The 55,266-nt window shown below is 58.5% G+C and overlaps 2 protein-coding genes across 2 annotated transcripts; both read right to left on the reverse strand.

Annotated features, from left to right (window-relative positions):
* Positions 1–35,804: 35,804 nt before the first annotated feature.
* On the reverse strand, positions 35,805–38,664 carry OPTC (opticin). The gene is made up of 6 exons (XM_054803944.1): positions 38,231–38,664; positions 37,675–37,810; positions 36,683–36,841; positions 36,378–36,580; positions 36,140–36,235; positions 35,805–36,015 (listed from the first exon to the last, which is right to left on the reverse strand). Exons 1-6 carry the CDS (start codon positions 38,453–38,455, stop codon positions 35,845–35,847), a joined length of 990 nt encoding a protein of 329 aa, XP_054659919.1. The 5' UTR covers positions 38,456–38,664; the 3' UTR covers positions 35,805–35,844.
* Positions 38,665–41,658: 2,994 nt separating this feature from the next.
* On the reverse strand, positions 41,659–54,398 carry PRELP (proline and arginine rich end leucine rich repeat protein). Its single transcript, XM_054804127.1, has 3 exons — positions 54,252–54,398; positions 46,734–47,685; positions 41,659–44,861 (listed from the first exon to the last, which is right to left on the reverse strand). The coding sequence occupies exons 2-3, from the start codon at positions 47,668–47,670 to the stop codon at positions 44,683–44,685; spliced, it is 1,116 nt and encodes a 371-aa protein (XP_054660102.1). The 5' UTR covers positions 47,671–47,685; positions 54,252–54,398; the 3' UTR covers positions 41,659–44,682.
* Positions 54,399–55,266: the final 868 nt, after the last annotated feature.

Raw genomic sequence — 55,266 nt, forward strand, 5'->3', positions numbered from 1 at the left:
CTTGGGTGACAGCATCACTTGGGAGGGGTGCACACACGCTGGGAGCTGCACAGGGTTAAGCCCAAACAACCGCCCCTTCACCGGGGCAGATCTGACCCTCGCCCTTTTTTCTGAAGCAAGCTGGAGAAAAAATCTTCATTGAAACGTGCCTGAAGCGTGTGAAACGCTGCGGTTGTACAGAAAGCGCAGCGTGGCATCGGTGCAGCAACGCTGGGTGTAGGCAACCTTAAATCAGCGTTGATCCTGTCTGTATCCCCACGTTTGGGCACGCAACTTGGTTCAAGTTAAACCAGTGGAACATCTGTGCGCGCACAAGCCCTAATTAGAGCTTGTAACGTTTTTCTTCCCCCCTTGAGGGCCTGCACCTCAATAATTTTGCATTCCTGAGCAGTCCTAGGGCAGCGTGGTGCTGCAGGAGGTGGGTTACGCCGGGAGAGCCAAGCCCCGCCGCGGACCCCCCCAGCAAACGAAACGCTTTGGGCCCTTTGCCCGGGGGAATTCCTCCCCAGGCGTGCGGAAGCCGCTATCCAAAACGTGTGCTGGTAAAATCGCTTCCGTCTGGCTCCCAGAGGGTGGACCCACCCACTCAGGTGAGCTGGTTGCGGTACAGTTTTGGTGCACGGGCAGTTATTTGAAGTCAACTGAATGCCTTCAGAGCTGCCGGTGCTGGACGTGACCAAGTCTCTGCCCCCTTTCTGCAGTTTGCAGCGCAGAAGGCATCGACCTGCTCCTGTGCCTCGCAGCGGAGAGGAGGAAAGGGGCCTGGGCTCCTAACTCCTTGCTCCTCTTCAGTGGGGGGGTCCTCTGGCGTTTTCCTGGGGAGTTAGACAGGGTTACTCCTTCTTAGCATGAAAGTCTGCAGTGCTGGAGACTCTCATGACAAGAGCAAACCTTGTATCTCACAGCAAGCTCAGGCATCTCCCACTTCTTGGCTCCACGGCTTGTCCACCACAGAAAGTGGGAATAAACACGCAGCTCTTAGCTGGTGCCCTGCTCCCCCTCCAGCAAAATAAAAAGCAGACGACACCGACCACATCGGGTCTAGGTGACTGCCCAACAGCTTGAAAAATAGATGGCGGTGCAGACGGCAGACAGCACTTCCAGTGGGCTGGGATGCAAAGCTGCTATTGAGACATAATAGCCTTTTAAAACAGGTTTTCTGAGCTTGGAAGGAATCTCTGACCATCTGGATTTGGACTCCTGAAAGGAAATCAGCCTTCCTGCCTCGGGGAACCTGTTGTTAACAGGGCAATTCACGCTCTCAGAAATGCTGAGAATTTGCAGCCTCCTTGGGCTGCAGCTGAAATGGGGAAAGGCAGGTTTTACAGCCCGGGCACTTGCCGTTGAAGGAACTAGCCAAAATCCGTTTGAAAAACGTGCTTCCCATCCAGCGGCAGCCTGCAATTACAGAGCTGGTACTTAGCAGCTCCTGCCTGGTGTGTTTCCATTACAGCGGGAGCAACCATAAACACTGAGGCTGCGAGCCTCTTCCATTTTACATTTAAGGAAAAGCACATGGAGGAAAAGTCAAAAGCCTGGCCGGAGCGGGAGCAGGACCATCGCCTCTGAGCGAGCGGCCAGACCCTGCTTGCACCGACGTGTCCCCACACACCGCAGAAACGTGGGGCAGGGCAAGCAAAAAGTTCCTTCGTGGAGTATTTTGGGGTTGCACAGGCCCGTGGCTGATGCTGATCTAAACGTGCTCTGAAGACCCTTCGTGTGCCCCTGCTTCCCAGGATTGTCCCTCTGGTGCTTGCTGGTGCCACCCCTCCTGCTCCATCCCGTTCAGTCACAGTGTCACCCGCTCTCCTGCTGTTGGGACATACGAGGCTTTGCCATCCCCGGAGAGGTGACAGGGGTGTCCCCACACTGCTCTGCCAGGGGCACAGACGATGCTCCTGCACCCAGAAGAGGAGGGAGAAGGAATCGAGCCTTGAGCCAGCACAGCTCCCCACTTGTCTCCCACGTGGCCAGCCCCGAGCTGCAGGAAGGGACCTCCCAGGATTAGCCAGGGCTCCGGCTGCTGCCGCCACGGGGGTGGCAGCGGGGACAGGCTGCTTCTCGTTTGGCTCTTGGCAGGCGCTCACAGGCGAGCTCCGAGGGAGATGCTGGATCCTGCTGGCAAGCCTCCGCAGGGCTGCTCCGCTGCTTTGTGCTTGTGCCTTTGGCCTCCTCGTTCGCCTTGGATGATGGCTGGATATTCAGTTGTTCCCTGTTGTTCATCCAGAACCAGCTCCGGCCACATGTGCGGGACCAGCTCCGCGCCGGGCATGCGGCTGCGGGGAACACATCAGCCTTCGTGGCTGGGATGCGGCCAGGAGAGGTCACGCTCCGCGCTCTGGGAGGGATGCACGGACCGGTGCTCCTCGCTGCTCTCCCCTCTTTGCTGACGCTCTGCACTCCGCGCGTGTTGCACGCGGGCAGGGCTGTGCCCGGAGCGGAGCCGGAGCCCTGTCCTAGCCCAGGAGGCATCTTCCTCCCGCACCTCTCTGCGGGTAATTTCTGCTGCTTCAGACAAGGAGCAAAGACTCCCAGAGTGACCAGCAGCATCGGAGCCCACCGTCAGGGACCTAAACCTGTCGGGGAGCCCCGCTGTGATGGGAACCTCAGCTGTTATCCATATTTTAGTACCTCTTTTCTTTTCCAAATGCTTTTCTGCTGGGTGCTCTGCGAACGAAGCAGACAGCAGTCCCTGGCCTAAGAGAGACCAGCAGCAACATAAAATATATAACCCCAAAATAGAAAAGATCAGTCCATCAGGTTCTTCTGTAAAAATCACGCTTAACTGATGATTTCCCTTTAAAACCAGTATGAAACTTCGTAATAATTTGCCTTTAATGTCTCCCAGGCTGGGAACTTGTAGGTGGAGTTTTAGCCCAAAATGAATTGAATCAGCCAAGTTGTATCAGCCAAGTTACAAACCCATCAAAACCCGAGGCCAGATCCTGATCTCATCCCCGTGGGTACAAATCCAGCGTCGCTCCGCTGGAATCAACGGGGAAGATTTTTGTCACGGTGCCGGATAGCAGAGAGCAGGATTGGACCCCCAGGGTTTCTAATGGAAACACTGACTGACTCTTAAGCACAAGGCAGAGTCGGGCGTCTGTAAAATCTCTCTCCATTCAAGGGCTAAATATAGGGAGAGAGCGCGCCAGCGATTCGACTTTCAGTGCTCAGGGATAAATAAACCCCCGATCGCTGCTGCGGGAGAGGCTTTGTTGGAAATGCCAGGGGCTGACGAGGGGTCCCGCTGCTCCCAGGTCCCCTCCCGCGGGGCAGGGCAGGGGGGCCGCAGGGTCCCGACGGGGAGGCAGGGCGGCCAAGATGCTCCCAGGTGATGCCCGCAGCTGGTGCAAAGGGGCTTTGGGGGTTTTTTCCTGCCTCTTCTCCCCCTTTTCTCTCTCTGCTCAGCCCTGAGCGCTGCTGAGCTTCAGCGCCCACAGATGCCTGTCTGCAAGGCTCAGACTCGTGCTCAAAGCAAGGAGAGCAGCCGGGGTGCTGCCGGTGGGAAGGGGCCCATCATGGCCACACCAGTTCCCCTCTCTGCCTTTTGCCTGCTTTGCCTTCCCTGGGTCTGGGTTTCCCCTTGCTCCGGGGCAGCTCCCCATGGCTTTGCAGCCCCAGAAAAATCCCACAGCCATGGGATTGCTAATAAACCCACTGCCATGCTATTGCTAATAAATCTCTCCTAGACCGTTTCTGCTCTCAATTACTCTAGCAGCCCTGTTAATTTCTAATTAAGCAGCTACTTCATTGAGGGAGGGGGGCTGGAAATAAAAAGCAAAATAGAAGAGGAGGGATTTGGGCCCAGTTTTGCTTTATGAATGTAATTAGGAGACGAAATTGTTCACTCACCTAAGGAATTCGTCACTGAACTGCCTGTGAGCTGACAGACACGCTGTGTTTTCCCCGGGAGCCCTCTGACTGACGGCACTTTTCCTTTCCCCACCCCTACACGTTCCCATTTGGAGCTGGAGCCACGACAGGCTTTAAATCTATTAGTGCCTGTTATTAAACCCCTAATATTTGTAACAGCTGAGGAAGAGCCTCTGAGCTGCTTCTTCCCAAGCCCCCGTGGGCAGGGGGAGCACCGTGTCACAGGGATGTGACGAAGCCTCACCAGGGCTGCTGGCATGGTGGAGCTCCCTCCTTCTCCGTGGAGCACCCCGCCAAGGCACCCTGTGGTTAGGGCAATGCAAACGTCCCCACCTTGAGATGGGAAATAGCTGGATCTTCAGCTCCATCTCAAAATGAACATTTTTCCCTCCAGTTCTGACCTCGTTTCATTCCTCACATCAAGGAGGAACCTTGTACTCGGTGTTTGCATCACGGTAACACCTCCAGGACCTTAGTGGGACTGAGGAAAGTCCCTGCTGCCGGGAGTGACAACGCGGTGGGTAGTGCTGAAAGAGAGGAGAGAGAAGTGACAGCGCGGGAGAAGCCGCTCTCCCATCACTCGCAAGCTGTCAGTCCCAGAGCTGGGGAGGCGGAGGAGCGTCCAGGCTCCCGAGTCCTACTTCGGTGCCTTCCTTCCAGAGATGGGGGGGAAAAAGCCAGGCTGGTGCCGGAGCCGCTCCCCCGGGGCCAGAGGTGCCGTTGGTCCCAGCCTGAGCGCTGCGGTACCCGGCATGGCGATGCTGCAGAGCCCGCGCAGGGCCGTGGTACCAGGACGCAGCGGGGATGTGGACCCCGCTGTGAAGGCAGGGTTAACCCCAGCAGGTCCCTTTCTGGGGGGCATTCGTGGCCTCTCGCCGCCCCTCCATAACACTGTGGGGTCCCCTCTGAGAGGAAGGTGCTTCCATCCAGCCTGGCTCACCCCGCTGCTCCCCAAAACCTGCTTTTGGAGCCCAAAGCACCGGTGAAAGCCCGGGGAGAGCAGCCACAGGTCACCGTGCAGACCGAGCCGGCGTGCAGAGCCCGCGCAGGGCTGGTGGTGCCCCAGCAAAGCCACCCCGAGCCTGCGGACGTTCAGCTCCTCCGCTCCCGTGTGCTTCGCTGCACAAAGTCAGGCTTCCGCACACCAGTACCAGACGGGCTCAGCCTCCCCCAGCCCTACATTAAGGCTGCATGTTGGGCCCCTGGGCAATGTAATTAAGAGGCATCGCTGGGATTTTGCTAGTGTCGATGCCACAGGGCAAAGCTGGGGTGAGCTCAGCCCCTGCAAACACCCACCGTGAAGGGGAGAGAGGTGGCAAAGGCGGGCTGAAGAAGTAGAAGATGAAAAGGTGACCTCTTCCTGAAATGGAGAAAGAGGGAGAAGAGAAAACCATAAACACCAGCAACTGCGTCCACAGGAAAACAAAGAGAAACGACTATTTTATTTGAATAATAACCATCAATAATACATTGCTAAGAAGCTGCAGATGACTGCAATTAAAAAAAGCATTGCATTCCCTGAGCAAAATCTAAATTATTCCTCACAGCTTCTCCGCTCGCTGAGTTATATTAAAATGAAGCGGCTCCTGGTGCGGCATGGCTCAGCAGAGCTGGGGAGCCCGCGTGGAAGGCATAAAAGAAGAAAAAAGGCGAGGAGAAAGAAGAGCCCTAATGTAGGGGGTTATAAATATTTTACAGCCGAGGAGGAGTGGGGAGCCACGGATATAGATGCAATTGCGGGCGTCCGTGGTGGGAGGGAGGAATTAATCACATAAACGGACGAGAAACTTTTCTTGAGGAGCACATGCCCACACCCACGGCCAAAACAGCTCAGGAGGGTCCCCGGGTGCTGGGGACGGGCAGTTTCAGGTTTGCTCCAGAGGGTGCAAACGTGACTTGGTGACGGTGACGTACCTCTGCCAGGTCCCGTGGCAGCGTGCCGAGTCTGGGACAGGCACCATCCATTTCTCGGGAAACACAGAATGCAAATATTTACTGGGAAAACCCCAAGAAACCCCCCCAGGAGGGGCTGGAAATGCCCCCAGCTGAGAGCGTGCCGGCTCCTTGCTGGGGCAGAGCTTTACAGCCCGAGTGTCGCGCCGGGTCCTGCCTCCCGTGGCCCCGGGACAGCGTGAACGGCCCCGTGCACGGGCTCCCTGCTGCGGGTGCTGGTCGGGGGGCTGAGGCACAACCTGCCTCCACGCCGGGGCTGCGGGAGGAGGCCGATCGCCCGCAGCAGCCTGGGACCAGCTGAGTCACGCTGCACCCCACAAACTCTCCTCCCAGCTGCCGGCGGGCAGGATCCTGTTGCAGGGGGGGCCGCGGCTGCCACGGCTGCCCGGGGAGCAGGATAACACCGCCACGCCTCGCACCCTGACAATCACAGAGCCAACACGCAGAGCAAACACCAGCTGGCAACCTCTCCTATCGCTATCCAAACACCGACTCCGCTATCCAAAGAGGAGCAGACAGACCCAGGCGCTGGGCTTGCTGCACCTCACCCCCTCCCTCACCTCCTGCCCCCCTGCCCCTCTTCGCCCTGTTGGGGAGGGTGCGGGGAACCAGCCCTCCAGCAAACGTCACCCTCCGTGGCTCTGCCAAGGCTGGGACAGCAAACCCGCTATCTCCCTCGCAGAGAGCAAACATTTGCCCGGAGGCGGCTTCGTCACCTCCCCAGGAAAGAGAGCATCGGCGGAGCTGGAACCGAGGGAGGTCAAGGCGGTTTGTGCAGCTGGAGCCATTCCCCACCCTCCACAAACTGCTCCGGCCCTGGAGTCGACCGAATCCAGCGTGGGAGTCTCTGGCTTATCAGAAACTGCAGCGTGTGGCAGGGCCGGGGGAATCCTCCCGAGGCCAAAATGTTTTCTCTCAGCCAGCGGTTCCCAGCCATTCCAGGCACTTCACAGCGACAGGGACATCCCCGTCCCCTCTGCCTCCTTCTTCCCAGCTCCAAGCCTGGTGCCCATCTGCCACGTATCTGTCCCAGCATGGTCCTGGGTGTGACTGGAGTGCTGCTCAGGACCACTGGCCCCAGCCATCTCTCCTCCCGTATCCCCATCCAGACGGATTGGAAAAGCTCAGTGGCACCTGCTGGGAGCCTCTGCAGGTATTAAAACCTCTGTGCCTAAGAGTGCCTCTTTAAAAATTAAAGCCTCAGTGAGAAAGAAATGAGTCATGACAGGGAGAGATGAAGCTCACGGCATCTGCAAATCACTGAAGAAAGGAGAGCCAGCAGCAGGGCCGGGGCTGGCTGGAGCCGTGACCGTCTGATGCACGGGGCGAAAGGGTGGAGATTAAATGGAAAGCAGCCAAGGCATGGGACACCCAACGGGGCACGCTGGGGGAGCTGGATATTTGGGTGACAGCCACTGTATGGGTGAGGGCACCTTCCCTGGCCTTGTCTTGTGTGTCCCCAACAAGCTGAGAGCAGATCTGGTCTCTACAGCCCTGCAGACACCAAGCCCCGGCTCAATGTCCGGGCACGCCGGACTTGGAAAGAGAGATCCCCGCCTGGTTTAGAAAGGCGACGGGGGCCTCCCACGCGCCAGTCGTGCAAGGCACTGCCCTGACACAGGCACCGGCGATGGTCGGGCTCTAAATGCCTCGCCTGCATCTCAACCAGCCACCCTCGCCTGCCACTGAGCTCCGTCCCCAGACGCCCATGCGAGTGAGCAGCACGGTCGGGGTGGCACCGCAGCTGTAACACTGGGGTCCCCAAATTCACGAGGATGCCGAAGGCTCTGCTCCCCCCAAACCAGACTCAACCTCCTGGCCACCAACGCTTTCTGCCCCGCAACACAGCCGCCTGCGGGACAGAGGGCAAGGGTGCACTGGAATTACCTCAAATCCCGAATGCCAACAAACCTGACGCTGCAATGCCTAATTCTGAGACACGAGCTGGAATAGTTTGTGCTGCAAATATGGCACAGATGTATCTCTTCTGCAAGATGTGCATGTGTCTCGCATCAGCGGTGACGCCAGCAACTTATTTCCCCGCTGACTGCTGAGACGGCTGATCCGCTCCTCAGCCGTGACGTGTGAACCTGCCCTTAATTTCCAGTGGCACCAATATGTTTTCTTCCTTCCCTCTTTTCTCTGCCAGCCCCAGTTTGCTCCATGTGGGTCACGACAGGCACTGATCGAGCACCCTGAGTGACGCTGGGAGGCCCAAAGGCTGGCACATCCCAGCCTCCCGGGGAGCAATTAGCTAACGGAGGCCAAGGGCTGGGCTGGCCTCACCAGCCAGCAGTGTCCCTGGCAGCTCATCGTGAACCCGGGTCGTGCATGACACATCGCATACATAAAGGATGTGTATGTATGAGTCTAGAGCAGAGGCCCCAGGAAAAAAATAGAAAAAAAAAAAAAAGCACTTGCTTTGGGGAGGGAAGCCAACAGGGTGTGTAGGCAGGAGGGTGAGTGTGCATCCTTCCCTAAGCCCAAGCGTACAGCTGCACCCCAGCCGAGGGGATTCTGCAGCAGACAGGACGAGGGATGAAGCTGCGCACAGCTCTGGGATGCGGTGTGTATATGGTTAAGGGTACATATATCCAGGCCAGGTGTTGGGACAGGGACACAAGCCCACAGCCGGGACGCTTGTGTGCTCGGCTGACTGGTGCAGCAGTTGCCAGGGCTGTGTGCTGTGTGGTCTGGCAGCCGTGGAGCTTTGTACACATATTTGTAAATACATTAGGCCCATGGTTTGCAGGGGAAGATGCGAGCCAAGCGCCTGCAATTGTCTGCGCAGGAGCGTAACCTTTGGGGAGCGGAGCCTTCGCTCTCTTCACTGAGCTCAACAGAAATTGTTCTGCTCTGCCGAGCTGGAAATTGGCTGCAGATACCATCACCCAGGCATCGGGTCCGAAGAATAGACTCTCCTTTCAGTCATTAGCTATGGGCAACACCGCAAGCAGACGGGGAAGAGGAAAAGGACTGATGCGGTCCCCCGGGTCCACCACGGCAGCAGGTGTGGGCTCAAACCCAGCTGCAGGAGGAAACAAGGCAAGGAGATGTCTGCGCCGGGGAGAGGAGGCAACCACGGAGCGGGGCCTGGGAAAGCTTGAGCCCTCCAGCCCTGCCAGACTCACAGCCCCATCACTTATCCTTTGTCCTGGTCCTCCTCTGACTAATTTCCTTCTTCCCGTTCGTCCTGCCCTCCTGCTTCCATCCCTGCCCGCAGCCCCAGCAATCAGCCTTTTCCTCCCCCGGCTGACCCGCGTGGGGACTGGGAACGCGGCTTTCAACCCAAATCCTCGAGCAAACCAAAAAGAGACATAAGCAGCCGCAGGACTGAGATGACTCCCTCCAGCAGCCCAGGAGATCGGTGTCCAGCTTTTGGGCAGATCAGATACTTTTTGTCATTCATCATCAGCTGACAAACGGCACCGCAGCGTTGGGCAATGGAGCCAGACGAATTGCAGCCTCGCCGGTAGCGTAATCCAGGCAATGCCTTTAAAGGGAAAGGGCTCCGCGGCAGCAGGAGAGGCCGTGGTGCAGGCAGCGCTATCTGCCCGCGATGACTAACTCGCTCCCCAACACACCCTCTGCGCCGGGGCCATGGCAGGAACCACTATCAGAAAGCAGAAGCTGGTTCCTTCCCTCTTGCTCCCCACTAAGATTTTCCAGTGACCGATCGTTCTGCAGTGCTAACGGAAACTTGCCCAGTCCCCAGCCGTTCCTTCTCCAGGGTGTGTGTTTGGGGTGTGGGTTGGTTGTTTTTTGGGGTTTTTTTTTCAGCTGTCTCAGCATCATCTGCCCTGAACTGACCGCCCTCGCAGGACGAGCATCATCTCTGGCATTGCAATATTGCCTCCAAGCAGGAGACTCATTTCGTTTTGCTACAAGCATGCACCAGCACAGGGGACCCTCGAGGACAAGTGCCCCATTCCCCCGTGCCCAGCTCGGACACGGGTCATCGGGGGTCCCCAGCAAAGGGGAGCCGGCCCTGGGCACACACAAACCCCAGCCCACCGTGGCGGCAGGGGCTGGCTCCAGCATTGCGGGCACAGCTCTGCTGAGGACGAGCTCCAGAGACGCAGCCTAAGAGCGGCCGGGGAGCAGGGAGGAGGACGGCCGCAGTAAGCCCCCCTCACCTGGGATTTGTTGGGGTGAGCCAGGAACAGCAGCGCAAGCTGCAGAGGAGGAGAAGCTGTCACCCAAGGGGACAGGCAGGCCCCCAGCACCCCAGCCTGAAGCACTCAAACATCCAGCTTTGGGAGTCTGAAAAGCAGCTGGCAAAAGCCTCGCACCCAGGTGCTGGGGACCCTTGTTCCAGCGCCCTGACAGTGCCGGACCTGCCCAGCCGGGCACCCTGGGGCCCCCAGCCACCTTCACACCTTCTTTTCTGGCAGCAAAAAGACTCTCAGCCAGGCTGGATCCAGCCCAGCTTCTCGGCCGTACCGCCAACACAAACCACAGCAGCATCTCCAGCTCCACACCTCACCCTTACACCAAGGCCGCTTCCTCCAGTGTGCTCAGTCTTAATCAACTCCTCAATTATTAATTAAAAAGCCCCACAGACTGTAATCCCCAGTCCATGCTCAACTAGAGGCAACCAACAGCCAAAGAGCTCTCCTAGTGCTCATTCCCCAAATCTGTTCCTAATTAGGAGTGGACTTACCCCTGCAATTAATTGCTGGAGTCATTCATTAGACATCACAGATGATCTGTTTGGAAAAGGAGGCAGCAGAGTGGCTAATCAGTTCATAATGAACAGAGAGTGTCAAAGCAGTGGTAAAGCCACTGTACCTAGCCAGGGGACAGCGGAGGCTGGTGGCTTCCAGCAGAAAGCTCCTGGCTTCGGAACAAGTAGATTTGGTCTGGGTTTTTTGGTTGGTTTTGTTTTCTTTTTTTTTTTTGTTTGGGGTTTTGGGTTTTTGTTGGGTTTTTTTTTTTTGCATGGCTCTGGGAGAGCTGCAGTGACGATGCTCGTGGGTGCTGCCAGCCCCAGGCGCTGTCACTGCAGACCAAGGAGCTGCACCCAGTGTGATGCAGAGTCAGTGTCCCGGCTCACCCCAGCCCTGCGTCCCCGGCTGCCCGCTCCTGTCACCACATCCAAGCCCCGAGGGGAGCTGGGACTGAAACAACCCTTCCAAAGCAATTACTCTGAACTAGCTGTTTTGACTCATCTCCAGGTATCAGCAAGCCTTTGGGAAGAGTGCTCTGCCAGCGCTGGGGTGCAGGAACCCCATTTTCTCCCAAGCTTCCCACGGGACACAGGGTTTTCCCATGGGCGCTCCGCAGACCCGGGAAGTCAGCTGGGTCAGCTCGTGTAACCCGGCATCGGGCAAGGACAGGGAACGTCCCCTGTCGTGTGGCATCACCGGCCTCGCAGGAGGGAGACAGCAGAGCGGCACAGACAGGGTGTAAGGAGAGCACAAGCCCTTTCCTAACCCCTCCCTTAAAACAGGTCAAGGTCTTCCGTGCCTCAGTTTCCCCAGCTCCCCACCGCCCTCCTCTCCTGCACCACAGGGTGCATAAGGCACGGGAAGCCTCTTGGCTGCAGTCACTGCAGAAAGCATTGGGTACTATTATTAGCTTTAAGGGAAGTGAAAGTGATTCTGTGCCTCAGCATTTACTTTTCCCTCCTAATACAATCTGCATGGAAACAAATTACCCCCCTACACACAGATCCACCCAGGAAATCACCGGCCTGCAGGTGAAAAGGCGGCAGGGCCATTCCCCGGGGCCAGGGAGCAGCAGCTTAAGGCTCCCAGCAGGTCAAGGCTGCAGTTACGGCTGGTTTTCAGCACTTTTACCATAATCAGGCTGTTCTGGTGATGCACAAACTCCATGCTCCCTCCACCACCGCCAGGTCACGGCAAGGGTCCGGAGCCCTTGGTGCCTTTGCTACTGAAGCAGCTCCATGGTTTCTCAGATGATGATGCTTAGCAAAAAAAAAAAAAAAATAAAAATGTGTTAAGTGATAAAGGAGTCGAGCTGCATTCTGGGCTAATGGCTGGTGAAATTACATTAAAAAATGGAGCAAAGCAAACCCTTGAAGGTAGATGACTGTAAACAGGAGGAGAAACTGGGACGCAACTTCTAAGCAGGAGTAGCTGTTTATTGCTGGTTGACAGGGGAAGCTCGGGTGACTGGCGCTGGGGATGACCGAACGGTTGGTTCCTGCTCTCCTGGGGACTGGTTCAACTCAAGGCTGGGTGACTGGTGACCAGTGCCCCGGTGATGGGCTCTGTGACAAGGACCTGGTAGCTCTTGGCCCTGCTCTTAGCGGGGACAGATTTCCACATAAGGCAGCGGCTCCAAGCCTGACCAGCCTCACTAAACTGCATTTCCCCCAGCAGCTCATCAACATCCAAAAGCTTTCCAGCCACCACGAGCCAGGTCGGGGCTGAGCCGATCGCCTGGGGGCAGATGGGCTCTGCAGTCCATCACAGAGTCCTTAGGGGAGCTCCAAAGGAGGGTTATATGCTGCTTCTGTCTGGCAGCGGATGAGGCAGCTGGGGACAGTGAGGATACCCTGGAGAAAGCTTGGGAGAGCGCTGGGACAGGGAAGCGGTGTCCCCTAAACACCCCGCTCAGCCCCGTGCCAGCACCTGGGCAGGCAGATGGGGCTGAGATGGATAAATAGATGCTGCGAGGAAAGAAATGAATAATGAAGACAGCTGGGCTTAAGACAGACAAAAGCGGGCAGACTGATGGGTGCGGAGGGACCGAGACAGGTTCATGGCCAGACAGACGGCTGCACGGCCAGAAAGGCGGTGGGTGCAGGTTCGTGGATGCCCTGCGGATGGAGGGGAGAAGGATGGGCAGAGGCAGCCTGCAAGGTGAGGGCTTACCCGTGCTACCGCCGCAGGAGAGAGCCACCTGATGAATAATAATAATGAATTATGATAATGAATAAGTACTGGGGCTCAGCTCTGCTTTCATGCCAGGCTTGTAGGGGCTGAGGGAACAAGGTCCGCGGCAGCCCTGCCTGCCCGCTGCCCTCCCTGGCCCCATGCCCCAGCCAGCCCTGAGGCCACCAGGACATTAACCCGCTTTTCCACCGGCAGCTGCCGGCCACGTCAGCCAGCTTTTAATTAGACAGAGCACTTCCGAGCATCCCCCGCAGCCCGTTTGGGAAGATCCGGGGGCTGGCAGAGCCCAGCCTTACGGCCAGAGCCTGCACCCAAGCAAAGGCAGCGCTCGGGACTCATCGCACTCGGTGCCAGCTCTGCAGCTGAGCTCCGTGCTCTGCCTGCCACTCGTGCACCCCCAAACCTGCCCCGACCCCCTTCAGAGGGCATCCTCTCAACAACTGCTGCCTTCCCAGCGCTTCTGAGTGTTTGCTGCTCCCCCCCCACCCCGAGCTGGGACGGTGCCACAGCCCGCGGCTGGCTGTCGGAGGAGCCAAGCTGTGAGGAAATCTGGTGCATCTCCCAAAGCCTCCGCTCCCAGAGCCCTGTGATTATGGGGATTTCTCTTTCCTTTTCTTCACTTTAATTAGCAGCCTCTGTGGTTGCAGAGCTCTGCTCCTCCCAAGGGCAGCAGGTCCCTGGGAGGGAGGGGAAGGCACCCATCCTGCCAAGGCACAGACCCTGGTGCAGGGCTCAGCCGACACAGAGCATCCATTCCCCGACCCCCTCTGCAAACAGGACCCCACCCCACCCATCTACTTTTTGTGGCATGGGGCCACCCATGCCCAGCTCCACGCGCCTCTCAGGGGAACTTGGCAGCAGGTGCCCGCTCCTCACCGACTAATCCTGCTCGCTGCCACCGGCCAAGGGCTGACGGGAATAAACACATCCACGAGCGCACTCACAACATGCCTTTCCTTAAGGGGAGCGAACCTGCCGGCACCGCGCGCTGCTGGCGGAGGTGCCGCTCTCTCCCAGCTCTATTCCGACCCAGCGGGACACCAGGGGCCAGGCAGGGAAGGGGCAGTGAGGGCTCCCACAGAGCCTGAACCCCAGTGTCTGCTGGGCACCCCTTGGAGGGTGCTCGGGGTGAGAGCCCACCCACAGCCCCCGTCCTCCCAAACCACCCCCCCACCCCAGCAGCACATCACCTGCAGTCACCACCCCCAATCCAGCAGCAAAGACTGACCTGCAAAGAGGCCATTAAATAAGCTAATGAACGAGAGTGTTAATTAGAGATGAGAAGGCTCTGGGAGAGCAGGTGGGAGGGAAAGGAGTTGGCTGATCTGTGTGCCCCTGGCAGAAGGGCAGCCCTGTCTGGGGGACCCCCCTCCTGGGCAGCTCTTGCTGCGGTGGGGACGCAGCGGGGCCACGGTGGGGACACAGCGGGGGGTGGTTGGAACCCCCACACGATGTAATGGGTTCCAGGTGCCACCTCACCCATCAACAGGGATGCCCCTGCAAAGGCAGTGTTCAAAGCATCACTTCCAATATCCGTCTGTTTTCCCATCCTGCCACGGAGACGCCTCCTTATATAAACCCTGTTAAGTAGGACGGCCTTTTATATCTCTTTCTGCCATCGCTGCCGGTGGCTGTGGAGGCTCCAGGCCTCCGAGCCATCCCCACTGCCTGCTTGGCAGCCGAGGAGAAAAGCGATCGGAGTGTGTGCAGCTGGGCTGCCCTCGCACCCGGCCCCGTGCCATGGCCATGCCAGCGCTGGAAGGGGCTGCACCCACTCCAGGCACCGGCCACCAGTGCCATCTGGGTGCATTCAACACCGTGTCAGGTCCCAGAGAGCCCTGGGATAGTTTTGTGCCAGGAACAAGGGACGGGGAATTAATTGAAGCGGCTGAGTTCATGCAATGTCCTCCCTGGGGCAGGGGATGCTGTAGCAGAGCAGATGAAGGGGATGATGGCATCACCTTTTGATCCCCTCATGCTCAGCAAGGAGGGCTCCATCACCGGGGCAGCCCCCTGCCCAGCCCAGCTGCCCGAGGGACCATGGCATCCCCTAATTCACGATCCTTTATGGCTCCCTCCGGCCAGAGCATCCCCTCCTCGCTGCCCCCTCCGTGCCTCCCCACTGCCTTTTCTCCAGCCCTGTCAGACGTCTAAAATGACAGCTTTAACAAGGGTAAATTTTTGATGAACAAGATATTAAATATTTGTGGCCGTTCCATGAGCTTTCAATTATTCAGCAGGAAAGTGCAGGCAAGGTATAGGCAGCCCCGGCAGCAGTGTCCTCGGCTGCTGTGCTCTCCCTGCAGCAGCGAAAGAGGCGGTGGCTACGTGGGGCATGGATGCGCTGGACACGGCGGGGGAGCCAGCTAGAAACCTTCCACCCCACGCTGCGGGGAGAAACCTCTGCAGACAGAGCTGCTCCACCAGCGAAATCAGTTTAATTCCCAGGAAAACTTTCCCAGGGAGAGAGAGGCCACTCAAGCTGGGCAAAGCCTCGCTGGGATGGAGGCAACGCTGCGACATCTTGCTGCAAACTTAAATTTGCTGCCTGGTTTCCACACTCACGTGTTTTTTGCTGCTCCTTAGATTTGCTGCTTTGGCTGTGGAGTCGCTCCCGGCAGCACAGCTCTGGGCTCGCTGTGCACCCTCATCCCCAAGGCTTGCTTTGAGTGGGACCTGTGCGGACACCGGGAGCCGGGACACCGATCCCCTCGCTCCCGAGGCTGGACAAAGTGAAGATTTCCATTGCTCCTGACTCTGGGGCCGGTCCGGCAGAGCTGGTGGGCTGGGCAGGGGTCTGAGCTGTCTGCAAGGAGAGCACAGACATCCCTGCTCATCCACTGCCTGGGGGAGGGTTGGGAAAGGCGGCAATAGCCGGACACTCAGAGGATGCTCATCGTGTGCTCTGGATGCCCAAGGCCATGGTTACACGGGCTGCGGCTCATCAGGGCACTGGCCAAAGTCATCTCTGCCCCTCTGGCTCCTTCCTGCCAGGCAGGACGGGGTCTGGCACGACACGTATGCGGCAGGCAGTGTCACCCACCGGGACGGCACCGGGCAGGTCCCTAAGGGGAGTACGTCCGGCCATCCTCAGGATGCCAGCAGCACCGCTGGGTTCCCAGCTGATGATCAAACCCTGAGCATTGTTTGAATCAAAATCACATTTTCAAATGCCATCGTTTCCCACAAAAGAGCGATGCGGAGCTGTGACCAGCTCGAGCCCGGGAACAGCCCAGCGCCGCGTTGTTTGCAGAGGCAGGGGCATCCCGCCCTGCCTTAGGCACGCTCCAGATTGGGTGTTTCTTATTTCCCTGCTGAAGCCGCCGCTTGCATTTCATTCCTGTTGCGTGCAGAAACACCGCTGAAGGATATCTGACAGCTCCAGGGTCTCACCCCTCCTCTGCCTGCTTCCAGCCTTCAGCAGAAGGATGTCAGCACCCATGGGGAGCACCGGGGAGGTGCAGAGCACCCCCAATCCCCCCCATCCCTTGCTGCAGCCCGTGGTCCCAGGGAGAGCTGCCGCTCACTGCAAGTTTGGCCGCATTATTGAGGGAGTTCATTATCACATTGGGTCTCCACTGGGGCGCTGCTCGTGAGCCAATGTTGGGGGCACGGACACCACCCAAACCTGCACCCCACCGAACTGGGGCACCCGCTGTCGTGGGGCTGCTCCCGCTCGGTGCGTCACAGTCGGCCAGCCCTGGAACATACCTGGGGGAAGCAGCCAAGAGGCATAAAATCCCTGCTGAGCCTCTGCCAGCCAGAGGAGCAGCAATTAAAACAAAATGATTAATCACAAACAGTGAGTGGCTATAAAACTTTCCAGTAATAGAAGAGCGGGATAAGCAGCTGAAGAGGCTCCTGGCTGTAGCAGGGGAGCGGTGCTGAGTTTTCAGCAGGGTTCAGGAGACGAGTGCTGCTCCTGCCGAGGGGAGGGACGGTCCCCGGGTGCTCACAAAGCGCTGAGTTCCCTTTTGGCTTCAGAGGCACGAGCTACTTGGCTGGAGATATCCCCTTGGCCAAGAGACGGCGATGCTCGCTGGGCTGGATGCTCTTTGCCATGGTGCCCACGACATTGCCGTCTGCTCGCGCCGGGGCCGCTCTCGTTCAGCTGGGGTGAGGGGGGAGGCCAAGGGCAGGATTTGCCCAGGGTTTCGTTTCCACCGATAGCAGATGCTTGGGGAGGGCGTATTTCGGATTGCCTTTCTCCGAGCATCACGCTGGCTGCATCCACCCACAAGCTGCGTCCCTGCTTGTGGTCTGCTCAGAGCTCGGGGAGCATCCAGAGCTTAACCCCAGTGCTGCACTCGGTCGTCCCCACCCGTGACGGGGAAGGCAGGGATGTGGGCAGGGGGATGGTGCAAATAAATAACCAGCCATCGCAAAGGGGAGGACTGGCCTTGGAATCCCATGCAGCCAGATTGCCCAGTGTTAAGCGGCAATGAGACCAGAAGCGAGGTGCCCTCCCCCTCCTCGGGACGGATTCGGTTTGCATTTACTCCAGCGTGTGCACGCGTGGGAGGGCTGGCAGCACAGAGACTGAGCATCCCGCCGGGCTGCTCACGCCTGCGGTCAGGTGTGCAAACTTTATTCCCTTTGAAGAAAGGAAACCTAAGGATTAGCCCGGCTCTTTCATTGCCATGACAACCCTAAAACATTTATCAGAGATAATTGCTGAGAGGCCGGATCCTGATCTACTCTGGGCGCAATGCTGCGGCAGGTTGCCTTCTGCCCGACTGCTCCTCTTGTCTTCGAAACCTGCATCTTCTGAGCATCGCCATCCTGGTGCAGCTGGGCTGGAAGCTGCAGGCAGAGGCTGAGGACGCCGTCCCCGACACCCTCCTGTCCCCGGGAGGTGCTGGGAGGGCCGGGGCAGGGCTCCCGCGGGGGCTGAGGGAGAGGGATGCTCTTTCCATTTGATACACTGGCTTAATACGAGGAGCATCCATTCTCCCGGCGAGCCTGCCCACGGCAATCGAGCTGCATCGCCGTGGCGGGAAGCAGGATCCGTTTCCAACACTTTATTATTCTTATTAATAATAATTTTAAAAAATGCCTTAAAATGACGGTGCTGACCTTGGCACGAAGTGTGTGCTGGGACTCAGCACCACTTGGGGTAAATGGGATTTTTGGATTCATCTCAAGTCATTAACTCCTCCCAGCCAGTCATTAATCCCCAGGAAATGCCCTGTGACTTGGATCTTTGCTGCTTAATTAATACAAACTCCCATCCCCGGGAGCCCGGGGCCAAATCCTGAAGTCATTCTGTGCAAAGCTTCCCCTTGGCTGCGGGAGCTGCTCCCCAAGCCCACAGTGGCTGTGGTGCCAGCAAGAACCGAGCTGATGCTGAAGGATGTGGGTGCTGCGGGATGTGGGTGCTGCAGGATGTGGGTGCTGAGGGTACTGGTGGGGCCAGCATGAAATTACCCACAGATTGGAGCCAGGGACAGCGTTTTGTTGTGGGTTTGTACAGCACCGAGCACCGCGCCATGGCCAGGACAACCTCTCTGAAGGCACGAGCGTGACCCTGAGTGGTGCAATATATTATCCTAAAAATGCAGAGCCGTACGGGAAGCCTTCACACACGCTCGTGTTCCCTTCCCCGGCAAGGGATACGCAGCAAACACTTGTTTCTTCCCCTCTCTCTTCAAACAGCTCTCACACAATTAGCTTTATACCCCTTAACTTGTCAAAAATGGAAAATGCAACACCTCCTCTTCCCCGCTCTCGCCTGCCCTGGTCTTTTGTGATCCCTCTTCTTAAAAGAGAAATAAAACCTCATTCATCACAATAATGATTTTTATTTCCAAACGTTGCTGGTGATTTATGGACCTGTTTCCCGAAGCTGCTCTCTCCCACAGCAGAAATAGATGAACGTGTTTAGGGGTGGGCTGGGGGTGCCAGTGGGGGAACGGGGATGGGAAGGAGGGAGATGCGGGGACACTGAAGGCAGGAACGTGCCAGCAAGTCCCACGGCAGCACGAGCTGGAAGAAAGGCTTAAAACAAAAAAGGTGATCTGGTACGAAAGGGAGGTGTCACCCATCCAACAGCCCGAAACGAGCCCCTGGTGCCACGCGGATGCAGGAGCATCGGGGGATGCAGGAGCATCGCAGGGCAGCTTGCGCCGTCCTGACCGTGCCCCGCAGCACACGGTGTGGGCTGGGCAGCGTCGCCCGACCCCGCTGGCATTTCAAGCCGTGGTGACAAATGAGCCTGTAAAACCCTGAGTGATGCAGGGCCATAAATCCCCCGCACGAATCCGCGCAGAGCGCGCCGAGAAAGGTCGCGCTGCCTGGCGTTTCCCACCACGGTGATTACCGGTGGGCAGAGGCGATGTGGGGCTTAAATATCAGCAGGATTTTGGTCGGGACCAGTCGTTGTGCTGGGCAGCCAGGCAATATCCCACCGGTACCATCCCACAGGTAGTGCCACCGCCAGCCCTGAGCCCCCCCGGGCCACTGGAAGCCTTTTGGGAAGATGCTTTACCAGCCCCACTGCAGACACTTCCAAACCCAGGCCCTTCCCAGAATCACTCGGCGCTTTGCAAATTTAGGCTGCCTGTATATTTATTTTTGCCTGCATTTATTTGCCTGCATCTCTCTTTTTTTTTTTTTTTCCTTGTTTGTCTGAAGTTATGGCTCAATTTCAGGAGTTAAAGAAAACTCAGTTTATAAATAGTTTGTTCAAAGCACCGCTTTCCAGAAACGACAGAAGTCAGCTCCCAGCAAGCGCTGCTTCCCCAGGGGAGGGTCGCTGCAAGGGGAAGGGGGGGGGGATTTTCATCTTTCCCACATCATCTCCGCAAACAACATCTAACCTTCCTGAGAAAGCTGGCGGGAGTATTTTGGGTGGCTGCTCCCTGGTGCCGGTATTGCAGCCAGCACATTTCCCTGCTCTGAGCGTGACGGCAGAGCCGTGGTGCTCGGGGCCAGCCCGACCGGAGCAGCACCGTCCCGGTCCGCGCAGGTCACATCACCCTGCTTTGAGCAGGGCAGATGCCCCCGAGCTGGCGTGTGATGCTGATGCTGGGAAAGAGGTGGTGAAAGGAGAAAATTCTTGGGGAATTGTCCCTGTCCGAGCGTCCCTGCCTCTCCTCCCAGCGTGGTGCTCCTCCTGAGCCCGAGCTGGTCGCACGAGAGCCGGGCTGCTGCTCTTGTCACCCCTTTTAAGGCTGCGGCTGTTGTCCCCGGAGCTGCCCGTGCTGCAGGGCTGGGACCTGCTCCAGGAGGCTGGAGGAGGGCGGCTGCGTGCCCACCGCTCCGGCTGAGCCGGGGAGCGAGCCGGCCTTAACGTGCAAGGCTGTCCCCAGCCAGACTCCCCCCCCGTACCCTTGGGCAAAGCCTCCCCTTGACCCAGCGAGACCAAACCTCCCCACAGACGCTGCAGGAGACCAGGCTGGGGCGGAGGAGCCCGGCTCGCTGCCGCTTGCACGCCAAGCCGGTGTCTTGTGAGGAGCGACGCAGCCAGATACGAATCTTCGAAGGAGACGGTTTCTTCCAGGACAAGGGTTTTGGGTAACCTTTGGAAATGAGCATCTCGAGCCAGACTATCTCATCACACCATGTGCTTCTTCCTGAAGCCATCCCGAAGGATTTGGCACCGGGAGGCTGGGATCCAGCCCCGCTGCCTCTGCTCAACATACAGGCAGGGTCACCCAGGTCCTGGAGCCCTTGGGGACAAGCCAGGAGAGGCACAGCTGCTCTTACCCTGGTTTATTTCTTTTCCCCCTCCATGGGCTAAAAAGCAAAAGCAGGTGCAGGATTTTTAAATTGCTGGGAGGGGGGTGGTGGTTGTGGAAAAGTCACATCATTTGGATCAGGCTTTCAGGACACAAGTCATCGGGGCCGTGCGGAGTTGATGAGAAACATATAGCGTTTTGTCAAAGAAGAATTTATGTCAGCGTGACTAATGGGAGCAATAATGAGCATGTTCGGGATGAATCATTTAGCAGAAGCAGGATGGAGGGCATTGCTGATGGGAGGAACCTGCAGCTGAGGTTTTGGGAAGAACAGGTTCATCGCGAAAGCCGATGGACACTGGAGAAAGCCAGGCAGATCCAGACAGCCCGGTGCTCTGCCAACCTCTGCACCGCTATCCCGGCATGCCAGGACACCAGCACTACTTGTACGGCCCAGTTTTCCTTCTGACCCCTTTTCTCTTGCTCAGACTTATTGAATTTCTATGGGCCAGACTGGGATTTCTCCGGGCTGAGGACGCCAGAAGTGCCTTGAGAGCAGCAGCAGCAATGGGCAGATGCTGGCATTGGGCTGCTGGAGCTGGGTTTATGTTAACCAGCAAGGTGGCCTCGATTTGATGACTTTGCTTTTTTGGATGCTGTTAACAGGCACATCAGCACCAGAAAACCACACAGCAAATTCAAGGATCAAGGATACATCCTAAAAAACTGAGGGTTGAGACACCGAGAGCTCTTTGTAGCTCTGCAGGGTGCCTGGGAGAAGCCCTTCCCTGGACGACTGTCTCATCACTGACGGTGGGTGGAGAGCCAGCGCTGTGGGACGGGGACCGTCATCCCCACGTGCATCCAGAGCCTTACTCCATGCAGACCTTGACCCGTCGAGACTTCTGGTTCCTACAGCGATGCAAGAAATTGTGCTGCCGATAACCAGGACCACTGTTTTCCAGGCAGCAGAGATCGCTGCTCAGGATCCTACGGAGACCCGAGCCCTCCTGAGCCCCTCCTGGGCACCCCTTGGTGCCTCCGGTCGAGCAAAGGATGCTGCAGGGCGAGCAGGACCCAAAAGACGCTTGACTCCAACATCTCTCCCTCCCAAGCTGCAGCCCCCGTTCAGCTCTGCTGGCAGCTCTCGGCCGATCTCCCAGCCCCAAAGGCAGCACCCGTACCCGGCCCCGGCCGGTGTTTCACCACAGCCCCGGCTCCCAGCATCCTGAGGCTTCACAGGGACCTCCAGCTTTTAAACCACCTTTCTGGCTCTCTGGCCTCTGAAGCAAGCCAGCCAGGAAAGGCTCACACACCAACGGGGCAATAAAACCCCTCAAACGCCATATTTCGAGGCACCGAACACACAAGAGCTGACTCTCTGCGCCCCTCGCGCCACCGTCCCGTGCAGCAATTAAATACACAAATATTTGCTGCAATCTGTTTTCTATCTCCGCGTCCCTCCTGGGCTTGGCTCGCCCCTCCCGGCCCGAGGAACGCCGGCATCTGCTCCTGCTTAAAACGCACTTCTGCAAACTCGCTGGCTTGTTCCAAAAAGGAGGGAGATGGGGGAAAGACAGCACCCGGGTTTGCTGGCTTTTGTGTTTTGTTGGGGTTTTTTGGTTGGGTTTTTGTGGTTTGGTTTTTTTTGGTTTTTGTTTTTTTTTTTTAAAGGAGGGTTTGTTACTTCTCCCTCTCTCTTTCTGTTCCTGCTCAGTATGGAAAGTTTTGCTTCAGCTCGCCCTTGTGACTGGAAAAAGAGCCAGTTCATCGCAGCAGAACAAGGGGGCTGTTTCTTCTTTCTTTTTTTATTCCAGAGTTCTTAGGAGAGCGTTTTTGCAGGGAGGCTGCGGGGGAAAGGCAGGAGCAAGGTCTCTGGGGAAACCCCTGGCAGCATCCTGGGCTCAAGAAACGATGAGGACCAAGATGTGATGGGGATTCATCTCAGTGGGTTTGGGAGATACGTGGGAGAGAGAAGAGCCCGAGAGAGGAGGAAAGAGCCCCCGAGGCGGGGAGCAGCATCCCACCGGCTGTGGCAGAACCATTGCCCTGCCCAGCAAAAACCTGCGCCGGCGTTTGGGGCTGGCAGCAGGGATGCTCTGCCAGGCGGGGCCTGGGTCCGTCCCCGGAGAGTCGGTCCCACGCTAAAATGCCAGGAAGCAGTTGTGGGTGTCCCCGGGTGCTTGCTCATGCATGGACACACTCGCGTGCAAGGGTGACGGGAGGACTTAGGGCAGGGGAGATGACGGGATTTGTCTCGAGTCGCAGCGTGGGCTGTCGGAGCTGGAGCAGATCCTCTGTCTGCTGAGGTCTGGTCCAGGGTTTTAACCCCGGCTCCACGTTTCTTCCCCTGGATTTCCCAGGATGATTTGGGAAAGGTGACACGCTCTGGTCTTTCCGCTCCCGCAGATTCCTCCCTTGCCTCCACCCCGGGGCTGCAGGCAGGGCAGGCTGCAGGCAGGGCAGGCAACCCCAGGGAGAGGCAAGCTTTGCGTCGGCACTGACCCGCTCTCAGCATCTCACTTCATGCTGGCAGAGGGGTGTCTAAGGGGGAAGGTAGAGCCAGCACATCCTCCTCTGAGCCCTTTGGGGCCAGGCAGGTATTCCCATCCCCAGGACAGGACCGCAGCCCTTCCCAGGGCAGCCGGGGGTCGTGGCCAGCTTCCCACTGCAGGCACAGACGCTCCTGCCCCAGGTGCCTGCGCTTGCGGAGACAGAGACTGTTGCGACGGCAGGAGCTGGCACAAGCTGTTATATGGAGACCCAGGGGATGGGAACACGTCTGCGTCACAGATGACAACACTGAACGGCCTCAGCATCACCACTCAGACCCTCCCTGTTGCCGGAAAATACCCCAGCAACTACCAGAGGCCACTCGAGCCCTGTCAGGCTGCCAGCACTTCCTCTTGCTCGGCAAAGACAGGAGGAAGGGGAAAACAGGGAGCACAACAGGATGCTTGTAAAACCCTGGGTTTTGTTCACAACAGACTCTGCCCCTTCTTCCAGCTGCATCCCAAGCGCTGAGCATCTTTGCCCCACTCCGGAGTTTATCCACCAACAACAGTCCCCTCCCTGCCCCTGAGGGTAGGGATGCATCAACCAGCCTCCCCCAGCGCAGGAGACCCATCTCGCTGTGGGTGCGCGGAGGCACGGAGCGAGACAGCGCTTTTCCAGCGAGGAGGCAGAAAGCCAGCCTGCTGCAATTATCAAATCCAACAGCTATCGCTGAAAAGCAGCAGAAGGACGTGGCGGAGCCTGCCAGGGCTCTGCTCAATGAACCAGCCCGTCGCTCCGAGCAGGATGCGTTTGTGCCCACTCCTCTTCCTTCCCCCTGCAGCCACTTTAGCATCAAAGGGATTTCCCTGTGCAGGGCAGGGCGACGATCTGCTCTCGTGCTGCGTGCTCCCAGCATCGCTGGCACAGCTCCCCGTAAAGCATTTGTTAGCACTCGAGTTGGAGCAGCAGGAGGAAGGGGGTGGCACAGGGAGCTGAAATAGCTCCTGGCTCTTCCCTGCATCCCTCCACCCTCCTCAAACCTTCCCGGCTGGGAACTGGATATCCCACTGCCAACCCATCGCCGATTCCCTGACAGATGCATTTATGGGCTGCTTATAATTTCAGGTTTCCATTTGATTGCAAGGGAGGCGTCAGACCCAAAGCTGCTGAGCTCCACGTGGACACCACAACCTGGTGCTAGGTCAGTACAAAGGGCCCAGCTGTGCCCGCACGCCCTTGCAGGCTCCGAGTGCCACCAGGCTCAGCAACGAGGTGATGCCCCCTTCCCCGTGCCGCCGGGCTTTGCTGTGAATCCCTGCACTGCTCAAACACCCCTGAGCCTGGCTGCTGGCTTCGATTCCCTTTTTTCTTGAAAAGAAGGAAAGCTTGGAGCACACCTCGGAGCCTGAAGAAGTTTGCAAACCACCCAGCCACATTGACCGAATCCTTTCCAGCTCTACAGAGGCACTGAAACATTTGATTAAAGACTTGCACGAGATCTGCAGGAAGATATAGCAAAGAGAAAAGCAGGTCAGATTTTGGCCACTCACCAACGCGACCACTATTTCACTAAGTCGAGTTGAGCCATTAATGCAACAGCCAGCAGGAGCCCATCGGGGTCTGGGGGCTCCCAGGCCCACCTCTGCCCCCTCTTCCCAAACCCAAACCCCTCTTGTGCCTGGAAAAGCTTGTGCAGGGGAGGAGGGGAGATGCTTTTGAAGAATTCTTTGGGTCCAGACCCAAACCAGAGATTTCTCCAGATCCTCCTGTATCCCTGTGGCTCTGGCTGCATCCCACTGCAAGTTTGGGGAGCCCTTGCCCTGCCCCAGCATCTCTCTCAGCCGGACGCAGCCTGAGGGTTGGGGCCCCACCTCATCCATAGCAAAACTAAAACCTGGAATTAAGTTACTAATTTGATTAGGAGAGCGCAAACTCTATGGAGATGCCAGTTTATTAAACAGAATAAATCTCGCCTTTGCATATTTTATTCTGTTGTGCATACTGATGAGGCATCCCCACTTCCCCAGCAAGCAGAGAGCGTTGCTCTTGGCTCCAGCAAGGCTCCCAAGGAAAGTCACCGCGGTGCCGGTGGTCTCGGCGTGCCCTGGGCTCCCTGCGCCGGAGGCTGGATTTCCAACCTGCAATTGCAACGGCTCGGGTAAGACGCAGACTTATGGATGGAGGTGGTCTCTATCGGAGTTCTCATCCCGTGCTTTGCTGAAGGGAATTACTGCTGGATCAGTGCGACGACACGATCTTCCAGCAGCCTGGCCACAAAGCATCGCCCATCTGTGTGCGAGCAATGCCTGCAGGGGACCAGACCATCCACCAGCATCCTCTCCCTGACTGAGGCCAGAAAAATGCTGCAGAAGTAGGGGAACGCAGAGAAAACCAGCACAAAAGAGAGCTATTCTACCCCCACAGAGGGTCCCCTGCCAGCCCGTAATATTTGGTGCCTGTAGATGAAGCAATTTCTACACCAGGAAGGAACTGCTGGTATTAACCATCCTGCAGCAGGATGAAAAAACATCACTGAAAAGAAAGGAAAAAGGGCATTGCTTGAAAATCCAGACCCCAGGCCGGAACGAGTTAATCCCAGTCTGTCGCCGAGATCCTCCCCAACCATTTCAGTAGGATTTCAGCCCCCTTTCAAAAGGGGATTTTGCAACACAGTCACTTACATTGCAAAATGAAAAGTAATTTGGAGCTGAGAAATGGATTATGCTCTGCCGAGAAAGTGTTCAACTGGGGTCTTTTGACAATTTGGAAAGCTTTCCTTTTTCTTCTAAAAAACATGTTGAAACAGAAATCTGTTGAAACCGATGTTTTTCTATAAACACGCCGGGTTTCAACAAACCTCCATTTTTCAAGCAAAAACAAATTTGTCTACAAATTACCAACCGGTTCTGCCTGGGACCGGTCTCATTCCCACGGCACGTGGTTAGATATTGCCCCCAAAGCCTGCACAGCCCCCCGAGCCGTCTCCCATCGCTGGAGGCATTTCCGTGGCCACGGACTTGCAGCGGGGCTTGGCCGGCAGCGTTTGGGGTGCGAGGCCGTGGCAGGGAGCATCTCCCAGCAGGGAGGCAATAGCACCCCTCCTGCAAAGAGCATGCCCAACCCCGTGGCTGCTACTCTATTTTGGGTTTATTTAAGGAAAAGTTCTGTAGTTTTCACCTGAAAAGTGTTTGGCATCATTTAACACCCCAAGAGCTGGACTCTCTCATTTGCAACTGTGAAAGCTGTCAAAGCGGAGCGGAAAGCCACAGCGGCAAAGCCGCAGATCAATGGGGCCACAATTACGTATTGATTTTTATTTTTTTTTTTTCCTGGGCAGCTACTTCAACGCCACTGGCGTTCCCTTCCCTCACCACACTCGATCTCTGCAAGACAAATCTGCAGGATCAGTCAGAACAGGAATTTCCCCTGCTCGATAATCTCAGTCTTTAAATTGTCTTTGAGCTTTGGGGCAGGATAAGCGATTCCCCTGGCCGCACCGAGCCCTGGCCCCTCTCCCACGCCGGGGACACCAGTCACACACATTTCCAAAGACCCAATAATTAACGGTGCAAAGCCAAGTTTCCAGGCTGGGGCACACAAGGCGTTACAGCAGCCAGAAGCGGGGGCTCTGCCGATGCCGGGGATGGCAAACGATGAGCGCGCCGTGGTCCCTGCCCCTCGCGGGGAGGATGCAGCGGCTCCGGCCGATCGAAGCAGATTCATGGCGTTACCATATTAGCAGCCCTGCGCTCTCTCCCCCCCATTTGTTACCCTAATGGGGATTATTATACTTATTATGGTCTCGGCTGCCAGCGCTCATTGACTCTGACACCACGGCGGTTTTAATCAGGGATCCAAAACATGCTATTATTGGTGCCAAAGGGTCATCAACGCGCAAACAGAGCCATGATGACAACAACAAAAATAAACCCTCAGCAGAAGGCGATGCTGGGTGGACGGGGAGCTCAATGGCAGGGGGACAGCCGAGCGTCCCCAAACCGGGGCGCTGGCAGTGACGGCAGCGGAGCGGCGGGTGGCTGGGAGCAAGGTTTCCTCGGGAGCGAGTTGCAAACCGTGAAGCACCTGAGCGGCTGATTTTCACACCTCACACGCGCACAGGCGCAGCCGGCCGCCTCCGAGCCGCCGTTCGCCTGTCTCTCCCCAAACCCAGTGAGTCACTGAGAGGTTCTTATGCAATTGTGGGAAAAAGCTCTAATTGCAGAGATAATGCCACGGGAGTGACACATGCCAGCACCGAGAGCTGTGGTGTTCGATTAGAAATTACCCACATACATATTTATAGAGCCTGCCTCCAATTCAACCCCTTCCAGCACGGAGCCGAGAGCCATCGATCCTTTCCAATACCCCCCCCCCTTCTTCCAAAAGCAGCAGCCCCCTCCTCACAGCATGCACGTGCCAGGTCCCTCTCATGGAAATCACCTGCTCTCTGCTGAAAGTAGCTGTGGGAGCAAATGCAAAATAAATACATTTAAACCATGAATAAACAGAGATGCAGAAGGCGCTGCAGCAGTAAGTCGCTGGCCCTTCCCGCGCTCCCACTGCTGGTGTTCATTAGCAATACAGCATGCACGGGGCAGGCTGCATCGATCTGCTCAGCGATCATTAATTCATAAGCACAGCCATTGATTTTTGCGCATGTCCTCATGCAAGTTTTATCAGCGGAGCCACGTGAGCGCCCGCCAGGTCTGGGCATTGCCCGCTCGGTCCCGGCAGCGGCGTGCGGAGCAGCCGGCCAGGGAAGAGCAAACCCGGCTTCACCACCCCGGGAATCCTCCCAGCCTAATTAGCCTCTTGGCAAAGCCACCTAATGACCTGCCAGAGACCAGCTCTCTCTGCATCTCCTTCCCCACCTGCTTGCCTAAGAGCTGCCCCACTGCAGCCCTGTCCGTCCATCCGGGGCGTCCCTCTGTCCCCAGCCACCGGCACGTGTCCTCCATCACTTCAGTAGGCACAAGGCAGTCTGGACACAGGCAGAAGGCTCTCGGGGAAGTGGTGTAATTTGCGTTTGAGCAGACAAAAGAGCATTTAAGATGCCAAGAAGGGCCCTGACCTAAGCTACCCCATCCCTGCTCCGCAGCCCCCACCGTTCCCCTCCCACAGAGGACCCGGCATCCCCAACCCCCTGTGCTGAGCCACGGTTCACTGTGGGTGATTCTGGGCAGGGGGAAACTGAGGCCACAGAGGCGTGCAAGGGACTGGTGTCCTCTCCCATGGCTCACCAAGTCCTTGGGAGATGCCCCTTTGACTCTGTGCCTCAGTTTCCCCTCACCTACGGAGACCTCCCCCCCCCGCCACGAGCGCAGAGCTGGGCTGAGAGGGGCCAGGGCCAGCAGTCGCAGGTTGGGGTGCGTGACCAGCAAGTTACAGAGCCCCTTTTAGGATCTGATTCTTCTCTTACCAACGAGGAGGTAAATCAGAATAATCTGTTGACTAAACTCCCACAAGAGGAAAGCCCACCCCCAGGCTGTTCCCCCAGGGCTGCGGGCAGAGCAACCGCTTTTCCAAATACTTCTGCCGTTGAACTCGCTGTGCCATCACCACCAGTATTTGCCCCTCCACGGAGTCTCTGGTCCTCACAGGAGGGACCGTCTGGCACCTCCCCGGGAGCCACTTGAGATGCAGAGCCCATCCCTGCGCTCGCCGGGGTCATTTTTCCCTCTCCGCTTGGCTGGCCCGCGCAGACGCTTGTCACCCGCTCCAACCGCAGCGCCTGTCTGCTGCGAGTCCCCGGGAAGAAGGCGAGGGGCTGCAGCCCGGCTGCTTCACCTGGAGCTGATGGTCCGTCCTGGTGGGACCAGGGTGGGGATGGAGCCGCCTGCTGCAGCTCTGCACCGGGGGGAACCATCCCTGGTGCCCCCCCATCACCTGGGTGACACCGGGAGGGCAGAGCTGGCACGGTGCAGCCCCGGCCGTGCTGGGGAGGGGGCAAGCATGGAGACAGCGAGGAGAGAGCGCAGGCAATCCATTTGCGATGTGCATTGATTCCTAATGCGCCAGGTAGGCTGCCCGCCTCTTTGGGGAAGCGTTAGGAGACGATGCTTAGAAAAGCTATCCACGGCCCACTGCAGTAAAACCCTCCGTTACCTCACTGCCACGGCGTGGAGCCCGGGGAGGGGACAGGGAGAGCGGGCGCAGGGTGGACACCCCCAGCAGCCAGCATCCCCCCAACCCCCCAGCCACGGGTCACCACCCCAGGGACAAACACAGGGAAAAAAGGCGATGTCCTGGCCCTGCGCAGGGGCTCTCCCGTGGGTCCCCGCAACCCGAGAGGGTGCTGTCCTCTCTGCAAGGGCAAAGACATCCTGAGAAGCGGCCACCCAAATCCCCCCCCACCCTGATCTGCTGCCTCCTCCCTGCCTGGGTGCAAACGTGCTGTGGCAGAAAGCCCCCACCAGCAGCCACAGAAAAAGGCAGCTCCTGGGCTGGGGTGGGACGGCAGCGAGCCCCAAACCTTGCAGGCAAGCGCATCCCCGCAGGCAGGGCTGGCCCAGCTCTTCAGAGAGCCCAGCGGTGCTGCACAATGGCTTTGGCTCTTAAGCAGAGAGGCGAGGAAAAGCAAAACCTCTCCATCCAGCTGAAAGCACCAGGGGAGTGACAGGTAGGTAGAAATAATTACTCAAATTGGAATTTGGGGTAATTATGTTCTGCGTTGCTGCAATTTGCCCTGTGGGGAAGCCTTTTGACAACCCCCCGATAAAACAGATTTATCATCCGCTGAACACCAGGTCCTTTCCCTGTAATCTTCAAACTCAAACATATATTTCTCTGATCATAAATTAGCAATACTTGCACTTGCTCTCTCAAAGCTGTTTCTCTCTTCCCCCTCTCCAGGTTTTCCACATCCTACAGAAACGGAAGATCCAGGCTGGTTATTTTAAAAGACGGCGATCAATCAGGCATGCCAAGCTCGGCTCTCCTCCTCCTGCTCAGGGTCCATGGCACACCAACATGCCGGCTTCTGCCACGCCAAGCTCTTCCTTAGGGGAGCATCACCCCTAAACCAACATGTGGCCACCCAATTCATGCTTGAAATAATTTGGCTTCAGGTCAATTAAAAAAAATATCTAAAGCCAAGAATGGGGAATGAATCCCCCATGGGGGAGACCCACATGCTCAGCAGGATGCTGGTCCTTGTCCCAGCAGCTCTGGAAAAGCCTGGCTCGCAGCATGGGAGAGCCATACTTAGCAGCATTTTTCTCCATTTCATCCTTTCTCCCCGGTCAGACAGCTTGGCGTGCTCAGCCAGCGCATGGGAGACAGTGCAGGAACAGAGTCACCTTGGAAAGGATGCTGGAGAAACTGTTCCCTCTGCAGCAACAGGCCAGGGCTGCTCGGGAGGAAGAGCCAGGTGCCCTGGGGCTGGCAGCAGCATCGGGGTGGAAATGCCCCCCATTTTGGGGAGACACCAAGCAGCTTTCACCATCCCCCCCCAGGAGGAACAAGGACATTGTCACTCCTGGCTGCAACAGGGACATCAGCTCACACGCCATGGGCTCGAGCATCCTCCAGACCAACCGCATCTCCCCGGGCGAGGTGCTTCTAGCAGAGACTCCCCCCTCCTCGGCTCCATCACCCCCAGCCCCCTCTGAGCTCTTCCCTCCGCAGGAATTGGGTTAAGCCGGGGGGGGGGGCCCTCCCGGAGGACACGTGCCTCCCGTCGCAGAGCCTTTCCCAGGCGTCAGGGCTCCTGTTGACAGGACCTAACGCAACGTTGCTAATAATAGCTGTATCTTGGTCGCATCTCCCATCCTGGAGCAGCTCATGGCAAGGAGTCCCGGAGCCGCTTGCTCCGGAGCAGGGTGGAAGAGGAGAGCCGGGAAAGCCCCGGGGTGCTGCGGGCACCCCCAGCCCTTAGGAGACCCACAATGGGCTGCAGGGAGGGGGCTGATTTTCTACAAATTATTTTTATGCTAAACATTCACAGTCTGGGGGGAGGGAGATGTGTAGAGGGAAATAAGGTGTTTTCTTCTTTCTCTTCCTTCTGCTATGTTTTTCTTTCTCCTTTTTCCAGTGGTGAAGTGCAAAATTGGGAGAGGAAAAGCCCAGGCAGGTTTTTCTCCCCCTCTTCCCCCACCTCTGTTTCCATTGTTGAGGTTCCCTGAAGGGGCCTGGGCATCTGTCTGCACCCCAGTGATAATTCATAAACAGCACTTTCATCTCCAGAACCCTTACAGCTCCCATCTAATGAATCCCAGCACTGGGATCCCTAAAAAAAAAAAAAAAAAAAAAGGACAGATCTGGAAACTGAGCAGCAATACAGCTCTCCCTGGGTGGCCACTGTTAATTACTCCATCAGCATTAGGGATGTACGACCTCTCAGACCCTAAGTCACCGATCGGGATTTCTCCAGATGCGATGCCGTATAAACACAGGCAGGAAAATGAGTTTCTGGTCAGTCCGGCCGAGCCTGGTCCTGGACCAGCTGCCTGGGCTGGAGACAGGAGTGGGATACATCAGACCTGGGCAAGGTCCTGCCCCGATGCCGGGTGGTGGGAGCTTGCCGAGGGTTTCAGCCGGACTGTGCGAGCAACTCCAGCTATAAGCTGCACAAACAGCCGCCCTAAACGATCGCACACTAAGCACAAATCGGTGCCTTGAGCCAACAGCTAGTTAAGTGCTATAAATAAAGCTGTTATCATCCGTGCCTCACTCGCTGAGCAAGCTGGGCCACAGCGCTTCCTCCCCAGCAGCGTTTAAGGGTGATTTCTAGCCCGGAGGAGGCCAGGAGCTTGTCAGCATCCACAGTTCAGTGGCCTTTTTCCATCCTGCCATTGATTTTGCACTTGGCCAATAAATCCACTGGTTGACTGTCCCGGGCACGACTTGGGGACAAGGCTAGCACAGACATGGCCACTGTCTTGGGCAGGAGGACCTGTGTTATCTCCGTGGCCTCTTCCCAGCTTGCCAAAGAGCCTCCACCCTCCTCCTGCTGCTCCAATTCCCATTTCAGGTCCCTGACCTTGCCCCCCCACAACCAGCAGAGGAGCCGCAAAAGGGTAGAAAAGGACGGCTCTGTCCCCAGGTGGTGGCCAAGGGACATGGCCCAGCATGGCAGAGGGAGCTCCTGGTCATGCTGATGGGAGGAAAGCAGAGAAGAAATCTGGGTGAGGAAGGGGGAGCAGGAAGAAGGATGGGATGGTGATGGGAGAGGAGCTCATTTCCCACAGGGGGATGAGGACCTGCAGGAGGAAGCCTGAGCAGAAGAGGATGGAGATGGCTCATGGACAGGCGTAGCAGCACGCTGAGTCCCTGCAAAGATGCCACGTGCTGTCCCAGCTCCTCCTAAATCAACCCAAGGGAAGGAGCGTGCTCATGCCACGATCCCCAGGAGGCAGAGGAGGGAGAAGGCTGCTGCTCTCCAGGGCTCAAAGACTTTCCCGTCTCTGTTTTGGTGCTGGTTAATGATGCATGGCCGGGGCTGGGAGGAGAACGTGGAAGGGGAGGGCAGGATGGAGGAGGAGGAGGGGGGCCCATATGGAGATGCTTCTCCCAGAGAGCAGCAAGATGCTGAGCTGGCGTGAGATTGGGAGCTCGCTGAGATGTTGGCTGTTAGAGCCAAGCAATCAATATGTGAAAATCCAGCCCAGGCAAGGAAGGTGACCTTGAGCAGCAGAGAGACGGAGGGAGGAGAGCTGCATGAATTACACACAGAGATGCTCTCTGGGTGAGGGAGGAGGGATGGAGGGGAATGAGAGGGCCAGGCGGGACGCGAGCCCTCTGCCTGGCTGCCGCAGAGCCTGCTGTGTGCCTGGGGAGAGGGCAGCCACGGATCCGGCCAGAGAAGATGATGGGAGGGAGGTTAGTGCCCAGAGTTAGTCTGCTCCCCCAAGTCCACCCCTGCACACTCTGTACCAAGGGAGACACAGCTCCTTGCACGTACAAAACAGTCTGAGAGCATCCTCTTGTCTCATCCATCCCCTCCGACCAGGGCTGCTCCCAGTGCTCCCCCCATCCCACATCATTTAACGGTCTCCACCAACGGGGCTGCCACCGTTCCCCATCAGAGATTACTTTGAAGCCCCGCAGCTCCTGCTGTTACTCAGCAAACGCTCCCAAGATCAGAGCGATGCTTTGCCTTTGCACGGCTCCAGCTCACGGCTTCTAACACGGGCCCTGCACTAATTCTTCTCTCCCTGCTGCTGCCTGGCCCCGCGTGCCTGCGGCGGGTCTGCTCCTCTGCTGTCTGCTGGCCCCGTTAGCTGGGCTCAGGCGCTGCCCGTGGCAGGCTGGCAGAAGCAGCACGTGTATCTCAGCAGAGATGCACAGCCCCTTCCATGCATATATGCATGGGACAGGCTGTGCAATCCTATAAAGCTTTCGCCACAGAAATGGCTTTAAAAATGCAGACAGGTCCCTGAGGGCAGGCGGTGACCCTGCGCCTCTGGAGAATCCTAAGCCGAGGCATCAGCTGGGTAGAGCTGCAGACATCAGGGCATGGAGAGCAGCCAGGACTCCCAGCTGCCCAGCCACAGCCTAAGGGACATGGGGCAGCGAGGGTGATGGAGGGGGAGCTCAGACACTAAGCCAGGCTGAGCTGGAGCAGGACTGTCCCACTGGCAGGGGGGTTCAGCAGAGCCCCTCCAACACCCGCTGCCACCTCCAGCCCCAGGGAAGACTCCAGCTGGCTCCAGGGCAGGATTCATCCAGCCCTGCTGGGGTGCTTGGGGAGAGCCTGGGGGCAGCCCATGCCCATGGGGGGGGGGGATGAGGCACTTCAGGGTGGGAAAGGGTGGCAGGGCCAGCAGCAGAATGGGGTTGCTGTTCCCTACGTGATGCTGCAAAGACAGGCACTGGTTTCTGTTTCCCCACCTTGGCAGCAGCAAGGACGTGAGCCCACGGTTAATAACTGCACCAGCAGAACAGCGGGGCTGAGCCCCCAGCAGCCCCCTCCCAAAGACAGCCCCAGCCTGGCCCCCTCCAGGGCTTTGGGGAGGACAAGGACCTGCTGCCCCAGCCCACCCCCTCCTCCCCAGGGGTGCGAGGGGACCTGAGAGCCGCTCGAGCCAAGACAGCACCGCTGAATCTCAACTCTCCCCCAGCAAAGCCCCCCCAGAGCTTTTCTCTTAGAAAAGTTTGGTTTCTGCAAAGCCAGCAGCCCCTTTGCCCCCAGAATCATCCCTCCACCTACCTTGCTCTCCTCCTACATGAAGCAAACCCTTCTCCCCTCTGCAGCTCCTTTTAATCCCTCCTCTGCCGACACCGAGCACCTGGGCTATTCCCCAGCTGCGTGGGCATGCCCCTGAGATGGTAAAACCACCCCAGAAGGGAGGTAAACAGCAGGGAGTGAGTTTGCAGTCCGAAGTTAAGGTCAGGCATTTCCAAACACTCTGCCTTGCCATCTAGTGGGATGAACGCGAAGGACCGGGGCTCGCAGTTGGGGAAAGTTGGCCAACTCCATCCCGCTGGAGCCCAGCCTGGCTTGTAGCAGTGCTTCATCCCATGGGAGCGGATGAGATCACCGGGAGTAAAGGAGTAAAGGATGGTGTGAGGGTGTCAGAAGGGTGGATGGGGAAGGAGGAGACATATGGGGATAGACAGACAGGGGACAGATAGATAGATAGATACAGCTGTTTCAAGGATGAAATGATAATACTGGTAATAAATCCTGATGTTTTAGATCTAACCTGAAAGGAAAGGCTGGAACAGCTCCAAATTCCCATTTACCAACGGCCCTGGCTTTTGGATCAACATAATCCATGTCTGAGTTGGGTTCTGCATGGAAAAGAAAGGTGAGGGGAGAGAGGTGGTGCGCACACGTGCGCCCTGTGCCACTGTCACGCCGTGCCCGTGCTGTGCCAATGAGGCAGGCTGGCAGGCACGAGCGCCCGGCGGCATTTGCAGCGTGCCTGTAGATGAGAAGCTGGATCTTCTTGCAAGGTTTCCTCCAGCCGCCTTAGTTTGCCTCCCCGGGCCTGGAGGATGTGGGCTGAGCTCAGTGGTTTCAGTTCAGGATTTTGGATTCTCCAGGGATGTGTCATCCCTCTCACGGTATGTGTGTTTGTTACATGTGTATAAAAATATAGAAGATGAATACATTATATTTAAAATATCTCACCACTGGGCAGCTCTTTTTGGGTGTTGAAAGCTGGGATGATACAAGATATTTTAACTCCCTCTGAGTGACTCTTTCCTGCTGGACCCGGGGCCATTCGGCTCGCAGGCTCCAGCGCTGCTCCAGCCTTCCTCTGCCGCTGAAGCAGCCCCCAAACCCAGGGCCACCCTCCCTCTGGGCAGAGCTCGTGCTGGAGACCCCGCTTGGCACCAGGACAGGTCCCAGTGTGCACCCCCCGGCTGCAGCAGGTCTGGGGTGAGGTGACGGAGGACTCCAGCTGCCCTGTGCTGAGGTTTCCTATTGCATCCTCTCTGGGAGCACGCAGGGATAGCCCAGCTGTGGCCACAGCTCACATCTGGGGGTACAACACACCTCCAGAGCCACAGAGACCCACCTGATGGACCTGGGGATGGCTGAGGGCACAGCCTGACCACGCAGGTCAAACCTGATGTGGCCAAAGCATCACCTCTCTGGAGCAGTGCAGCGCTCGGTCCCTGGCCAGGAAACCCTGAAAGCTGATGCAGAAGGGTCTTCCCAAGGCCCCAGAAAGGAATCAAGGAAGAAGTGGGACGTGGGGAAGCGTCCGTCTCTGTAAACCAGCATGGTTCATAAAGCAGCTGCTGGGCTGGGGCTGGGCGAGGGCTTTCCGCTGCTCTCACTGTTGAGAATAAGACACTGAATGCATTTTTAAAGTCTTCATTTTATTAAAGCTGCCCACTCCCTGCCCCATTTGCCCCAGAACTGAGTTCACCCCTACACGGAGGCTCAGCTCACACCGGGATTAAATGCATCTGCCTTAACCCCATGTTTTCCATGGGGCAGCAGGGTCCGAGGGGGTCTGGGGTGGGGGCACGGTGGGTCTGGGAATGCTCACCATTGTTTCCCAGTGTTGGGGCCGTGGGGCTCAGAAGAAGTGGCCCGTGGGCAGGCGGGGCAGGCAGAAATAGGCATTGGGGAAGAGGCTGAGGTTGATGGGGTTGCCATCGAGGCGGATGTCCTCCAGCGCCCTGCGGATCTGGCTGTGGTCTTGGCTGTCACAAAACGTGTCCTCATGCATGGTCTGGATGTTGTTGTTCTGGCCAGGGAGGCAAAGGGCAAAATCAGATACAAAGGGATGGGGACGAAGAGGAGGAGGAGGAGGTGGTGGTGGGCTCTGCCAGACTCAGGTACAGACAAGCCTGTGTCCAGGCTCACCTCACCTGGAGGTGCAGGGAGCGCAGGCTCTCGGGCAGGGGTGCTGGGATATACTCCAGCTGGTTATCGGACAGATGGAGAAACTGCAGCTGCTTCAAGTCCTGTGGGAAGAGGCGAGAGATGAACCTCCCTGCTCCCAGCCCCGCTCCGGCCTCTGCATCAGCCCCATCACCCCTTGGTGTGGCAGGTTTGGGCTAAAACCAGTCTGGATTCATCCACCGGGCCGGCAGCCGCAGCACCCACCCGGAAAGCTTCGGGCCGGAGGCCGGTGCTGGGGATCCTGTTGAGACGGGCATCCAGCCGGACGATGCTGTGGGGCAGCTCGGGCAGCGCCGTCAGCCTGTTCTCAGGCAGGATGAGCTCCTGCAGGCTGGGGAGCAGGCGGAAGGCGTCCGCGTCCGCCCGGGAGATGAAATTGCTGGTCAGGTCTATTCGCTTCAGCTTCTCTGGAGGAAGAGGAGGGAGGAGATGAACAGGGACCTACGCAGAACTGCTTATTCCCCCCATGCCCCGCTGCAGAGCCTGGCGCTTCCCGTGCCTCGACGTACTCAGCCCCGTGAAATCGCTGGCCCGGATGGCGCCGATGCGGTTGAAGCGGGCGTAGAGGTAGGTGGTCTCCGGCGGCAGCAGTGGGATGTGCTCCAGGTTGGCATCGTCGCAGTAGACGGAGATGCCAATGCACAGGCAGAGCTGGCAGCTGGGCAGGACTGGGGGTGCAGAGGCAGCCCTTGGCACGGCACGGCTCCCCCGTCCCCCGCGAAGCACCCCAGCATGCAGGGCACCTCATCAAGGGAAGGGCCAGAAACTCCCAGCCAAAAGAGCTGCTAATAAATGAAGCTGCTCAGGGCCAAATACCTCCCGCGGGAGAGGGGGAGATGCAAGTTTGCCAAACACAGCAGCGTTACACCCAGGGCTCACTTGGCCCCCTTATTTTTTTTTCCCACAGAAGGAAAGGGAACAAAAGAGAACAGTTTTGCATCCAGCAAAACATCTGTCTTGGCTGCGTGAGGGTCCCGGCAAGCTGGGCAGGGGTGGCAGGAGGGGGTAAAGCCGTGTCCCCCCCATGCGCACGCTCCCTCTCCTCTCCCCCAGCACCCGCAGGACTCAGCAGCCATTAGCGGGGAAGTTCAAAGCAGCAAGGCAACAATTTCCCTCTGCCTCCTACTTAATTTGTCCCAGTCCAGAGTGACAGAAAATGAATAAAGATATTTATCCCTCGCTACAGGATTTTAATTGTCACTAATCTAATTGCTACTCTGTCCGACTGTCGCAATGCCTCTGCTCATTAAAGTGTTGCTGCTTTGCTGGAGCTCTTGTTTCCCAGAAATGTCTTGCTGGAGCCCTCCTGCCTGTGTGATAAGACGCACCCCCAACACCCCAGGCAGAGCAAATAACTGCTGCTGTCTGCTGGTGGCAAGAGGATTTGCTCCCTTTTCTCCAGAGTGCCAGCCCTGCCACCCCTGGGACATGTAGCTGCATCCCATGGGAACCAAATCCTGCTGGCTGCACCTTGGTGCTGCACCCAGGGGTCCGCACTCACCCTGCACGGGGATGGGTGCCGGAAGAACAGGGCTGGCAGCGGTCAGAGGCTGCAGCTTTGGGGGTTCAGCCGTGGTGCCCAGCTTTGGGAGAGCCGCGGGGTCCTTGGGGCGAGGAGCCAGGGTGCCAACCTCGATCTGCAAACACAGCCGAGCGAGTCCTCCTGCTGCTCTCCAGGGCAGGAGGCACTGGTCAAGGGGATCGAGGGCACTGGGTAGGTCTTACTGGAAAGTCAGCTCCTCCCTGAAGAGCTCTCCCAGCTCAGGGTTTCAGAAACCCCCCTCCCTGTTTGCCCAGAGGGATGCAGGAAGCCTCTTGTCCTGGTTTCCTGCAGCGATGCTCTGGCCAGGTGCTGGCAGGGGACAAGGAAGCCCGTGGAGGTTGGAGTCAGGTAAAGCCTTTCCTGCCAGCAGCAAGAGTGGTGGAAGAGCCACCAGGGCTCTTCTGCGCGAGAAGCTGGTTCTCCAGCTGTGCCCCATCTGTTGAAGCCCGTTTCTTGGGATGCTCCCAGGGAAGACCTGCCCCATGCACCGGGTGCTCTCCTGTGTCCCACTCACCTTCGGAGCAAGGTCACCGTAGTCGTAGAGCTCCTCGTAGTTGCTCAGGTCAAGGATCTCGCCGTAGTTGTCCAATGTCAGGTCGTAGTTGTCCAAGTCCAGGTTTTCGTAGAGCGCGAGATCGGCTTTTGGCTTCTCCACCTTCCTCCTCTCCTCCTTGGCTGGGACAGCCCAAGCTGCCCCCAGACACAGGCTGGCGATGCCCAGCCAGGCCAAGGTCCGCATCCTGCACCCGGCCGGGGTCACTGCTCCGAGGGCAGCGGTGGGGACCACGGTCCCCAGGGGCACAGGGCTCTGGTAGGGCCAGCAGTGCCGGTCAGGATGGGGCCGGGTGCCCTGAAATGGTTGCAAAGCAGTGAAAGCAAAGCGGGACGGGAAGGCAGGACCAGCACACCGGCCGCAGCCAGCCCCGCTTTGCAGCCGTGGTGGGGACTGTGGCCACCGCGGGGGACAAACGGCCTCCGCCCCTGGCAACGTGACGCCATCCCTTTTCTTTTCAGCCCATTTCACGCTCAGCTGGACGGCTGTGCAGGAGAGGCCCCGCGGCCGTGCCGGGCTGCCATCGCTTCCCGGTTTTCCCAGCCCCGAGGAGGCGGTGAGGAGGTCAGGCGGGGATGAGGGGGGTCGAGGTCCTGCTCTGGCCCCTCGAGGCGGTGGGTGAAGCTGCTCACTGGCCACATAAACCCAGCAGACAAGCAGACATGACCCCAGGAGTCCTGGCACTCTGCTCCTCTCCCCTTCAGTCCACCCAGCTCCAGAGCCCTGAGGTGCTGTTTCTCCGTCTCCAGCAGCCTGGGCAAGTCTGTGCTGGGGGCTCGACCCTGAGCACAGGGGCTGCCTGCACGGGGACACCCCCAGCTCCGCACCCCAGGCAGGGTGCGCCCGGCAGCCCCCACCCAAACCCACCAGGGTCCATTCTCAAAGGGAGCTCGTTCCCACCTGAAGCTGGCCCCTGTGCATGGTTCCCCAGCACCCACTGTGCACCCTGAGCTGCAGCATCGCCCACCCACCGGGCTGCGTGCCCATGTCTGCACCCACGGCAGAGCAGGCGGAGGGGCCCAGCACCCAGCAGCCTCCCACGTGTCTCTCCCAAACCAAATGCAAAAGCAACCACCCAGCGCAGAGTTTTTGCACCCTGGACTTAGGATGCTGCTCCCTAATTTCTGCCGGTTCCCCACAGATCAAACCTTTATGCGTGCAGTGAGTCACCCGCATGCATCGCCGGCCCCAACCCTCCCAGCCCCATAGCTCACCCCAGCCCCATAGCTCACCCCAGCCCAGCAAGGCTTTGCTCGATGCTGGAGGAGCAGAAAGAAAATGGCATGGACGTACCCCCTTGCTCCTCCTCCTTGGTGTGGGAGAGACCCGCTCCGCTCCCGCAGGCTGGTGCACCGACCAAGGGCTGCTGGGCTTTTAATGCGTGGAGAGGAGGGGGGGCTGCACAGAGGGGCCTGGCATGGCCGCTGCCGGGGGAGAGGCAGGATGCGGCCAATCAAGCCAGCAGCCCCCCACTGGGACTTAATATTGTGCCCGGGAGTGAGTCCAGGTTTGTGTCTGGGGCTGTGGGGGACGGGATGGGACGGGATGAGGACCATGCTGTGCTCCCTGCTCTGGTGTCCCCGTGGGCGATGGGGACACACCGCCCTGGGCAGAGGGGACAGAGCCAGCTCCGTCCCTGCCCCACCAGCCCAGGTCCTGCCAAGCCAGAGAGCGACTCCCGACTGTGGCCGTCCCCAGGGATGCAGGAATGACAAAGCACCAGGCGCAGCCCCCTCCTTGCTGATCTGGGTTTCAACTGGGTGGGACCTTGGGGCACAGTGAGCGTCCCAGCCCTGGGGAGGGTGTGGGGGGACCCGCCGCTCCCCAGGGTTTGGGGATCTGCACAGGCCCACCCCAGCAGCCAGATGGCTGCCGGTATTCGGCTTGTCCACCCCAACTCGCCTGCCGCAGGGCTCAGCGCCTTGGAAACATGGGGGCGGTTTGGGAAGGGGGAGCTGGTATGGATGGGGGGGGGGCAGTGCTGCTCCCCTCCCCCAGGGTAGGATGGGAGACATCCCCCATCTCCCCCTGTGTGCACCCACATGCCCTGGGGCAGGGGGGCTGCCTGATACCCCCACGCAGGGCTCAGCTCGGGGCGGGGGGGCATGGCCCTGCTTCATCCTCGGTGGGGGGGATACGTCATTGCCAGGGACATGTCCTGTGGGGCTGGGACACCCCAGGATGGGCAGGGTGTGCACGGCAGCCCCGTGGGCTCATCGCAGCGCCGGGCAGCCTTGTGCACACACAGCCACCCACTGCCATAAAAATGTTCTTCTCTCTCTCGCAGGCAGATCACAGCCCACGCGCTCACCCACCCGAGACGTCGCACCCATCTGCCGGTGCTTGCTGGGACACCCTGGCAGCCCCCCCATCAGTGGGCACAGGCCGTGTCCATGCACCCGCAGCCCCCTCGCCCCCGGCATCCCCCCTGCCAGGGCAGCCCCAGCCCCGCTCTGCACGGGGCAGAGCAAAGGGCCGCCGCTAATCTTCGTTAAGCCCCTCATTAGGCGGCTCGGCAGCCACAGTGATGGAGGCGATGTGGCAGTTGGGGGGGTGGCATTGCAGCTGACCCGGTGCCTCTGCTCCTCGGAGGGGCTGCAGGTGCTCGTCCAGGGTCGGCGGCTGAGTCTTTACCCCCCTGGGGAGCAGGGGCTTCGGTCCAGCGGAGCTGGAGGGGACCCGGCCTTTGGATGGCACCTTCTGCCCCAGCTCTGGGGGACATGGGGGGACAGCTCCTGCCCTGCAGCCCAGCATGGTGCAAACTGCTCAGAGCAAAAACCTGGGCTGGGGCTGGTGGGGGTCCCCAGGGCAGCCCCTGGAGAAGCAGCCGGTGTCCATCCTCCTGCCCACGTCTTCCCTCCTCCCCAGCGGTGGCTGTACCTCGGCGGCCGCAGCAAAACCCTGCATGGATGGCGTTGCCCGAAGGGTCGGTGCAAACCCTCACAGCAGGGGAGGTCCCTGCTCAGGCACCCACAAGTGGGGTGGGGGGTCACCAGCTGCAAGGGGGCTTGATTTGAGCAGGAACTCACCCTGTTCCAAACCACCTCTCCCCAGTGGGCCCATCGCCTTCTTCCCACCACCAGGACGACCAGCACTCACCATGCTGGGGAGCCCCCTTTGATGCCCACCCTGGCAGCCCCACTCAGCCCCCAATAAAGAGGGGGTTCCAGCTCCCCCACGACACGCACGGCAGAGGGGAGGGCTTCCCATGCCACCAGCCCAGCTCGGTGGCTGTGTGCAGAGAGAAGAAACGAGCCCCCCCACACACTTTTGCGGTGCTCAACTCCCCCGGGAGACAGGGCTGACTTGGTTGGGGAGGCAGCGAGTGAACGCACACCCGTGAGTGCATGATTCACGTCCTGATCACAAAATACGGAGATTTTATTCTCCAGCACAAAAACATAAGGGGAGCTCGCTGCCTGTGCCTGCTCTGCACACACACACACACATCCCCCTCCTGCCAGCGTGCACACTCCCGTGAGCAGCCCCACGCCGCAGCCCATGCGTTCGCACCCACTCCCACAGCCGTCCTCCCTCTCCGCTCATGATTCACGTGGGGAGAGCAGCAGCAAGAGGAGATTTTTTGAAGCTGCGGCGATGGGCAGAAGGATAAGTCGCTGCCTACACCCGTTCTGCTCGTGTGAAAACACGCGCGCACCCCACGCAACCACAGCCCTGGGGATGGATCCGGGCTCATCGCTGTGGGTGGGAGAGATGCCTCCCCCCGGCTACCCCCACACACACCCTGGAGCCCCTCTGTGCTGTTCCCCTGGGTCAAACTCACCCCGGGGACGTTCATCCGGCTTCTCTGGGAGCACAAAAGCGACATGGGGACAGCTCAACCTGAGTTCACGCGACCTGCCGTGACACGCAGCGCACGTGGCCATCGGCTTCTCCCAGCCAGCTTGCAGGGACGATAACACCCATCAGCTGCAGCCACGGCTCTAGGAGCTGCAGTGGAAGTTGGGCTCTCTTAATTAGCAGAGGTGCTCGTTAGGACAGGCACATGCTCCATAAGCCTGCCCACCGCCGCTCTGCAGGTCTGCTGCTGCGAGTCCAACCCAGCATCGGTTCAAGCAAGGGCACACCACAAACACCTCCAAACCCGCCAGCCTCCCGCTGCAGGGACCCCCGGGGTCTCCCCCTCACGGGGCTCCCAACCGAGCTCCGACTGTTGGGAAGGTTGGCCCCAACGGAGGAAATCTGGTCCTGAATGAAGCAGCAGCTCCCGTGCAGCGAGGAAGATGGGGATGGAGCAGAGAGAGGCAGGTCCGACCACGGCGCTGGGTCCCTTGGTGAATCATTTTATTTTCACTGCTGCGGAGAGTAGGAGTGAAAAATATCTTTAAGTTGAAATCAGTCGAGAACTACATATGTCTCTAGATATATCTGTACAGTCTACCAGTATATATACACATTATATATAAATATATACATAGGGTCTCCGGGTTTAAGGTTGAAACCTGTCGAACCCAACAAAGCCCACTGGAGGAAGACTTTTCTCATGAGCAAACAAGCCTGCATTAGCACGGGGGGTTTAATGAACCTTCCAGTGCTAGGAAGGGGGGAGCACCCAGCTCCCAGGGCCACCGGCGTGTCCCCAGGCTGCGGGGAGCATCCCTGTCCCATTCCTGGGGAGCGGGACACGGTGCCCTTCTGTGCCCATCTCGGACAAGAGTCAGTTTTGGTGGCTGAACACAAAGGAGGTAACAGCTGGTTTCTTTGGTTTATTGCTTTAATACTTATTTCAATTGGTTGGTTTTGTTTGTTTGTTTCCTCTAATGCTTGGCCTTAATTATAAATCCTGAGAATCAGGAAGAAAAAAAGAGAATAACCTGCCCTAAACCCGAACACCCTATATATGCAGGTACAGCTATCAAAGAGGGAGGCGATACATGTGAAAACAGGGAGAAGGGGGAATAAAAAATAGCTTTTCCAAAAGAGTTATTTTTCCCTTTTCTTTCCTTCTTTCTGGGGGGGGGGGGGGGGGGGGGGGGGGGGGGGAAGCAAAACCAGTCATGAGTGTTTGGTTCAAGAAAGCAACAGAGTAAAACTTCCAGGAGATGGGAGTCAAGGCAGGAGGGCAGAGGGACTGTGAGAGCAGAGCAGAGATCTCACGGGTCAACCCAGCCCCAGCAGAACCGGGATTTACACCCACGTCAGCATCTGGCCCCAGGTACCCAAATACAAAAGCAAATGTCCTGCTGGCATCGCTGCAGAGCGGCTGGCTCTGCTCTGCCCCCGGGCGGGGGTCCTGTGCCCGGAGCAGGTCACCAGCATCAGGGTCGCACGGCTTCGGGTCCTGCCTGCGCCAGGGAGGGCAGGGTTTGCTGGAAGCGGCAGATGCGGCCGATGCGCTGAGCCCTGCGGCTCCGCAGCCCGAGCGGGGGGAGGATGCAGGATGCTGGGAAGGGGCTGCGGCACCGTGGACTGATGCTGCCGGGGGCAGCCTGGGAGGGGTGAAAGCCGGGGACGGGGTCGGTCTTGCAAAGGAGGGTGTGGGGAAGGTGCAACCCGCCCAGGGTGCAGGAGAGCCCAGCTCCTGCTGCAGGGGCCGGCCACCTCCCCGCTCCCTCCTGCCAAGTTCACACCAGCCGCGAGGGAACGAGCCCCTCTGCCTCCCGAGCAATGCGGAGCCAAGGCCAAAGCCCCCCAGGAGGGCCCAGGCTGGAGGAGCGTGTGTGTTCCCCCCCCACCCGGGGCCCTGGGACGTGGCTCTGGCCACGAGGTGTCGTTGCCGGTCCTGCCGTCCGGCGCCAGACCCGGCCACGATCCCGCTCCCGCTCCCCCAGCCACCCGCTCCGCCCGGCATCGCCCTGCGCCCCCCGGCTGCAGCGTGGCCATCCGCACCCTCGGGGCGCCAGCGCAGGGCATCGCTGCTCCGCCTCCGTCGCAGGGGAGTTTTCCCCAGGGACACGGCGGGCTCTCCGGGCGCAGCCACCCCGAGCAAGGATACAACCCGAGTCCTGCAGCGAGGTGGCCCCCGGGCTCCCTCGTCAGCTCCATCCGGAGATGCTTTTGGCTTGGACCGAATCCAACCTCCTGAAACTCTGCCGGGTGGAAGGGGAGAGACAGAGCCAGCTCCAGGGCTGGCCTGGGGGAGGGCAGAGAAGGCAGGGCCCACAGGCAGGGAACTGGGGTGAGCGTGGCAGCCACCCCGGGGGGCTGATGCTGCACCCTGGGGTGGCTGCTGCAATGCGGTGCTGCCCTGCAGACAGCAGTCCCCAAGGATGCACATGCCACGCGTGACCACGGCCACCGCAGGGGTGGAAAGAGGGAGAAAGCATGAGGGATGGAGGTGGGGTGTGAGCGGGGGGAGAGGGAGGCAAAGAGGGTCCCACGTGTCAAACACCGACGGGGGTCGAGTCTCTGTGCAAAGCCAAGTGCTGGGAGAGGCACGCTGCCGGGCAGGGCTAGAAAACCACGGACTGCAGGAGGCGGAAACACATCATCAGGTCCAAGGGGATGGGGGGTTTCAGGAGGTTCCCATCCAGCCGCAGGTACCGGAGCCGGGGCACGCTGTCCAGGTCGGAGGGGGAGAAGTCCTGGATGGACATCAGCGAGGTGGGGCAGATCTGCGTCCCGTTGATTTCTGCAGGGAGGAGAGGAAAGGTGGGCTGCACGTTAGAGGAAAGGGAAGACAGAGAGGGATGCCAGAGACCCCCCCTCCATGCCCCCCTGTTGAACCCCCAAATGGGGTTGCTTTGCTACAGAGGGGGAAAATCTCCAGCCTCCCCCAGAAGACAGCAGAGCCCCAGCAAGAGGAAAATCTCGCTGCTGTTCAGAATTGAAGTAGGTCATGTTCAGCCAAAGCACGGTGAGGGATGCAGTGTCATTTAAGAGAGAAAAGGGATTATTTCAAACATGAAACCTGCCGAGCCAGCCCTAAGCCTTCAAAAAAAAAAAAAAACCCCACCACAAAAAACATCAAGGAAACACGCTCCAGCACCGTTACGCTGAAGATAACGTCAACAACCAGCTCGTTGCTCACTTCTGGATTTCCACGTGTTTCTCCCGACCCCAGGGCCTGCGTTACGGAAAATAAACCTGGGGATTCTTATGTTGCTACCCAGCTCCAGGGACTGAAACCTTACAAAAGCTGGGTAAAATAGGCAAAAAGAGAGCTGGGATACGATGTGCATGGCCACGCAGGTGTCTCTCCATGGAAAGCCCTAGCAGGACCTGGGTCCCGGTGTGTGTGAAGCCAGCAGCAGTCACCTCAGGGTCCCCCCTGGCTCCGTTTTGGGGATGTTTAAATAAAATGCAGGTTAACCAGCATTTGAACCAGACGTTCATCACTGTGTCATTATTCCCCGGGAACAGACTCTGGTGACCCCCTGAGAGAAGGGATGTGGCTTTGTGAGGGTTTTGTCCCTCTCCCTCATCACATCCCATAATTGCTGTTAGCGCTTGCCTGCAAAGAGCAGCTTTCTTGCTCGGCCCTTCCTGGCTCACGTTCGGTGCCCCGTTTGGGCAGGAGCTGGCCTGCTAACACCGCTCTGTGATTTTACAGCCCCTCTTCGGTAGCAGATGGCTTTTGCACATAAAGTCACGCACCATCGCTGCGCACTAAGCGCCGCAGCGTGGAAGTGCTTGTGTCACACCACTTGTGGGGACCAGCACCCACCCGGCGGCTGCGTCACAGGCGAGCGATGCCCTGGGTGGGTCCTGCAGCCCCCATGCAGCCCACCGCAGGCAGAAATACAAGAGCCCAGCACGCTTTTCCCGGCACACGTGGAGGGTTTCTGGCAGGAGCACCGCATTCTTGCTCTCCTGCAGATACAAGGACAGCAGGTTGGTGGACCTCTAATAGCAGAAACATCTGGGGGGACCAGGAATGGGTCTCTGTCGTCTTCTCAAATGTGCTAGCTATGTTTACACACTTCACAGGCCAGCGCCTCTCCCATGAAATCGCAGTGCTTTGCCTGGAACGGTGCAAAACTGCCCCGGTTGGTTTGCCAAGGCAACCTCCATCACAGCCTTGTTCTCCCTGTTCCTTCCTCTGTGAGGCTCAGCTCAAGAGCTAAGCTGGGTTATTTCTAACCATCTTGACTGCGTATTTGGCATCTGTTCTTAAAATATGTGCACAGACTCTCCTTTTTAAATATCCCTATTTCTGAGCCCTGCTGGGGAAGTAACTATTTAGATGGCAGGTGGCCCCAAAGAAGACCTGCCCATGGCAGCGAACCAGAAAAGCCCTGCAGCACCGGGGGAATTTAGCTCTGCTCCTCAGCTACCATCCTAATCCTCAGACCATCCTTCCCCACATGCAAATCCACCCCCCTTAGAGCCTCGTTCACCTACAAAGAGCCCCCAGTTCATCTCATCACCACATCCCCCTTTGAAGAGTTCACATCCCAGTGGGTAAAAAAATGACCTTTTTCAACAAACACTTGCCATCCTCAAGCCCACCTGCTCCCCCACAGACCTCCCCACAGCCTCCCGACTGGCCAGTGCAACTCACTTTCAATGGAGTTGTTATTTAGGTAGAGGTGCTCCAGCTTGGGGCTGATGAAAGGGACGTTGGTGAGCTTGTTGTGGGCCAGATGCAACACCAGCAAGTTGGTGAGGTTGAAGGAGTTCTTGGGGAGCCCCTTGTCAGAGATCTGGTTGTAGTTGAGCCGGATGAATGCCAGGTTGGGGAACTCCTTGAAGTAGTCACTGGGGATGTCCTCAATATTGTTCCTGTCCAGGAAGAGCTGGTGGATGGCACTGGGCACCCCAGGGGGCATTTTCCTCAGGATGTTGTGGGCAAGGTTGAGTTGCATGAGGTTCTTGAGTCCCTTGAAGGTGTTTTTGTTGAAGACCCCATCGCTTAGCTTGTTGTGGTGCAGATCCAAGAGCACCAGGTTCTCCAGCTTGTTGAAGACCCCAGCAGGGATCTTGGAGATCTGGTTCCTGCTCAGACGCAGCTGCTCCAGGTTGGGTGGCAGGAAGGCAGGAACCTCCTTGAGCTGGTTCTTCTCCATGTAGAGGAAGATGAGGTTTTCCAGCTTCTCCAGGACCCGCCTGTCCACCTTCCGGATGCGATTGTTGTCTAGGTTGACCCATTTCAGCCCCGTGGCGTTCCTGAAGGACTCCTCCGGGAGGTCGTCGATGAAGTTGTTCTGGAGGTAGAGGTAGTGGATGCGGGATGGGATGATGGGGACCTTCCGCAGGTTGCGGCTGTCACAGTAGAGGGCAGAAGGAAAGTCTGGGGGGCAGTAGCATTCTCGAGGGCAGTCAGGGAAGATGGAGGGGGGACCCGGCGGCAGGGGTGGAGGGAGCTCTGTGGGCTCGACGGGCTCAACGAACTCGGGAGGCGGGCGGGTGGGTTTTCGGGGAGGCTTCCTCCGCTGCCCGCTCACCTCCGAGATCAGCACAAGAACAAGTGGGAGAAGCAAGCTGAAGGCCACCTTCATGGTCCAGCTGTTTCCCTGAGGGAGGCAACAAGAAGAGGTGGGTTAGGAAGAGCCCGATTTAGGTACTGCATCATCTCCCATCTCCTCCGTCACTGACAGGCAGGAATTCACCCCACATCCCTGCCAGTAACCTGCTATTTTCTCTCCTTCCCCTTGGAAGCGATCTTTAAATCCAGCCCCTCGCTAGAGCATGAGTCACTGAGATCCCCTTTCTCTGGCTCAGCTTTATGCCATGGCAGGGGGAATTTGGGTTTTTTTTTCATTTGGTTTGGGGTTTTTTCACATGCCACCTGCCCCACAGAGCCCCAACACCACTGTGCCCTCTCCCGAAGGATAGATTGCCCCTTCAGAGACCCTGATGGATTAGGCTTAATTTTGCACTTGAGCCAAAAAAAAACCCAAAACAAAATCAATGTTTCAGTAGCAAATTGGCTGAGCGACAGTATCAGGAGGCCAGCAGCAGTCAGCGGGGCAGCAGAGATGGATGGCCCTGTGCTTCAGGGACAAGGCTTTGATGCAGGACAGTCCATTTTCAAGGCCACGCGATAAAAAGGCATTTGCAAGATTATGCATGGGCAATACCGAAGGTGTTTGGTTATACAGCTCCCTGTGCTGCCCAAATAACTGATCCATCACCTTCAGTCCCACTGCAGGGTGCTGGGCTGCTTATTTGGAGAGAGTCCCAGGAGAAGTGGGAGATCTGGAGGGATCGGGCAAGGTCTCTGCTTGCCCCTACCCAGAGAGTTTCTCCTGGACACCAACGCCTTACAAATACCACCTTTTTCCTTTTCTCTGGGTTGTCGTGAAGCCCATGAAGGCTGCCTGTCCCATCTCTGCCCTCGCTGCTGCTGCCTGGAACAGCAGCAGTCATCCTTGCAAGACCGTTTAGCTCTCCAGCTGATGCCTTGGAGGATGGAGGGATTCAACTTGTTGCAGACGAGCTCCCCAGAAAGCCCCGTGCAGAAGGTGCTTTGGATGCTCTGACACTCCCCGGGGCCAGCTGGAGCAGACCAGGCTGTGGGCTTCCTGGGCAGACACCTCGGGGCGTTCGCCAGGCTTTTCCCGGCGGCATTTGTCACCCCAGCAGGAACAGAGCCGAGCTGGATGCACAGTGAGGCAGATGGAGGAGCTCAGAAGAGGCAGGGTGGGAAAGAGAATCGAGTGAGATAAGACGGGGAGGAAGATGAAGAGACTCAGAGGAAGATGGATCTCCTGGGGAAATGGAGCATCTGCTGTGGGAGCCAGCGCTGCTGGGACTGGAGCGTGGGGCAGAAGCCTTTGGTGATGCTGCAGCCGGAGATGCTGATGCTGGAGAGAAATCAGGCTCTCCTGGCTCATTGCTCTCTCCCATGCAAGCCGACGGAGCAGAGCTCGCAGCTCGCTGGTGCACGGTGCTGCCGTCGTGGCCGCAGGCGCAGCCAGCCCCGCTCAGCTCAGCTCAGCTCAGCTCGCCCGGTGGGAGCAGCGCACAGGCAGGGCTGAGCCGGGCGCAGCGCGTGGGCCTTTGGGCAGCGGCAGGGAAACGTCCCCAGCCCTCATCGGACCGGCAAGCGGCACAGACCAACACCGCTGGGACAACCCCTTGCCAAACCAACCCCCTTTTTTGCTTACAGCTTCCCACCGGGTCTGTGTCCCACCCAGGGACGTCCTTACAGCCCCTCGCCGGGCCACTGCTCCCAGGGCTTCACCAGCCTGGCTCCCTTTGAAGCAATCCCACGCATTCCTGGGGCTCCAAGTAATTGACTTTCTCCAAGAAAAGATGTTATTCTCACCACCCCCCCCTCCAGGCCCAGCCTATTACTTTCCTTTTTGTCTCGCTCCGCTCCCATCTGGCTCCGTTTAACCCTACAAGCCTCACACGCCTGCTGTTTTCAATCAGAGCTCTGGCATCTCGCTGGGGGAAGGGAGGAACAGGGGAAGAGCAACGGGGCCCGAACGCTGCCAGATATTCAGCTCAGCAGTGCTGCACTAAGTCCCCTTTGGGGATGTACGTGCGTGCTTCTGTGTTGTAAGAGTTCAGATTCAATGGCAGGCGGCAGAGAACAGACAAATTCGTGACAGGGAGCTGCTCTACGTGCAGTCCCCTCCCTGGCCTTGCAGCACCGCGCTCCTTTCCCAGCCACGTCCCTCCTTGCACTTGGCTCTCCCTCACCTTCTCCCAGACCTTTCCATGAGATTTTGCCTCAGCTTCAAAACTCAGACCTGGATTTTAACGCCCACCACGCTCCGGGGAGCGGCGGGGGCTGAGGTCTGCGTTTGGCCCGTTGCAGAGGGGAGGAGGCAGCTGGGACACGATATTCCAGCCAGTACACGCTGTGACCCGGGTGTTCGGCTCCCTCCACTCACAGAGCGATGCTCAGCTGGGGCCACCCAGCAGCCACCCCGAGCAACGTCACAGGGAGTGGGGGGGACAGGGCAGAGCTGCCACCCCGTTGGTCTCGGGAGCTGGCTGAGTTCCTGGCCCTTCCAGGAGCAATCTGGCCCTGCACAGCCTGCACCATCCCCTCCGCATGAGGCTTTAACACTGCAGATGTTTACGGACTCGGCATATAGCCGAAATAGTCAGCAAGCCAGACATTCAGGCTGGAGAGCAGCAGCATCATGTGGCATTTGTCAGCACAGAAGGGAAGTGTGAGGAGGCAGACGCAGCCCCTCTTATCCGCTGTGCCGCCTGCAACCTGCTGCCACATCCCCATGGGGACCGGGGACTGCCACAGCCCCTCTGCCATCACAGCCGGGTAGAGCCAGCGCTGCCACCACCCTTCTCGGCTGCCGGTGCCCGCCAGCCTCTCCCTGCAAAGCTGCAGCTCCCCGCTGAGGCTCTGCCCACTGCTCCCCAGCCTGCTCGGGGACAGCAGGACCCACTTCCAAGCAGGCCACAGGAAAGCAGCTCACAGCCAGCATCCCCACAACAGCCCTGCATCCAGAATAACGTCCTCAACGGGGCCGCAGCCGGGCTTTTTGCAACAAGCCTGAGGCCGCCACAAGCTTTACAATTGCCTCCAACACGCTGGAAGGTTCAAAGCCAGCTCTCCCTGGACCCGACACAGTCGGCAGTCTGTTCTCCATCCAGTTTAATGCAGTTGAATTTACTGGCATGAATGCAAGAAGCCAGATTTCAAAATCCCACACCCTGATTCTGCACGAGCACCAGCTGCCGAATCCGCGGCCAGAGCCACGGCACAGCGCCTGCTCTGCAAATGCCTCCACTCGACATTTCTCACCACTCCCCGACGGACAAGACAGCTCAGATCCCGGGTACCCACAAGGAATCCGTGCAACAGGAATAAAGTTAAAATCATGAAGCAATGAATGCATTCAGGGAACCAACTGCCTGGTGCGGAGAAAAGGCTCGATTCATGGACAAAAACATTCTGACACCTCCTGAGCTGCGGGCTGGGCTGAGCAGCATGGCCTGGGTGCAAGACCAGGGCACCTGACAGATGCCAGCCCAGGGTTTTTCCCAGAAAAAGGCAGCTGCTCCCTCAGTCGTCCTATTACAATTGACAAAAATTCGGCACAACAGCTGGAAATTCCAGCCCCAAATGCCACTGCTGTTTGCTTTCCACGTAGTTTCTCTCCGCTGCATCTCCCTAACCCACAGCTCCCAAGCAGTGCTCCCTGCCAGCCCGGGGACTGGTGCCAAGTGCGGGCAAAAATCACAACCTCCGGGGCAAGAGTGAGCTATGTAAAGGTCACGGGAGGATTTGTCACGGGCAGGAGTCCCAACGCTCTCCCTTGGGTGCCTCCTGCCCTCCCTGCCTCTTGTGGCAGTTAGACGTGGAGGGAGCAGCAGCCGGCTCTGGATGGCTATCACTGATGTATCCGGGACCCCTGTGCAGGGGCTGGGAGGGATAAAGGGAACCTTTAACTTTGGGAGGAGAGGGGAAAGCCTAGATGGCTGGACCAGGGATCCTTTCCAGCCCGGTGCCCATAACCCTGCTAGCTGCCTTCACAGCTTTCCCACTGGGATCCCCAGTTCCCATCACCCCTGCAGCCCCCAGGCTGGAAAATGTCCCCACCCAGCCTGGGAACCTGCACGTTGGAGCAGAACAAGGAGAGAGGGCTAAAAATAACCAAAAGGAGCCAGCAAAGCTCCCTTGTTGGCTTCCCTTGTGTCCAACCACTGCAACATCCCGTTAGTGTCTCTGCAGGAACCTGGGTCTGATGAGCTGGAACTGAAACAGGGAGCTCTTTATCCAGCGGCGCTGGCGAGCTGGGAACGCTGGAAAAGGGCTACGTACAGTGCAAGCCTGTCCTCGGAGGGGAGGGCAGACACGCTGTCACCCAGGCGTCCCCAGGGTTCCCTGGGGAGCAGAGCCCTGATGCAACAACCCGCTCTTCTCGCCCTTTCCCAGCCCTTTCCCAGCGAGAAGCGGGGCCGCCGGCAGCCCGCTCGGCTGGGGCTGGAGCCAGCACATCGCCGAGGCAGCCACAGGGGCTGGGCCCCCGCTGCGCTTCTCCTTGCGGGGATAGTGCGGTGTCCGTGCAGGGCACGGGTGTCTCAGGAGACCCTGCAGCCCGGACACGCTCCTGGGCTCTGGAGCAACGCTTTTGGGCTCAGCCTGAGGTCTGCAAGACGTGGGGACAACAACGCACAGCTCCTGCATCCCCCTGCGTGCCAGGAGCATTTCCTCACCGTACCACAGTCACCAGACTCATTGCGAAAGGCTCGTCGCGTTCAGTGCTCCCTCCAGCAACCTCCTCCCGCAGCAGGGTCCGTGGGAAGGCAGTCCTGGCAGAAAACACCTTTCTGCCGCCTTCTCCATGTCAGCAATTCCTTCCTCCCTCCCTCCCTCCCTCCCTCCTCCCCTGCTGCATGTCCCAACTCTTCCCAAGGTTGCTCCGGGCTCAGCCCGCCCGCAGACCTCTCTGCCACACACAGTGGAACTGGCTGGACACAGACAAAAGCAAATCACAGGAGAAAATGCTGCCAAGGCAACCACAGCCCGGCCCCCACGCCTGCCCCCCACGCACACCCTGCTCCCCTCCGAGAAAATACCTCGCCTCGGTCCCCACGGCTCTGCGTTCTCTAAGGGTGGGAAGCTGCTCTGATGCCTTATCAGCAGCTGCTGCCTCATCCCTCCCCTCCAGCCTCTTCCCGAGGGCAGAGGAAACCTCCCACAGCTGCACTTTTATCTCTTCCCAGGTGAAAACACTCAGCCCCTCGCCCCCAGACCTCCCCAGGGGAGCAGGGACCCCCCGGCACCCTGCATTTCTGCTCCACGCTGCCTGTCCCAGGCTGGCCAAGGAAAGGGTGTTTCCCAGGAGGCAGCTCCGGCAGCTCGCGGGATGCCATCGGCCAAGCACCACATAAGGAAGGCCCATGATCGCAGGCTCCCAGGAAAGTTTCCAAGCCCTCATGTGCGACATGCTTTGCGTTCAGCTGCCAAGAGGATGAATTTCCACTTTCTGCCCCGTAGATGTTTTTCGTAAAACTCTCACGCAGGCGGGGAAGGGCAGGTTTGGGACGAGTCTCTTCCATGCAACAAAGCCCTTTCCCCAGGACTTCAGTGAACATCGCTGCCCTGTTGCTTCCTCCCATCATCTCCTGCCTCTGCCAGAGCAGAGACAAAGAGCCGGCTCCAAACGGGACCCACACAGCAGCCCTCCCCATGGCGGGGTGCGGGGAGGGAGCTGCACCTCTCCGCCTGCCCTGGAGCGGATTTGGCTCAAATCTCAGTGACTGAGGTAGCAAAAGTGGTGTTGCACGCCCTGGGAACGGTCTGTGTGCTCCAGGCACGGCTCTGCCTGCCAGGCAGGAGAGAAGGGCTTTACCACCTACATTTTGGGCAGAAAACCAGCTTGCTGCAAAGCGCCCCTGAAGCACTGAGGTGCTGTTCGGCTGCTCTGTCCCACCTCCTTCTCAAAGCAGCGTGATGCTGGTCCCCTCCGCAGGGCAGGGAACCTCCCTGCTCCCCACTCCGGCACGGGGATGAGGGCTGCGCGCAGCCCCCCCCAGCCCGTCTGTTGGACCCTGTGCTCAGCACAAGGAAGGCGCAGAGACTCGATGCTACCGGAGGCTCCGTGGTAGCAGTCCCCCCCCTCCTCGCACGCTTCCCCCGCTGCTTTCCAAGGCAGGGGACTGTCCTGGGCACGGCTTGGGCTGTGCCTCCCCCCCGGCACCCCCAGCTCTGCCTCCCTGGCTGCAGAGCCAGAGCCAAGCGTGCGTGGGGTTGTGAGCATGTGGGAGCACAGGTCCTTGCGGACACACACGCGCACACACACGCACAAGGGGGTCCTCGCTCACCCCCACAGAGAGCGGCTGGCGGTAGCTGCGACGCTGTCACGCACGGACTTCCCTCTGACTTTGCAGCCCCAAGTTCCCCCCGCTCCACCCCAGCCTGCCCCATGCTGAGAAAACCTCTCGCAACAAGAGAAAAGGGAAGGAACAAAGACTCCAGCTGCTGAAGAACAGAAAAACCAACAAGAGGAGAGAACAAAAAAGGAAGAGCAGATGCTGGTTTGCACCTCAGGGAGGCTGGAGAGGGCAGGAGCATCGTGGACCAGTGCAGCGTCCTGGGTTGGAGGGTCGGGCAAGGCAAGAAGAGCCTGGGGGAAAGCACCTGCCCACAGCTTACCTGTGTGCACCTCTCCTCCTCCTGCCTCTTATTAATCCCCAAGACAAGTTTCTCTCTGGCTGTCTCCCTCCTCCTCCGCCTCCTCCTCCTCCTCCTCTCGGCTCCACCACGAGTGAGCCTCGGACGAGCGTGGGGGTTTTGTTCCTGGGAGCCGCTGGCCGAGGGTGGGTGGGAGCGCGGGAGGCGGAGGGCTGGGACGGAGGCACGATGACAACAATAACGTCTTTATCTGGCAGCCAAGCGCTGTGGGCTCCGCTGCGCACACATGGCCTGCCTGCCGGAGGGCTGGCGTTTAATAACAATTCCTTCTGCTGCGGAGGCTGCTCGGAGCCCGTGTTTAAAAACAAAGCTAATTAATAATTTAAATAAGCCCTTCCCTTGCCACAGCCCCTGTTCCAGGAGCGCGTGTTTGGGACGGCGCTTTGCAGCGACACGGCTGAATCGCAGCGGGGGTGCGGAGCACGGGGGTTTGACGCGTGTCACTAGCCAGCCTGGCCCCGGGGTCCCCCACCTGCACGGAGTGACTTCCAGCTGCCCCCCATCCCTGCGGAAGGGAGCCAGCCCCATGCCGGGGTCCCTGCTCCTGCCTGGCAGATGGCAGCGTAAAGCATGACGCAGGGTTCATTCGCTCCCAGCTGGTGATAAGCTTTAATTTAAATCCTGATGGCACTTAATAAAGAGAAAGGAGGGGAGCCATGGTGGTGCCATGCAGACGAGCGGGCCACGGGCACAGGGCCACCGGGTTTTGCATGGAGTCTCAGCCAGGTCACGGACTGGAAAGCCACTGTGCACCGAGGGGCAGCGGCCAAGGGACCCCCCCAAGGCTCCCGGGTGCTCGGCGCCTTCGTGGATGCTCAGGGGGCACACTTCTGCTCCAAGGAGCTCGGAAGCAGCCTGGGACCTGTTGCATATTCACAGCTCTGAGACACAGTGTGGGCACGAGCGAGGAGTCCTGGGGGGCACAGCAGCCACGGGGACCTCCCTCCCACAGGCATCCCCGGGATGCAGGATTCAG

Source organism: Grus americana, chromosome 25, assembly GCF_028858705.1.
Source record: "Grus americana isolate bGruAme1 chromosome 25, bGruAme1.mat, whole genome shotgun sequence".
Taxonomy (NCBI): Eukaryota; Metazoa; Chordata; class Aves; order Gruiformes; family Gruidae; genus Grus; species Grus americana.

Bases quoted from the DNA above. Each gene is read 5' to 3' on its own strand.
- OPTC (XM_054803944.1), bottom strand. From the start codon at position 38,455: ATGCGGACCTTGGCCTGGCTGGGCATCGCCAGCCTGTGTCTGGGGGCA. The intron at 36,236-36,377 runs GTGGGTGCTGCG...CTCTTCCCACAG, and splicing joins TCCGGCCCGAAGCTTTCCGG to GACTTGAAGCAGCTGCAGTT. The intron at 36,016-36,139 runs GTGAGGTGAGCC...CTCCCTGGCCAG, and splicing joins TGCGCTCCCTGCACCTCCAG to AACAACAACATCCAGACCAT.
- PRELP (XM_054804127.1), bottom strand. From the start codon at position 47,670: ATGAAGGTGGCCTTCAGCTTGCTTCTCCCACTTGTTCTTGTGCTGATC. The intron at 44,862-46,733 runs GTGAGTTGCACT...TCCTCCCTGCAG, and splicing joins AAATAACAACTCCATTGAAA to AAATCAACGGGACGCAGATC.